General features: G+C 35.8%; 1 protein-coding gene across 1 annotated transcript; it reads right to left on the bottom strand.

Annotated features, from left to right (window-relative positions):
• Positions 1-15409: 15409 nt before the first annotated feature.
• SPMAP2L (sperm microtubule associated protein 2 like) lies at positions 15410-68037 on the bottom strand. The gene is made up of 10 exons (XM_074275742.1): positions 67881-68037; positions 67594-67839; positions 56306-56336; positions 48099-48152; positions 42121-42249; positions 32268-32405; positions 27844-27964; positions 18875-19006; positions 17041-17216; positions 15410-15669 (listed from the first exon to the last, which is right to left on the bottom strand). Exons 1-10 carry the CDS (start codon positions 68035-68037, stop codon positions 15555-15557), a joined length of 1299 nt encoding a protein of 432 aa, XP_074131843.1. The 3' UTR covers positions 15410-15554.
• Between the last annotated feature and the right edge of the window lie 4052 nt (positions 68038-72089).

Below are 72089 nucleotides of genomic sequence, written 5' to 3'. Positions count from 1 at the left end.
ATGAAATAAAAATTCTGCTTTCTTCACAAGTGACTTTTAGAACACATAACTTGTTCAGATCATACTGTATCTGCAAAAGCAAACTGTAGTTTCTTTCTCAAATTAAGAATAAAGGAAATAGAATCATATAATCATAATACTTAAAAACTTAGAGACATCTGCTCAAGTGTTTTTCAATACTGTTGCATTAAATTCTGGTACGAATGAGATTATAATATAAATAAGAGCTCTTGGGAAAATATCAATCTTATTGGAATTTTTCCCTTTGGAACATTAAATAATGTTTTGTTTAAAGGCAGACCTGTGTTTCATCAGTTTCGGATGCATTCAGGAAGGAAACTCCCTTTATCACTGTAGATTAGCAACTGTTATGCAATTTATAACCTTAAAGATAGGCTTGGAAACAGAAAGCGGTTAGGGCAGCTAGGTAGGAAGATGGATAAAATAAGAGGGCTCGGAGTCAGGAAGATATGAGTTCAAATATGGCCTTAGACACTTACTAGCTGTGTCACAAGGCAAGTCAGTTAGCTCTGTTTGCCTCAGTTTCCTCATCTGTAAAAAGAGCTGGAGAAGGAAATGGCAAACCACGCCAGTGTCTTTGCCAAGAAAATCCTGAAAGGGATCACGAAGAGTTTAATGAGACCTGTAAGAATAATGAGAAATTAAGTGATTTTCTTAGGGCCCACAGTGAGTGTGAGTCAGAGGCAGGATTGAATTAAGGTCATCCTGATCTGAAGCTGGCTGTCTTGTTATTTTACCATAATAGTTCTCATGGTTTCCATCAGCATATTGATAAAAACTAACATGTTTGATGATCAAGTTTCCTTAGGACATATTAATCCAGTCCAATTCTGTATTTTACAGATGAGGAAAATAAGACTCATATTGATAGTGCCCCTCAATTTCCCTTTGAAATTAAATATCCTGCAGACATGGCTCTTTTCAACAAGGAGGTGATTCAGGCCCATTCTCATTGATTTGTGATGGAGAGAGCCATCTGCATCCAGAGGGAGGACTATGGGGACTTGAGTGTGGATCACAACATAATATTTTCACCGTTTTTATTATTTTTGCTTGCTTTTTTTCCTTTCTCATTTTTCTCTTTTTTGATCTGTTTTTTTCTTGTGAAGCATGATAAATGTGGAAATATGATTAGAAGAACTGAGCATGTTTAACCTATATTGGATTACTTGCTGTCCAGGAGAGAAGGTGGAAAGAAGGGAGGGAGGAAAATTTGGAACACCAGGTTTTGCAAGGGTGGATGCTGAAAACTATCTTTGAATGCATTTTAAAAATTAAAAGCTATTATCAAAAATAAATTAATTAAGTATTCTGGTGGGAGAACTAGTCCTGAAGTCCACCCAGAATCTCTACCCATCCTGAGAACTGATTTGAGGCTTAAAAAATGGAGGCCAGGAAAGCTTGGAAAGGGAATCTTTTCCCTTTTTTATTAATGTCACCTGACCCATGGCTGGCATTGGGAATATAAATATTCATGCCACAAATCTATAATCTCTCCCTTCAGAAGGTCAGAAGCACTGAGATGCTTATTTTCCACTATTTCCCCATGGCAATAGGCTATTGCCCTGAAATTTTTCTATTCTCCAGTCACAAAATAGGTACAGTAAAATCACTGCTGCTGGCAAGACCTTGAACATCCACCTAGCTTGTCTTAGCCATTTGGGAGGTAGAACAAACTTATTATGCTCCATTTTTTTTTTTAACAGAACACAGTGATTTAGTTTGCTGGGGGAAGAGGTAGGGCAATCTAACCTTTTTTTAGCCTTGCATCTGAGATAATTTGCATGACAACCAAGGCATTATGGGAGTTGAAAAGAATGGCTTCATCTCCACTTCTTTGTACTTTTACTAGGTGGATTTCCTGGGATTTGAAAGGAGACTAGCTGGATCCTTAAGGTTATTTGCTCGTTGTTCAGTCTTTTCAGACCAAACTGTTCAGTTTGGTCCCATCTGGGGTTTTCTTGTCAAAGATATTGGAATAATTTGGCATTTTTCTCCTCGAGCTCATTTTACAGATAAGGAAACAAGCAAACAAGGTTAAGTGACCTGGCCAGGGTGACCCAGCTAGTGTTTGATTTGGACTCAAAAATGACTCTTCCTGACTCCACACCTGGCATTCTATCCACTGTGCCAATTAGCTGCCCTTAGGTTATAATGGGAGTTAAAAGGAACCTTCTCCCATAATTCAGTTAAGAGTTTAGATTTAAAGAATTTGTGTAGCAGCAGAGAACAAGATGTTTAAAGGACACATTAATTAAAACATTTCTTAAAGTATCTAGCCATATTGACTGGGTTAGACCCCATCATAAAAGAGTTGAGATAGCCCCTGAGATTAACCTAAAGAATCACCAGATACCTCTCCCTTATGAGGTCCATGACCAGGAAGAGGTAAGAAATCAACAGCATCTTAGGCAAGATCCGCAGCAGAGAGCATTAGGATAATACCCCACCCCATATCCTACCCCCAGAACACTGGAGGCTTTGTTGCTTAGGAGATATGAATTGATTGACTTTATGTTCTATGATGTTTTGGAAAGCTGTAGAAGAATGTACCCTGTGTCTGTGGGGCAGGGGGGATGTCTTTCTTGTCACTTATTTTAGTTGCTATGCTGTCTGATTAAATATTTTTTGTTTTGAATGAACAGATTCTTTGATTAATTTGGTAAAAAATAAAAAAATGGACACTCTTAAGCTATAGTTTTGAGTGAATGCTGTCTCGCAAAGGCTTCAACCTAGGATAATTCTTGGAGGTGTCCAAGTATGGAGGAAACTGTGAGAACTACAGTTTATTCACATGGTAATTGAGAGGTGAATAGACTTAAAATAAACATTTGCAGATAATCATAGTGAGACTCAGGAAGATCATGAAAATGGGCTTTCTTTCCCCAACCCAGTAAGGACAGTCTAATGACAAAGATAGGGTAACAAGTAGTTTGAAGCCATCTGGAATATTCACTTCTATTCACCTTTTTCTGTCTCCCCAACTACTGTAACCCTTCCCTGTGACAAGTCACACAGCTGAAACTTAGTGATCCTACACAGAAGACTTATTTCTCCATAATAGAATCAGGAATAGTGTAGCAGCTATAGAACCCAGCCCAAAATACTTTCTGGCATTGGATAGAGACCCGGATTCCTCCAGATGTATCAGGAAATTATATGTATCAGGAAATTGCCCTGTAGATCTGTCTATCTCTATAGTGTCAATGTCCATCACTCCTTGCCCTTTTTATCCAACACGTGTATCTCTTAGGGACAAAACTATCTAAAGAAAGGAAATCTTCCTCTATATCTTTTTCTTCTCCCAATCTCTGTCCAGATGCAACTGAGTAGCACAGAAAATATGGAACCAAGTACAGAGTGGAGAAGTTATCATTTAATCATTTTTAGTCATGGTGGCTCTTTGTGATCCCATTTAGGTTTTTCTTGGCAAAGACACTGGAGTGTTTGCCATTTCCTTCTCCAGATAATTTTACAGATGGGGAAACTGAGGGGAACACAGTTAAGTGACATACCCAGGGTCACACTGCTAGTAAGTGTCTAAAGCTGGATTTGAACCCAGGATGGTGAGTCTTCCTGATTTCAAGCCCAGTGCTCTATCCACTGCATCACCTAGCTGTCCTCATCCCCTCCAGAAATACTCATTGGTTCAATAACAAAGATATAACCAATATAGTCCACATGGCAATTCTAGAAATATCCCTATCATCTTAGCTACGTCTTATCTTAGAGTAAGTGACTGTAGCTTCTCACAGGTAGGGGACCATGTTTTCTTGCTTTGTTATTTATCATGGTCAAAGGCTGAAATGACAATGTTTTATATATTACCATATTCTATGTCACCTAACTCAACATGCTACTCTTGTATAAAATATCGTGTTCTACGTCACTGAACATGTATTCTTACGTACCAGATTATACAACAGGGATGACTATCATAAGCATTGTATTAAATATTTATTGGACAGCTTAAAAAACAGCAGAATCAGGATGGTTTAGACACAGTAATTATTAAAAAGAGATGAGAGATCTGGACTTTTTTTCTTAAAGGACTAAGTAGATTCATTGGATTGAAATTTAAACTTTTATCAAATTGGGATCCTGAGAAAAGCTCTTTTGGCCCTGGGAAGTGATTACTCTGCTCCTGTTGTCTAATCTTTCCATCCTCGTAAAATGAACAATGCACCTTTTCAAAGAATCAAAAGCTTATTTTGGCTGCGATTTGTAAGCAAAACATTTGCCAAGAATGCTTCTCTTCAGTTTTCACACCTTCCATAATCTCATCTTCTTGCCCCCAAATTTTTAAAGGGATGTGAACCTAAAAAGCAATAAGGTCATGGGGGATAGAGTTCTAGGGCTTAAAAGTCAAGAAGATTTGACTTTCACATCCTTCCTCTGACATTTATTACCGCTGTGACCTTAGAGTAGTCACTGGCTTTAGCTAATTCCCTGTGACTTATCTACAAAGTCATAAAGGTGCAGTTTGCTTTGGTGGAAATCTCTTCCACACCAGGAGTTCCCGACACTGATGTGATAATAAGTTGTCCTTGAGCTAGCCCTCCAAGCTTGCAGAAGAGCTTCTATGCAACATCAGTCCATGCTTCTTTACTTGGGCGCTACATTGCTTGAAGGTTATTTCCACTTCTTAAATTCTTACCACGAATTAGGTCATTAGATTTCTCCTTCTAACACATGCACCTCATAAAAATCAGAAGCTTACTTATTTCCCCACAGGCTTTAACTCTCATTTATCTTGTCATCGAAAGGAGAGACAAAAATGAGTTTGGAATGTAAGCTTGTGGTTTTCTTTTTTTCCGATGTGAAAAGTTTCCCAGTGGTTGCAGCCCAGATGAATGGTAACTAGCTGCCCTAAAAGATCTGTTTTTTATTTATCTTGAACATTTATTTACATTAGAAAGTATTTGTACAAGGTTATGGTAGCTACCCTTAGGCATTAGGTAATCTGGGTAATTTTTTTCATCATTATAAAAGGAGAAAAAAACTCCTCCATTTATAGCTGCTGTACTGTACAGTACAACAGGGCTAGAGAGCAACAGGAGGTAGTTACAGGAAATGACAGCATGCAGCTGTGGCAAAGTAATGTCACGCTCAAGGTTAAGGACAGAGAAAGGGACTGCAATGGTGATGAGGGAGGCTTCTCCTTTCTGTGGTTTACTGCTGCAGGATGGCCTAGCAGAGGTCCAGGACGAAGAGGAGACAGGCAAGAGAATGGAAAGCCCCAATTCTCATGCATTTCAGCTTGCATCAGAGCTTAAATTTTATTCCCAAATTTGACCGAGATTCTGAGATTCTGTTTTCCCATCCAGTGACTGGTCCTGAGGGATGCATAAAATGGCTGTTTACATTCCTTTGTCTGCTAAAGAGAAAACTCAAACTGTGCATTGCCTGGACATCCTGGATTTAGGTCAGTCTTGTGTCAGGACTTTTGGAGTTCAAGAACGTGGAAAGCTCACAACCACAACTCAAAAAAGTGAATGTCTGATAGAAGAGGATTCATTAAGGTAGACACAGTAAGATTTGCCAATGGATTGGCTCCAGTGAGATCAAAGAGAATGAAGAGTCTAGGGTAATACATAGGATATAAAACTGGGAGGTTGGAAAAAAGGTAGTTAGTGCCTTTGCAGAAATAGAGAACTTGGAAGAGGCAAATGTTTAAGAGGAAAGATGAGTTGAAGACATATCGAGTTTAAGATGTCCCCATGACGTTCAACTTGCAATGTCCAATAGTCAATTGGTGGTGCAAGACTGAGGTTCCAAAGGGAGGCTGGCACTTGAGCTAGGAGTTAGTTGCATAGAGGTGCTAGTTAATGGATAAAATTACTGAGAGAGTGTGTAGAGAGAGGGGAGAACAGAGCCTAGCACCAGGGGGAAGGTTCACAGTTAGACAGAGTGGTATGGATAATGAGCCCCTAGGAGGATTGATCAGACAAGTAGGAAGAGGACCAGAAGAGAGCCATGTCATGAAAACCCAAAGGGTAAAGAATATTTAGGAGGAGTTGGTTTTTGTTGTTCAGTAATGACTGACTCTTCATGACCCCAATTGGAGTTTTCATTTTTTTATTATTATAGCTTTTTATTTATAAAACATATGCATGGGTAGTTTTTCAACATTGACCCTTGAAAACCTTCTGACATTTGGAGTTTTCTTGACAAAGATACTGGAGGGGTTTACCATTTCTTTCTCCAGATCATTTTACAATTGGGAAAACTGAGGCAAGCAGTGTTAAGTGATTTGTCCAGCTCACATAGTTCCTAAGTGTGCAACACAAAATCTGAATTCAGGAAGGTGAGTCTTCCTGACCCCAGTCCCAGCACCCTATCCACTGTGCCATTTAACTGCCCCAGAGTGGGCAGTCAATTAAGCAGTTTGGTCTAGAAGGATTCAAACTGAGAAAAGACCATTTCATTGGACAATTGAGAGACAATTGCCTTGAATATAATAATAGGTATTTAATGAATATTATTTATTGGTTGATCAATATATACCAATAGCTCTAATTCTTCCTAGCTTCTGCCCCCTCTACCTTCTACTTCCAGGCTGATATCTGGATACCAGTCATGTTCTAGCTGGCTACCACCAGAGAGAAGGAAGAAAGTGAACCTCAATGATAGATAGGGAAGATTTTTCTTATCTAGTGTTCCCTCATGTGGAAAAAAAAATATAAAGATTGCAATCTAGATACCTTCACGTTCATGCCTCAATTTGGATTGTCACATCAGGCTAATGTGGACCTCGTGGGTGGGCTCTATGGAAGCAAACTCCCTCAGAAAGAGGAGCAGGAAAAATAGTATGTTGATAAGGTGTGCAGCTCAATCTAGTCAGCTGCCAATCCAATCCCTCTATCTTAATGTAAAAGGATTGCTAGTGATTCATTAGTTGTCAAAGTTTTTGCCTGATAGGAATATTATACAACTATCAATTCTGATGGACGTAATTCTTTCCAACAATGAGATGACTCAATCCAGTTCCAATAAACTTGTGATGGAGAGAGTTGTCTACACCCAGAAAGAGGATTCCTGGAATTGAATGTGGATAAATATTCTTACTCTTTTTGTTATTGTTCTCTTGCATTTTGTTTTCTTACTCATTTACTTTTCTTTTTAGTCTGATTTTTCTTATGCAACAAGAGAATTGTATAAATATTTTTACATATATTGTATTTAACATATATTAACATATATAACATATATTGGATTGTCTGCCATCTAGGGGAGGGGATGGAGGGAAGGAGGAAATCTGAAACACAAGGCTATACAAGGGTCAATTTTCAAAAATTATCTGTGCATATGTTTTGAAAATAAAAAGTTTTTAAAATAAAAAAAAAACCCAACAATAACAAAGTTTTTACCTGATTGATAGATGTTGAATTAGGGCGTTAGAACATCTTTTTAAAGGAGAAGTTCTTGCCTGCTCTTTGGGCAATTCAACACCAAGCACATGATCATACCTCTAAGGAAACAAGCAAATTGATTTTCTGCAATTAGCAAAATGTTCTGCCTCCAGGCTCAGGATTTTCTTTCATACTGTTTTTCTCACATTATTCTACCTCTTCATGACAAAACACATCTAAGTTGCATCACCTTCCCCATCGTTGCCAACTGTACCTCCTAATGCAAAACCTAACTTGGATATTCTTATTGAAAGAGCTCTAATTCAGTGGTGGATATTCACCTGGGAGAGGATACTAATCTTCCTGTGTTCCTGATGCAGTGCCTTTATTGATTTTGTTGTTATTTGTGGTAGAATATTCTTATTATCCTTGCAGATAACAGAAACCTTTTTGGGAACTGAGTGAGACCGTAAAGTACAATGATGGGTGCCAAGGGATGGGAATGGAAACCTATTTCTCCTGATATTGTTCTTCAATGAGTCACTGGACAGACAGTAGGAATGTTCCCAACTGTGGTGGGTGCTCTCGGGAAGAACTTCACACATGGCACATCTTTAAGTTTAATTCACATTATTAGTATTTTCTCCACCACTTTTTAAAGTCTAGACAATCAACAAAACAATAAACTAAGCCCTGTTTTATAGTGGTTTTTGGCAAAATCATAGAATTTGAGAGAGAAGGAACATAAATTCTTAAGACAGCAGAATATAAGCAGCAACCTAGTCAAATTTTCCCAACCTCCTTCAAATAACTTTAAAATAATGTATTTTTAAATTTATTTTGTATCGATAATAGCTTTTTATTTTCCCCCACCCCACCCCGAGGCTGGGGTTAAGTGACTGGCCAGGATCACACAGCTAGGAAGTGTTAAGTGTCTGAGACCTGATTTGAACTCGGGTCCTCCTGAATTCAGGGAGAGGAAGAGGGAGAGGGAGAGAGGGAGGAAGAGAAGCAGAGGGAGAGGGAGAAAAGGAGAAGGAGAGGGGGAGAGGGAGACTGTAACTTAGGAGGACCTAAGTTCAAATTCAGCCTCAAACACTTAACACTTCCTGACTGTGTGACCCTGGGGAAGTTACTTAACCCCAATTACCTCAGCAAAAAAAAAATACTCTATGAACTTATGCAAAATGAAGTAAACAGACCCAAGAGATCATTGTACACAGTTACAGCAACATTGTAATGATGATCAGCTGTGAAACATGTTAAGATGGATTTTTGGTGAGGCTCAGATATATGGAAGTTACTTTTTAGATAACACCAGATCTTATGAATGTTTGTTACGCCTTTTGTATTCTAGCCTGTGATTAAGGAAGGAGATCTATTCAGGGTATCCTAGCCTGCTTAGATGACTTTCTGATGGGGTTTTTCCCTATGTGTAAACATGAACATCACATAGATTCAAAAAATGTTCACCTAATTACTCCTCGATGTGTATTCCTGTTGACAGATCCTTTTCCTGGGATATTATTCTTGGTCTGGAGAGATGGAGAATGAGACCAAAGTAACTACATACCCATACACAGGACTGGTTTCTTGTAGCAGAAGTTAAGGTTTCCAACATTTATTAGGAATGACAACATTTTACTGATAGTGTATTCTAGAATGGTCAAGGATTCAGGGGGTCTTGTTAATCATGTATGTTAAGCATAATTCTTTTCACAAGGATTTCTCCTGCTGATTCACAGACCTGGAATGAGAGTTACTTTGTCCAATGTGCTATTGAAAAGTTTAGAAGTCTAAGAAGATGAAAATAGAAAGAAACTGTTATTCATGCCTGGAGAATGTGCAGCAAATATAGTAGAATAGGAAGAGTCTTTGTAATGATTCATTTAGGATCAAGTCATTGTGTCCCATCACTAGAGAAGATCCTGCAAGGCCCTTAGCAATGATGTCCTATAAACCAGACATTCCTGTGAAGTGTTAGCCCCAAATTTAATTTGACAGCATTCATTATTGGGTCCTATCCATGTAGAGGAAGTTCATCAATATGCATAATGGTCACTAGCACTAACAAACAAAGGACCCAATCTTTTTTTTTTTTTTTAATTAAAGCTTTTTATTTTTCAAAACATATGCTTAGATAATTCTTCAACAGTAGCCCTTGCAAAATTTTGTGTTCCAGCTTCCCCCCATTCTCTCACCCCCTCCCCTAGATAGCAAGTAGTTTAATATATGTTAAACATAGTAGAAATATATGTTAAATTCAACATATACATATATATTTATAAATTATCTTGCTGCACAAAAAAAAAAAAATCAAACCAGAAAAAAAGAGAAAGAAAACAAAATTCAAGTGAACAACAACAAAAGAAGTGAAAAAGTTAGGTTTTGATCCACACTCAGTCCCCACAGTCCCTCTCTCTGGATGCAGATGGCTCTCTCTCTATCACAAGATCATTGGAATTGGCCTGAATCATCTCATTGTTGAAGAGTCACCTCTGTCAGAATTGATTATTGTATAGTCTTCTTGTTGCGGTGTACAGTATTCTACTTTATTTCACCCAGTATCAATTCATCTAAGTCTCGCTAAGCCTTTCTGAGATCATCCTGCTGGTCATTTCTTATAGACAATAATATTCTATAATATTCATAAAATAACTTATTCAGCCAACTGATGGGCATCCACTCAGTTTCCAGTTTCTTGCTGCTACAAAGAGGGCTGCCACAAACATTTTTGCATGTGTGGGTCCCTTTCCCTCCAAAGGACCCAATCTTAAAGCCATTAGGAACAACCTCCCACCCCTTTGCCACATTTTAAAATATAAATTAAACTTTAATTAATCATCTTCATGGGAAAAGATCACTGGTGAATCATTTCTCAAGAATCTATCACATGAATCCCTATTAAATAATAATCCCCTTTAAAATAACTCTTAGGCTGCTTTTTAAAAACACTTTTTACTAATAGTTTTTGCTTTTATATGACTTCTGCTACCCAAAATGTCTCCCTGTCCTTTCCAGGGAGACATTTCTTATGATAAAAAAAAAAAAGGGAGACAGACAGACTAGAGGAAGTTCATCAAAATCAACATATTGAAAACAGTGTTCCACACCTATAATCTCTCACCTGAACTACAGTGGGGTGAGAGGGATATTTTTTTATGTATTTTCTTTGGAGGACAAACTTGGTCATTAAAATTTCATGGCATTGTTTTTATTTGTGATGTTCTTTTTAATTATATTATTTTATAGCATTGTGTAGATCACTTTACATCAGTTCATATATCATCTCCTACTTTTCTGTATTAATCACATTTATTATTTTTTAAGACAGAGGAATAAAATCCACTGCATTCATAATACTGCAACTTGTTTAGCTAATTGATGGGCATCTACTTTGTTTTCCAGTGCTTGGCACATAGTAATAGCTTAATAATAATATTTACTAATTGATTTTTAATTCTTACTACTACAAAAAACTGCTATAAATATTTTGATAAATATGGGAAATTTGTCATTGGTCTTCATAGGTTACACAATTAGCAATTAAATCTCTGGGACATCTTAGACAAATTAGTCACTTTTTTCTATTAATTCTAATCTGCTTTCCAGAATAGTTGGATTAATTCATAGCTCCACTAGAGTGTATTAATTGTTCATCTCTCCACAATTCCACCGATAATTCCACTTTTTGATCATTTTTGCCAATTTTCTGGCAATGAAGTTAAATTTTGGAATTGTTAAATTTTGATTAGTGATATGGAGCATACTTTTGGAAGATTGTTAATAATTTGCAGTTCTTTTGAGGATATGTCAAGTACTTTCCTTCTTAGTTGCATTAATCCTGTTCTTGCAAAAACTGTTCAGCTTCATGGAATATCTACTTTATCTTTAGTAATCATCTTGATCCTTTATTTGGTTAGGAATTCACCCCCTAGCCATAACTATGAAAGGTACAGGATGTGGTTTTCTAATTTTTTCATGGCATGATTCAGATCTCATTTTGAATTTATAATATATGGTGTAAGATATAGATTTAAATCTAATTTCTGTCAAATTGCTTTCCAGTACTTCCAGAAATTTAAATTTATTGACAAGTAGGCTGTTTGATTATCTCTGATTATTTCTAATATGTTTCTATTTTTTTGACCACTTCCTAATAATTTTAGTGATTGCTTTATAATATAGAAAACTTGTTAATTCCTCTAACATTCTTAGGCTTTTTTTTTTTCATGTTTCCCATAATATTCTAGATTTTCTCCTCCAAATGTGTTATTTTGCCTAGCTCTATCAATTGTTTAAATAACAATATCAGTTTGGTTGGTATAATACTAAAATCTCTTAAATTTATTGTATCATCATTTTTATTAAATTAGTGCATTAGCTCATGGGTCAGTTATAAGTTCCAAACACTCAGTTATTGTATTGTTCATCATTTCATTCAAAAACATCTTTATCTAAACAAATGTTGAATCAGGTTTGGTAGACTGCCCTTTCATATATTTTATAGTTATTCTGAATGGGACTTCCTTTACTATTTTTCCCTCTTGGATTTTAATATTGCTTATATGTAATGAAAATGTTCTGTATGTTTGTTTTATAGCCTGCTACCTTACTGAAACTACTGAAAGGGACTCAATTTCTGTGATAATTCTCTAGGATTTTCCAAGTAAAACTTTCATGTCCTTGGAAAATGGAGAGTTTTTTCTGTCTAGATTTATGCTTTTATTCCTTTTGTCATTGCTATTTGTTAGCATTTCTAGAATATCAAATAGGACATATATGAATCTCTGCTTTTTTCTCATTATTGAGAAAGATTTTAGTATTTTCCCATTGCATATAGTCCTTGTATCACATGAAAAATATCCTTATACATTTTATGTTTTGTGAAGGGTGTTTAATTTTACTTTGTCAAAAATTTCTAATTAAAGCATACTTTTTATGGTTTTTTTAAGCATAAGAACTTTTTTCTTCTCTTTTTTGGGAGGGTCTGTGTTTTATTTCATAACATAATATGAAAATGTTTTGCATGACAGCACACATAATTTATATCAAATTGTTTGCCTCTTTAATGAGGAGAGAGAATGGGGAGGGAGATAATTTGGAATTCAAGAGTAAAAAAAATGTTTAAAAATGTTGCATATATTGGGGAAAAAATATTACTTTAAAAACATCTGCATTCATTGATAAATCATGTGGCAGGACTTAAATTCAAATCCAGTCTCAGACATTTACTAGCTGTGTGATTCTGGGTAAATTATTTTGTCTCTGCTTGCCTAGTTCCTTCAGCTATAATTAAGGATCTATTATTATCCTTAGGATAATAATAGATCATAAAGATAATAATAGAATCTACCTCTTGGGATTATTGTGAGAATCAAATGAGATAATAGCTGTAAAGCACTTAGCATTGGCACACAGTAAATCTTATATAAATGATTTATTATTAGCCATTTTTACAAAGTCAGTAAACAAAGGTACAGAAGCAAAGAAAGTAACAGGGGAAAAAAGTAGAAAACAAAAGATCCAATGTGGGAGCTTGGATATTCAGTCTGACTATAGCATGCCTTTCCCAATAAGAGCCGCCTTCTGGTTGGATTTAGACAACACATATTCAAAATGATTCCTTCAGTGACTGACCTAAATCTAGAAGATTCACTGAGTCTTTATATTTCATACTCCAAACTAGTGTATTCACCCTATTTCACATGGAACTATCCATTTAAATGTGGGTAGAATTAAGAGAAAAGTATGAGATAAGGATACTTTGTATGGTTGCCAAAAGTGGGGGCCATGATCTGCCGAGATGTTCATTCCTTCTCCCTAATTACAATTTCTATCAGAGATGTGGATCATCTTCACCAGAGGGAGAAGGAATGTAAAAAAGGGAGTCAAGATTAGAGTACCAAGTCAGTCCAGCTTAGCTGCATTTTTCCACTAGGAGCATAATGTACATGGATGAATCAAGGAAGAACAACAGTGTCTTCTGTTGATAATAGGCTGCTCACTACTGGGGAGCCTTAGGACAGACTGGTTGGTTGTGGAGAGCAGGGGGATTCCCTGGGTTTTGTTCCAGACTTCTTGGAACCATTATTGAAATAGGATTTTGTGTGTGTGTTCCAGTAAACCAGCATTTGGGAGGGTGAGCAAAAAATCCCTGTGCATGTCCTGAGTTTTGACACCAATGGATGTGAAGTTTACTGAAGATACACTTAACATGTTTATGTGGAGACAGAAGAGAGGAGGAGAGTAGGGGAGGGACAACTTGGTACAGGTGAATGAGTGTATGTTGTTTAAAATTTGAGATAAACTGAGGCACAAAGTTCTGAGCAAATTCAATTTATTGATAAAGCACAAATTTATCAATAAATAGGTTCTTAGCTTTCCCAGCAAAGCTAAGACCCAGTTATGGGGTTAACAACATTTTAAAAGCATTTTTAGGGAAGCACAGAACAAAGAACCAAGTTGGGTAGGTGAAAAAAGACAGTACAATTGATTATAGGGTAGACAAGACAATATCACGGGGGTAGGGACAACATGATTACATAAAGGAGAGTGGGCTATCACCTTTGTGGGGGCTAGTAACCACTCCCTCTGTCACTAAGGAACACTTGATTGATTTATAAGATCCATGTGCATTTTGTACACCTTGAGAGTGGACCTGAATTCACAAGCTCCTCTGTGCCTAGAAAGATCAGTTAGAGAGATAAGACTCTCCTTAATTATACAAAGATAGGCAAAGATGGACCATATATCTTGTGGAAATCAGGTCAGTTTGTCGGCTTTACAGCTAACCAACAGATGTTCTGGACTTTCCACTGGATCTAAAAGCAAGGTAGATAACAACTCTCTTCCCTTTAATTATAATGACTTATGAACTGTCTGATTTTTAAACTGGCTCAAAGGAAAAAGTGGCTAAGGGTAGGTAAAAAAATAAGTTTTAAAAAAGATAGTTAAAAAATGCTAAAAATAGAAGGTAATTTAGGTAAATATAGAATGGATTACAAGATGAAATCAGGGAATCACAGGGACAATTACAAGTTGACTTTCTTTGAATTTCTCATGTGATCCTAAAGTGTTTCTGGGATAGCCTAGGCTGCATTTCCGTATATGACAATTGCCTGAGAGTCTACTCTCACCACTTTATGTATGACTAGAAGTCTCAGACAAAATGTTTGGTAAAAACCTTGCTACCATAGGGTTCACTTCTCCAATCTACCGCCTGCATCAGCTTCTTAATATTAATCAACTCCTTACTCTTATTTTAAACAAGATCTTCATATAAACTTCATATCTACATAACATAAAATTGGCATTCCCTTCAACAGGAAGAGTCTGGAGATACAACTTAACTACCTCAGACGCTTTTCAAGAATTATTCACTACTTTGCATTTGTGTCTTCTTTTCAGTTGTGTGATTTTATCTAAAGTAAAATTTACATGTCTTGAAACTTTGAAAACATAAAGCCTATGCAGTTGTCCCATTGATGAAATTTTTGGAGTAATCCTGTCAAATTTTTTGCTGTTTTCAAGCAGTGATCCCCAGGTTTTTCAAGGAACTTATTTTACATGACACTGAGCGTACATAGACAGAGGAAGGTTGGTGAAAATGTGACAGTTTGGAGTAAACTCATCCCTTATATTATTATCCAGAACAAAATGGCATTTCAAGTTGTTTAAGAGAGCTCCGACTTTCTTCTCAATGTCTACTTATTTATAATAATGTAATCTCTAGCTAATTAAAAGTAATTGGCATAGGAACACAATTACTTGGTCTGAGAAGAATAAGGTCTCTTGTTTGTTCTATGAGGAGAGATGGACAGAATTATTGGCAAACTGTGGAAACACTGATCTTATTAGAAAAGAAAATGCATAAAACACAAGAAAATACAAAAAAGAGTTCACACTTCAAGCTCATCAATAACATCAGCAAGTTCTCAATCACTTAAAAGGATGTGTCACTATTGTTGATTTCCCAGTTTTTTGGTGGGGGTGGAGGGGAACGTTGGAGACTACAAATACATACTCAAAAAGTGTTCAGAAGTAACAACTGCTGTTTAATTATTACAGTGATTCTCCCAGAGGTCTCAGGGAATGTTTTCTTGCATAAAAGGAGAGCCAGACATCTTAAGAGGAAATCAGGACACATAAGTGGTGCTGAAAGTATTTTGTTCCGCACTTTCAACGTTTGATAGGCTCTGCCAATTTCACTATTCTCGGTGAGCAAAATGCAACCTTTGCAGCATCTTTAACTTTAAAGGCATCTAGGTTGATAGTATTCATAGTCAGAGGAGTTCTGAAACAAAGCAAAGGGAAAAATCAACAGAAAATAAATATCACATTTAAGAAAGAAAATTCTAAGTTTTTTGATATAACAACAAACTAAATTATCAAAAATAGTTAAAATTTAATTCTATTTTATTATTGAGAATTAACACCAGTGCCTACATTAGCTGGGCTCATTAAGCAGAGCTCTAAAAAGTAGTTTACTTATGCCAAAAACACCTAGCACACAGAGTTGTTGCTATATCTATCCTGAGCCCCTTTCCTGAACTATTGCCAGCTCCCTTTTGTCTTCTGAGGGAGAAAAATATTACTTTCAAGAATAATTATAACCTATGATTTCAATGAGGGAAGGAGTTCCTGGTAAAGAAATCCTTTTGTCCAATGCAATTTGCTCCTTATGTTGCCTACCGATACTAAGATTTGAAAGGATCTGTCCAGGGTCATGAAGCCAATCATGATGAATTCTAAGCCATATTATACTGACTCCAAAGCTAAATCCCTTCTTCACTACTCTGTAACTCTGCTCTATCTCACAGATTTTCATCAAAAAATTGTGATCTTGGGGCAGATGGGTGGTGCAGTGGATACAGCACAAACCCTGAAGTCAAAATGACCTGAGTTCAAATCTGCCCTCAGACTAACACTTCCTGGCTGTGTGACCCTGGGAAAGTCACTTAACCCCAATTGCCTCAGCAGGAAAAAGAAAGTGATCTACAACTTTTCAGCATCACTGAATCACAATACCTTCCCATTCTCTTTTAGACTGACTTCAGAGGAAAAACCACAGCCTGGAACCCAATCAGCCCTCTTACTCTGCCAGTCCACTCTTATGACTCAGCCAACAACACACAGAGTGAATCTGAGTCACTCAATTCTTCCTCCCCAACTCTCCTCTAAAGAAAGAATGCCTTTCATTTAATTCACCAGTGACCAGAATGATTATATAGAAAAGAAACTTTTTAGCAAGTTTATATCTTTCTTTTCCAGAACTCTCATTTTCAGATATTAATCATTTTAGTCTTGTTAACTATTGTTTACTAGATGTATAAAGGCCTAGTGTGGTTGGGCTTGTTTTATATTTGAGATAATTTTTTTTAATTTGAAATTTGAAATCTTACAAAAATGAATGATGAAAATTATCTTTACTTATAATTTGAAAAACAAATTATTAAGGCAAAAAAGAAAATCTAAAATGTGGTAACTTGCCTAAGAAATCAGCCAGAAAATGAACCCCAAAGTTTGAACAAGAACCAAGTTTTCTGACTCTCACCCAATGTGAAACAAGATTTCTTTATAAGTGTTTCATTTCTAGAACTTTCCTCCTTATTAACACCTCTTGTCCCAGCTCATTTCTCCACTGTTTCTCTCAGTATGAGCATACCTTGAATTGGGAGTAGATAATACTACAATCCTAGGTGATGGAACATATTTTAGGGCGGCACGTTGTACTGGTTGTTGAACTGGACGCATCGGGAGGTAATCGCCATGCACGGTTTTGGCTTTAGCTAGAAACAGTGTGCGAGGACTTGGATGGGCCGCCATGGCAGCAGTAGATACCTTTGAAGGAAAGCAAAAAAAAAAAAAAAAAAAAAAAAATCCACAAAACATGTTGATTTTTATTTTGGAACACATCTGTCATTTTACATTTCTCTGTGTTGCTTTTCTGATAAATTATCAACATCAAAATGAGAGAAGCCATGGTATAAGAGATCACGCTTTTTTTTTTTATTTTTTTCTGAGTCTAAGGCAGATCTCTAAGACATTTAATTCCAGATAGTTTACAATCTGCCTCCATGGAGAGAACTCCCACACTAATGAAATTACATGTCATTGACATAGCAAAGTTGATAGTTAGTCAATATTTTATTTTAAAATTAATAAATAAATTTCACATTAGAATACATGAGTCCTGAAAATTTAAATATGTGTTTATGTATGTATATGTGCATCCATAATTTTTCATTTAACTTGTCTCTTATAATGAAGATTTTGCTAAAATAATACTTTTTCATTTATATTCCCCTCTATAACTATTTAGGAATACAAGGAGATGGAATACACCCTAGAGTTCGTTTCATCTGAAAGTTCTTCAGATATTTGCAGAACTGATATGAAAGAGACTTTAGATTTTTTTCTGCTTGGTCTCAGAGCAGTGGGTGAAAGATAGATCTAGGTTTGATATAAAGAAAACTTCATAATAATGAGAGCTTTCCAAAAATAGAATGAGCTTTCTCCTCTAACCCTTCCATTGGAAATTTCCAAGAAGAGTCTGTGTGATTTCTTGTTGGGGGCATCATGGAAGAAAAGAGAGCTGTGGATTTGGGTAAAAGAAAATCTGAGACTTCTCAGAGGCTCTGGCTCTGCCTCTTCCTATCTATATGACCTCAGGAAAATGATCTTTTTCTGACTCAGGTTTTCCAGAAATGATGAGGGATTTGGACTGGATCATTTCTTAAATTCCTTTTATATCTAGCTTAAGGTTTATGATTTATGTGTTACGGGTTCCATCTTAGAAGAGTATTCTATGGAGAGAAGTGATACCTGGACATATAATCTAGAATTGTTATTATGCCTTATGTGAAATTTACACAGTTGGGCACTCACTAAGTACCTACCAATACTTATTACATATATATTATTTATATATTTATATATTATATTATTACATAATATAATGCAATTAATATATTAATATTGTATATAACATAACATTATATGATTATATAATAAGCGATATGTTTTTCAGTTTTCCCTTCTCCAAGCTGAATATCCCCAAATCCTTCAGCTAACCTTTCCCACTATGGTCCAGTCTCCAGTCCTTTCACATCAACCTACTTACCTTCTAGAGGATATGTTCCAACTTAACCAAATCTGTCCTTAGAAGCCTGAATACAGATTTCTACATGGGTTCTAGCCAGAGATACTTCTGGCCGCGTTAGATCCTTGTTCTGGATGAAACTGTTCTACTGGCCATATTTTACTCCTAAATCATATTGATTTTTCCCAAATCTTATTTTTCGCAGAAACTTCCCTCTCACTATGTTTCCCTCTCCACCCCATACTTTCAAAGTTTTGCTTTTTTTTTTTTTTCCAATTTTTCAATTAATCTCATTAAATTTTAGCTTTTTTCTATCTGGTCGATTGTTCTAGCATTAAGGAATCAGTTAAAAGTTACATCTTTTCCAAGACAGCAGGGGGAAAAAATAGTATCTTACTGGGCGAATTGGTGAATGATTTCTTCCTCTTTCAAAGTATAATGTTTCTGTCTTGACCTTTGGTTCTGAGAGAGATATCACTCTTGATGAGGGAAATGCATGTAGAGCAGCAGGTGTAATCTTTGTTTCAACCTGTATACAGAAAATAAAACAGTACACATTGAATTTACCAAAGACTTCAATCAGATCAATATTACATTTCTTGGCCAGATCAATAAATTGCATTTCTTAGCAGCATAAGCAAAAAGGAAAATTGTGTATACCAAGAGAATAATTGTGTTGCCAATTTCAACTAGCTTTTTTAGAAATCTCACTGTAAAAATAAAAATCAGAAGGAGCATAGATAATGTGAAATGTTATTTGGATAGATTTCAAAGGAAAAAGAAAAAGAATATTTTGCCTGAACAAAATTAATGTAGCTAGAATGAGAAATTACAAGTGGAAAAAAAAAAGTTTTTGTCTTAAATATCTCTCACAAAAGTCTGATATCTAAGAAATGTTGAGACTGACACAATTTTTAAAGCTAAAAGCTATTTCCCAATGGATAACGAGTCAAAGGAATGAGAAATTAAAAACAATCAGAAATCACATAAAAGATGCATTAGAAATTAAAAACAATCAGAAATCATATAAAAGATGGGTTACAAATCACTAAAAATATGAGAAATCAAAGTAAAAACAATTCAGAAATTTCACCTCATAATTTTCAATGTTTCAAAGATGATAAAAAATGGAAAAAGTCCACGTTGGAGGGATTGTGAGAATACAGACAGACATATACTGTGTTGGTTTGTGAATTTGTCCAACCATTTTGAAAAATTACAAAATTGTTCACACTCTGATTCTGATCTCAATATCCTCCAGAAGATCAAATATGATTAATCAATGATCATCTATTGAGCACTTTATTATGTGACAACCATGATGTGTCTCTGGATTTACAAAGATAAAAATCAAACATCTGCCCTCAGGGAGCTTATATTCTATAAGAGGAAAATATATATATATGTATATATATATATATATATATATGTAGATACAAAATACATAAAAAGTAAATTTGTAATACATAGTTTGAAGACATTAAAAACTGAGAAAATCAGGACTGGATCTCTGTGGGAAAGGATGCTAGTTGAAATTTGAAGTTAGGGATTCTATCTAAAGAGGTTGAATAGGGAGAGGGCATATATTCTAGAAAACTGGCGACAGGCCCTATTCCCAAGACACAAAGGGGAGAAACTGGATGTCTTGTCTCAGGAATATCATGGAAACTAGTGAGTCTGAAATGAATGTCATGCTAAAGATAGTAATGTGCCTGGAAAAATAGGCTGGAATAAGATTATTGCGGGCTTATATGACAAACAGAGGAGTTTGCATTTGATACTAGAAGGAATAGAAAATGACAGGAGCTTCTTAAACAAGAAAGTAACATGATCAAACCTATGATTTAGGAAGATTACTTTAGCAGCTGTCTGAAATATGGAATGGGAGAGGGAGATATAGAGCAGGACCAATTTGGCAATAGCTATGTGAGTATTGAGAAGGACATTGATGTGAGAAATACTGTAGCTGTAAAATTGATAAAAATGAGTAAGTGATGGATAGGTAGGTTAAGATCTCAAATTTTTCAAAATGTTCACAACAACTTTCAAAGGCAATACAGGCCATTTTCTTCCCTCCTCTTGTTTAATTCTACACCCATGCACCAAGTTGTCCCAACAATTCAAGTCTGCCATGGGCAAGAGATATTTCAACCATATGTTTTTTCCTGTGCAGATGCTCAGACCAATATCTTCTGAGTAGTTACAGACCTCTTCCAGAGGAGTAACCAAAAGAATATTTTCTACTAGCAGGAATATGTGGAGTGACTTTTTCAATTTCAACTCTGTGATAGATCTCTTCCATCCATCACAATGGTAACCAGCTTTGATCATTTCCCTGTTTTATACTTCATCTAATATTTATGATCAAAAGATATTTGAATAAAGTAAATATCTTTCAAAGACTCAAATGATTTTGATCTGTGAATGGAAAACATCTTATTGGAAGAAAGCATTTAAAGCAGCATTTCATTCTACTAAATAAAATACTTTTTAATAATCAACAAACAATAGTCACGGTCAGATCTTATCTACACTACATCTTTCAGCCAACTGTGAAAAGGTAAATATATGGATTTCAGAATATGAATTGCAAAATGTTGCTTGTTACCCATTAATGCCCTCATTTAGGATGACTTCAATGTATAGATGAGACTTATAAAGATTTTACATAAATACGAAGAGGTAGGCATATAAGTTGATATTTATTGATATTCTATTGCTCACCTTTCTTCACCATTAATAAGGTCCAATTCTCCTTCCTCCCTTACTTTTAGTATCTTCTATAAGTCAGAGACATATATGGAGGCATATATTGGTACATTTGATTCATGCTTTATGCATACCTGTGGTATAAGTATATTCATGATGTTGATGTTAAGAGTTCAAATGTGGTGGCTCTATTTTCTTTGATGTTGAAGACAATTTGTTATTTAAAAAAATCTTTGCAGATTTTTCTATTTTTCTTCTGTTTGTTGTCCTTCCATTTTAATCCTTAAACGCTCTTGAGATGACTATTTAGTTGGATCTCCTGCCAAATTTCTTTAAATTGATTTTATTTTCTACTTCTTGATGCTTGATGAGGCCATACTGCTCCAAATTACCCACCAATCTCCTTTTCAGGATTTTATAAACAAGTTTACATTCAGAACTGATGTAGCTTTGGAACACAATATTTCTCTGCCTGGCAAAATCCTATTCTGATGCCTCTTTGGGGCAGAAAAGTGACCTTGGGTCCTCCAAGGCATGCCAGCTGAATGTAAGCCCTGGCAACTTCAGCTATGCTGGAAAGGCCTTGAGTAAGACCTAGGCAAAAGACCAAATCTGCTTTCCAAGAACCAGTCTAGCTAAGTGCAGTGAAGTTTATCACCAACAGGCTTGGCCACTTGATCATTAATCCCTTGGCTATAGCAATCTGCGAAGTAAATAAAAATATAAAATGGCTCCTAGTCCTATGTGATTCCTTTCCATTTCTGTAGTGATTGTGACAAATTGATAGAAATACTCTAAATAGATGAGCTTATCTATTTACCAACCATTAGACATGCTCTGTAGCAATTAATTCATATTAATCTTGACATTCTTACTATAAACAGGCAGGAGTTGTAGCTGGAAGAAAATAAGAACCATTATTTCCTTGGACATTTGGCCACTTCATTGTGGAAAGATCACTGTGAAAATAATTGCAACTTATACATCAAAATCAGTTTCAGAGGATCAAGACTTAGAAAAATTCTATAAAAAATTCTAAGACGTTACAAATTAAATCAAATGCACTGTGATCTTCAGTGACTAGTAAAATTGTGGGACTAGGTGAGAAATAAATCAGAAAACAGTCAAGAAGAAAGGATGAAAGAGATCAAGCAATGTGCATAAATCTTATCCTTATCTACTGTGATTACTTCTTCTGAAGAAAGGTGCTAGTCATAGAACACAACAAAATAATCTCATAAAATAAAATTTATTGTATTTTAAAAGATATTACTGATGTGGGAGTCCCATAAGTCAGTTTTCTTTATATAATCAGATCATCAACTTATTAGAAAAAAGATCAGATCCTCAGCATTTTTATACATTACCAACAGAATCCAACAGCAAGAGATACAAAGAGAAATTACATTCAAAATAACGGTCGATAGTATAAAATATTTGGGAATATATCTACCAAAGGAGAGTCAGGAATTATATGAGCAAAATTACAAAACACTTGCCACAAAAATAAAGTCAGATTTAAATAATTGGAAAGACATTCAGTGCTCTTGGATAGGCCGAGCGAATATAATAAAGATGACAATACTCCCTAAACTAATCTATTTATTTAGTGCTATACCAATCAGACTTCCAAAAAACTATTTTAATAACCTAGAAAAAATAACAACAGAATTCATATGGAACAACAAAAGGTCGAGAATTTCAAGGGAAGTAATGAAAAAAAAATTAAGTGAAGGTGGTCTATCGGTACCTGATCTAGAACTGTATTATAAAGCATCAGTCACCAAAACCATTTGGTATTGGCTAAGAAATAGACTAGTTGATCAGTGGCATAGGTTAGGTTCACAGGGCAAGATAGTGAATAAAAATAGCAATCTAGTGTTTGACAAACCCAAAGATCCCAAATTTTGGGATAAGAATTCATTATTTGACAAAAACTGCTGGGAAAACTGGAAATTAGTATGGCAGAAACTAGGCATGGACCCACATTTAACACCACATACTAAGATTAGATCAAAATGGGTCCAAGATTTAGGCATAAAGAACGAAATCATAAATAAATTGGAGGAACAGGGGATGGTTTACCTCTCAGACTTGTGGAGGAGGAAGGAGTTTGTGTCCAAGGGAGAACTAGAGACCATTATTGATCACAAAATAGAACATTTTGACTACACCAAATTAAAAAGTTTCTGCACAAACAAAACTAATACAAACAAGATTAGAAGGGAAGTAACAAATTGGGAAAACATTTTTACAGTTAAAGGTTCTGATAAAGGCCTCATCTCCAAAATATACAGAGAATTGACTTTAATTTATAAGAAATCAAGCCATTCTCCAATTGATAAATGGTCAAAGGATATGAACAGACAATTTTCAGATGATGAAATTAAAACTATTTCCACTCATATGAAAGAGTGTTCCAAATCACTATTGATCAGAGAAATGCAAATTAAGACATATCATTACACACCTGTCAGATTGGCTAAGATGACAGGAACAAATAACGATGAAGGTTGGAGGGGCTGTGGGAAAACTGGGACACTGATGCATTGTTGGTGGAGTTGTGAAAGAATCCAACCATTCTGGAGAGCAATCTGGAATTATGCCCAAAAAGTTATCAAACTGTGCATACCCTTTGATCCAGCAGTGCTACTACTGGGCTTATACCCCAAGGAAATACTAAAGAAGGGAAAGGGACCTGTATGTGCCAAAATGTTTGTGGCAGCCCTTTTCACAGTGGCTAGAAGCTGGAAGATGAATGGATGTCCATCAATTGGAGAATGGTTGGGTAAATTATGGTATATGAATGTTATGGAATATTATTGTTCTGTAAGAAATGACCAACAGGAGAAATACAGAGAGGCTTGGAGACTCTTACATCAACTGATGCTGAGTGAAACGAGCAGAACCAGAAGATCACTATACACTTCAACAATGATACTGTATGAGGATGTATTCTGATGGAAGTGGATATCTTCAACATAGAGAAGAGCTAATCCAATTCCAATTGATCAATGATGGACAGAATCAGCTACACCCAGAAAAGGAACACTGGGAAATGAGTGTAAACTGTTATTTTTACCTTCTGAATCCAATTCTTCCTGTGCAACAAGAAATTCGGTTCTACACACATATATTGTATCTAGAATATATTGTAATATATTTAACATGTATAAGACTGCCTGCCATCTGGGGGAGGGGGTTGCGGGAGGAAGGGAAAAAATCTGAACAGAAGTAAGTGCAAGGGATAATGTTATAAAAAACTACCCATGCATATGTACTGTCAAAAAAAAAGTTATAATTATAAAATAAAATAAAAATTAAATTAAAAAAAAAAAGATCAGGAATTAGTAAAACAAACAAACAAAAACTAGAAGAATAATTAAATAAAATATATAACTCAAATAAGTCAATTTAAAACTGTTTAATCATGTGATAATAAAAATAGACAAACAATAAAAATAAAAATGACATCAATTGTTATAATTTTATACAGAAGTTTAACCAATGTAAATCAATTGGCATAAGACCCAAAAGTATCTTAGTCAATAAACATTATGAAACATATAAAAATGAAGCCAACATAGTATTTGCCCTCAAGAAGCTTAAACCCTAATAAACTAACGGATAATTACAATATACAGAGAATTTTTTAAAACGTGTTCTAAGAGAGGCACCAGAAAAATAAAACAGAATTTTTCTGAGGGGAAAGGGGAATCAGAGAAGCAGTTGAATCTTGAAGGATGGAGGATAACAGGATCAGAGAGGATAAATAACTTTCCCAGAATTATATAGCCAATAGCCAAATCTCTTGATTTCAAATTTCATGTTCTTATATCATGAAAAAAAAAAGGGGGACTGGGACAAGATTCTGAAAAGCCTCAAATGAAAAGCTAAGAAGCTCTGGGCTGCATTTGGTAAGCAATTTGACATCATGAATGAATTTTGAGCAGGGGAATGATATAATCAGAGCTTTGTTTTAAATATGCAGAATGGATTAAAGGCAACTGCAAACAGAGACAAAGATACTTATTAGGAAGATGTTGAATTATCCATGTAAAAGGTAGTGAAATATTAATTTCGGGTAGAGGATTTGAGAATTACAAAGTGGAGATTACAAAGGATACTCTGTGAACTGAGGACTGAATGGATTTGGGAGCTGAAAAAAAAAAGAAAAAAGTCAAAGATGATTGAGGTTTGAAGTCTTCATAGATAAATTGTGTCATTAACAAAAATTAGTGAACTAAGTAGGAGAAGCTGAAGGTGAATCATTCATTCATGGACATGTTGAATTTGAGGTGCCCATGAAACCAATCAAAAATAACTAGTAGGTAGTTTGATGTGTAAGAATAGAGTTCTGGCTAGGATTGGGAATATTTGTGTGGGAATCACCTGTAGGGTATTGATCACTGAAATGTAGCAGTGGATATGATCGCTGAAAATAATAATGTAGGAAGAGGCAAGAAGAGGACTGAATGAATGAAAAGGAATTTTAAGAGCTTATGATGTCCAAAGCACTGTGCTAAGTGGAGTAGTCACTGCTCTCAAGGGGCTCACATTTTTTTTTTTAATCCTCAATTCTTTTTTTTTTTTATTCATTTTTCCAAATTATCCCCTCCCTCCCTCCACTCTCTCCCCCCCCCGATGGCAGGTAATCCCATACATTTTACATGTGTTACAATATAACCTAGATACAATATATGTGTGTAAATACAATTTTCTTGTTGCACGTTAATTATTAGCTTCCGAAGGTATAAGTAACCTGGGTAGATAGACAGTAGTGCTAACAATTTACATTCGCTTCCCAGTGTTCCTTCTCTGGGTATAGTTATTTCTGTCCATCATTGATCAACTGGAAGTGAGTTGGATCTTCTTTATGTTGAAGATTTCCACTTCCATCAGAATACATCCTCATATAGTATTGTTGTTGAAGTGTACAGCGATCTTCTGGTTCTGCTCATTTCACTCAGCAACAGTTGATTTAAGTCTCTCCAGGCCTCTCTGTATTCCTCCTGCTGATCATTTCTTACAGAGCAATAATATTCCATAACCTTCATATACCACAATTTACCCAACCATTCTCCAACTGATGGACATCCATTCATCTTCCAGCTTCTAGCTACAACAAAAAGAGCTGCCACAAACATTTTGGCACATACAGGTCCCTTTCCACTCTTTAGTATTTCTTTGGGATATAATCCCAATAACAGCAATGCTGGATCAAAGGGTATGCACAGTTTGATAACTTTTTGGGCATAGTTCCAAATTGCTCTCCAGAATGGCTGGATTCTTTCACAACTCCACCAACAATGTATCAGTGTCCCAGTTTTCCCACATCAAGGGGCTCACATTTTAATAGAGAGAGAGAATAAAGCTAAGAAGTAGGAGAGAGATACGGACTATATGCATCCTAAAGCATATATTATTGTATATTACACATAGATATTATAGAAGGGAGAAAAGAAGCAGAATTATGCTTGTTGATTTTAAAGTCCCTTAAGAAGTAGAGAGACTTCAGAAAATCAGAATAATACAGTACCTTGGAAGCATTAATCAGCAGTGTCAAATATTGCACAAAAATCTACAAGAATAAGTACTAAAAAAAAAAAAAAAAAAAAGGATTTTGGATTTCTTGATTATAAGTACTAAAAAAAAAAAAAAAAAAAAAAAAAGGATTTTGGATTTCTTGATTTGAAAGTCATGTTGAAGGAGGTAACTTGGTGTAGTGGGTGAAGAAGTCAGGAAGACCAGAGTTGAGTTGTCTGCTCCTGACTTCAGGGATCGTGCTCTATCCATTGCACCACCTAGCTGCCCTTCAAAATTCCTTCTTCACCCTCAAGATCATGATTGTGTAATCAGGGTAGAAATCAGATTGCAAGAAAATGAGTAAATAGCAAAGAAGTATCTACACTGAATTTTATTACTTATTTTAGAGTTTGGAAATCAAAGAAAGCAAGGGGATGGGGCGATCTTAGCAGAGTAGAGTGCTGAGGGGGACTTTTTTAGATTAGGAGAAAGCAGGAGAGGTTTGTAGTTAGACGGGAAGAAATTAGCAGAGAGGAAGAAATTGAAAACAGACCACTGGTGAAACAAGATGGCAGGGCATTTCAGTTAATTCACTTCAACAGGTACTTATTAACTGACAACTATGTGCTGGACCTGAGAGCAAAGATACAGACTTAGAAAGTTTTCCTTGGAAAAGAGATAGGACACTTTTTGCCCTGAGAAAAAAAGGAAGGTTAGGGGGGATATACCAAGCTACAGAAAAATGTGGAGGTGAAGAAGCTTTTAAGGGAGCTTTGTGTCCATGTGAAGGGAGGGAGGAGCAAAAAAGTCAAATTTAATAATGAAGGAAAATATAAGCAATAGAAAGGAAAGAATCTAAATAGAAAAACAGGGAAGAGAATAGTGTTCTAGTAGGGAGGACATACCAAGCTATAGAAAAATTTTGGGGGTGAAGAAGAGGGATTTTAAGGGAGCTTGTGTCCATGTGAAGGGAGGGAGGAGAGAAAAAGTCAAATTTAATAAGGAAAATATAAGCCATAGAAAAAAAGAAAGAAGGAAGGGAATAGAGTTGTAAGATTATGATAGGAGGTCACTTTAAAGGTTAAATTCCCACAAGGTCAGATACATTTTCTTTGACATGGGCCCTTTTACCTGTTTGGGAGCAACAAAGTCTGGATGTGTAGGTTTAGCCACAGAGAGTTGAACTACCCGGACAGAAGCCTCAGGGATGAGTGAAGGATCTTTCACATGCCATTCAGGGGAGCTATATGGCCTGCAGGCAAACAGGGACTTGAAACATTGCAGTTGATGGGCATGTGACCCATAATTACAGTTCAATTGTACTCATAACCCCTATGCTAGGAATTTATTTTTAGGTAGACACTATTGCCCGGGGATGAATTACCTCTTTAAAACAGTCTTATGTAATTCCTAGAGTATTGACCACTAAGTAGTTTGCAGAAATAGAAATCTGTCATATATAAATGACCAAGGACCTGGTAGGTCACTGATGTTCCCTCCTTCCACTTTCTGCCCCTCATAAAAATGAAAACAATAATAAACCATGAAGGAGTTTATTTCTCAGGCAAATGACTAAATGCATTATGAAGTCATATATTAATTTTAAATAATTAGCATTACATGAAATAAAAAACTGAGTTAAAAGATATTATGCCCACCATTTTTTCAATTATAAATCTAATGACTGGAATGATAGAAAATATAGGGGCCTAGGATAGAAGAATTCACAAGTTCTTTGTAGAAAGCTAAATGAAAACATTGGGGGAAAAAAAGAAAAAGATCACGTTAACTCATAAATGAGACTGGAAAAGTTATCACAGAAATCACTGAAGATAATCAAAGACCTTGTCTACTGTGGTCCAAGTGTGTTAAAAATAACCTTTTCTTTGCATTTGAATGTTATCTTTTACATCATTTGACTTATGGTCTTTTTAGAATGGTTGCCATGGTTTCTCAAACATCCTTTGGATGTGATGATGCCAAAATTTCTACATTTTAAAATAATCTCCATAGATCAAACAACTAGCTGACATAGCTGAAAATATTTGATGCAGTGTTCTGAACAGCTAGAATACATGTGCATGTGCACATGTGTGACAGATCAAGAAAATGGGCACGGGCCCATAGATTAGCTGGCCTGGCACCCAAAGTGGCCATAAAATTTTGAGATCCTTGAAATGCTGCAACATTTCCTTAGTATTTATTGAGTTTAGTCTCTTAAGAGCAAAATATAAGATTCTTATGCAATGGATCAGGCCTCTCAGTAGAAAGATCAACCCAACAATAATAATTATGAAATTAGATTTATAAATGTCTACTTTTAAATATATACGTAATATCTCATTTTCAGACTGTCCCTTATCCAGATCTTTCCTTTAACTGGAGGTAGCAGAGAACCTAGACATCAATAGGAAAAAGTTTCTAAGCAACAAAAATAGATGTCATAATGTTCATAAGATACAAGTATTTTATTAGGAAGAGAGAATCCCTCAGCTCCTCAATAGAAACCTACTGACTTTGTTCTTATGAACAATAGTAGGGGCTTGATAAATATTTATTGACTCAGTGACACTCTTCTAACAAGCCTGATGATCTGGTTACTTCTCCTCATCAGCACACAGATCATCAAGCTTGTTAGAACAGTGCTTTTTTTAGAAGGGAGATGAGGCTACTTCATGCAGGTATACTGATAGCAACAAGGGATAATAGAATCAAACATTTGAAGAAAAGAAAAGACAAAAAATTTTAAAAAGCAAATAGGAGAACTCAAAAGTAAAGTAGTCTGGATTCATTCAGCCAATGGAAAATATCCCTGTCCACCTCAGGACATTACTGTATTATAGCATAGTAAAGATAATAATGGATGTTCACAATGATAGTCTCAGGTCCTTACAAAAAAAAAAAAAAAGTGCAATATATTCAGCAACCTTTGTTCAAGAAAGCAGAGGAATGTGTAGGGTATCAAAATTATTCTATTTTTGCAAAAGGAACCTGAGCTTTAAGGTGATCTCTTGGGGCAGCTAGGTGGCGCAGTGGATAGAGCACCAGCCCTGAATTCAGAAGGATCTGAGTTCAAATGTGATCTCAGACATTTAACACTTCCTAGCTGTGTGACCCTGGGCAAGTCATTTAACCCCAGCCTCAGGGGGGAAAAATTTAAATTAAATTTAAAAAAATAAAATAAAAATAAAATTATCTCTTGTAGTAGTAGCTGGCTCTTACTATGTTATTCTCTTTACTGCCTTTTTTATTTAAATTCTTTCCTTTTTTGTTTATATTTTCCTCCACTATTAAATTTGACTTTTTCTCTCCTCCTCCTTCATCCTCTAAGCTTGCTCCCATACCTGGCACACACTCATCAGTTATTAAGTGAATTGAAATGAATTAATTGACTCAGGGAGAGAGAGAGAAATCAGGAGGGAGGAAGGGAGCGAGAAGGAAGGAAGGAAAGAAAGAAGGAAGGGAGGGAGGGAGGAAAGAAAGAAGGAAGGGAAGGAGGGAGGAAGGAAGAGAGGAAAGGAGGGAGGAAGAAGGAAGGGAGGAAGAAGGAAGGGAGGAAGAAAAAATGAAAGAAAGAAAGGAAAGATGGATGAAAGGAAGGAAAGAAGGAAAAGGGAAGAATGAAGAAAGAGAAAGAAGGGAGGGAAGGAAAGAGGGGAACGAAAGGAAGGAAGGGAAGTAATAAAGGAAAGGGAAGAAAGGAAGGAAAAAAGAAAAAGAAGAAAAGGAAGGAAAGAAGTTAACTTTTCAAATATTGGGCCAAAATCTGCTTGCATGTAATTTTTCATTCATTATTCCTAATTCTTCCCTTTGGAAGGACCTAGATGAAATATAATCCCTTTTTCATGACAACGTTTTCTTTAAATATTTGCTTACAATGAATGATCTTGTCTTCTTCCCCCTTAAGCCTTCTCTTTTTCTGGCCAACCCTCCCTTGTTTCCTCAATCTTTATGTAATCTAGTTTTTAGATCTCTCATCCTGGTAATCCTTTTCTAAATATTCTACAATTTATCACTACTCCAGCAAGGGTAACTCCCAGGAATTGTCTACAGCACTTAAGAAATTGTCTGATTAGTGGAGAATTTAGTGAGATGACCTCTCCCCTAGCTCTGTATGCAATAATACTAAGTACAAATCCAGTCTGTAATTAATCTAGTTTTCTTAGCAGCTGTGTTTTACTGATGGCTTTATTTTAAGCTTGGGCCATGATTATTTGAATGCCTTTTTCATGTGAATTGCTCTTAACCAAAGAATTATAAAACTGTAGCTGTTGATTTAATCTTATTTTAGCTCATAGTTAAAGCTTACTTGAGACCTTTCTGAATCTTAATTCAGTCATCCCCCATATTATCTATCCCTCCCAGCTCTAGATCATTTGAAATGCTATTCTATTTATCCAATGGATCAAGTGCATGACAATTGAGACCTCCCTTCTGGATGGCATTGATTGGGTTTGGTTTTTCAACTAACCTCCAATATACCTAACTGTACATCGACCCAGGTCACATTTCTTCTATTACAATTTTTTTTCATTGATCTTTCTACTATGAAGAGTGGCCAGATTCATTTCACAAGACTGGGGGAAATAAAATGAACAAGGAGAACTATTTACATGATGATCAAAATAACAATGCAAAGGAAAATACCAATGGAAGGACTTGAAAAATCTATATGTGGGGACCTAAGGGGACATCATAGGATTAAAAATAAAAGTATACCTTCACCTTTTGGCAGACAGGTGTGGAATAAGGGATCTATTTTAAGCCATGGTCATTGTATTGATTTGATTTGCCTGACTATACTTAATTGTTATAGGGGAGAGTTCTGTGAGGGGCAGGTGAGCATAATTAGGAAGTGATAGTGATGTTAAAAAATAAAAAGTTCAATAACCCTAGAATGCATGGGATAATCTCACTCAAGTGGGGGGAAAAATTACTCTGGGGACAGAAAATAGCCAATGTGGAAGGCTAAACTCAGAAAGTTTATATCTCCATTCATTGACCCTGATCAAATGAAATAATATATGTAGAGCAATGTGTAGATCTTAAAACTCTCTATAAACATTCATTTTTGTTGCTGTTATTCCACAACTATTTAGGCCAAACATTAACTTGACAGGAAAATCTGGACATTAGATTGAATTGAAGAAAATGTGGATATTAAACTGAATTGGGCTTAGAAACAGGAGCAAGTTTAGATTTAAGAATAGAATCAGTGTTGATTCTATTTTCTTTTATCTCAAAAAAAAAAAAAAATTGTTCATTCATTTGCATTTTTCCATGGGATCAGCCAGTAATGTCTCAGTCTAGAAAAGTTCTTTCCAGGATCTAATGAATTTTGGTTTTACTACAGTTCTAAAGATAAACAAAGGAATGTAAAAGTGTTGGAGTGGATGAATTTTTAATGATTGTAGTAATGCTTTTATTTCCTTTTGTGATCCCTCAAAGTTAATGAAAATGGTACACACACACACACACACACACACACACACACACACACACAAATATTTAGGCATTTAACAAAATTAGATCATGCTTTTGGGATATTTCTCTACCTTTTTCGTACGTATTCTTCCTGCAAATGCTTTGGTTCTGCCAGATTTTCAATGCGGGGAGTTGGAAAATGAAAAAATGTCTTTGTAGGAAGCTTCCAGATAACAGATCCTCGACCCCAACTATTATGATATTCAGGCCTGAAGGTTTTAGGAGAGCAAAGAATAAGAAATAAGTTAAGCATTTTTTATTAGTTCAAATGTTCCAATTCACAGTTTTTACATTAACCCTGACTGTTTTACGTGGGCCTGTGGAACCAGGAGTATGGTTTACCCATCTTTTTTTTTTTTTTTTTTTTTTTTTTTTTTTTTAATGTTTTCACTTTGGTGGAGATCTGTGATTTCATAAGAGTAAGGAAGTCTAGCTGTGGAGATTCCTTCCACAGATTTGTATTGACAGTTCTGTAAACTGCAAGTCTTACAGAATTGTCTTGGGGTACACAGAGGGTTTTGCTCATATATTCAGGATCAGAGAGCCAGTGTTTGTGAGAAGCTGAACTTCAACCTAGGTCTTCTTGACCGCAAGTCCCCCCTTTATGTGATACACTATATTGCCTCTTTTTTGATCAGTAAATCCTAACAATTTATTTTTTATGGTGCTATTCTAACATAAACATAAATATATCTCTTTAAGAGATTATTATGAGTCGTAGAACTATATTCTCACCATTGAATTATACACCTACATATGCATATGTAATTTTTTACATTATCCCTTGTACTCCCTTCTGTTCCGAATTTTTCCCCTCCTTCCCTCCACCCCCTCCCCTAGATGGCAGGCATTGCCATACATATTAAATATGTTATAGTATATCCTAGGTACAATATATATGTGCAGAACCGAATTTTGTTGTTGTTGTTGTTGCAAAGGAAGAATTGGATTCAGAAGGTAAAAATAACCTGGGGAGAAAAACAAAAAATGCTAACAGTTTACACTCATTTCCCAGTGTTCCTTCTCTGGGTGTAGCTGATTCTGTCCATCATTGATCAATTGGAATTGAATTAGCTCTTCTCTATGTTGAAGATGTCCACTTCCATCAGAATACATCCTCATACAGTATCATTGTTGAAGTATATAATTAAGCGTGTTGAACTTTAAAGTGTTGAGAGGGGTGCGACTATACCTGTAAAAACAGGTAAATTAAAACCTCACACCTTTCCATCTTCATTTTGAATATTCTAAACTATGATACAGGAAATGCTTCAAATGGAGAAATTTATATAAAATTAAAGGAATAGCTCTGGGAGAAAAAATCTGAAGACTTTAGGTTGAAATGCTTCCTGAAGAGGAAGGCAAACTTCCTAGCTCCCACACCTACAAGAGCAAATGCTTTAAGTTTGTTCCATGTGGAATGATGGTCAAGAAACCAAAAAAAGATCCCAAACTTTTTTTTTCTAGTTTTCAGACTATTATTTTTTCCTTTTAATTAATTTTAATATCTTGTTATAAATCACCTTCATTTCATAATGTATTCCTCTTCTCATTCCCCTTTACATTATCATAATCATTGTGCTTATTTTCCTGATTCTGTTGACTTCACTCTGCACCAGTTCAAAAAAGTCTTCCCAGGCATCTTTGAATTCTTCAGATTCCTTGCTTCTTATGACATAGTAATATTCCATTGCACTCACAGAATCAGAATCACAGAATTTTAGAGTTGGAAAGGTCCTTAAGGGCATCTAATCCAATCTATCTATCCATAAAACCATGATTGTATAAAGGTACCTGATCTGTTATTTTCTAATATTTTTGCGTGTGATATGACCTTTAAATTTATTCATCCATTTTGAGAATTACTGTGATACAAGAGGTTGTTCTACATCTAATTTTTTTTCAAATTGTTTTCCAGTTTACCCAGCAGTTCTTTTCAAATATGGAGCTCTTCTCCATGTAACTTATATTCTAAGGTTTACCAGATAATCCTTCCCTTTACATTTTTCAAAAAAAAAAAAAGTTCATATCAAATATTTTAGCTCAAATTTGGAACTATGCCCAAAAAGTTATCAAACTGTGCATACCCTTTGATCCAGCATTACTGCTATTGGGCTTATATCCCAAAGAAATACTAAAGGAGGGAAAGGGACCTGTGTGTGCCAAAATGTTTGTGGCAGCCCTTTTCATAGTGGCTAGAAACTGGAAAATGAATCAACGCCCATCAACTGGAGAATGGTTGGGTAAATTATGGTATATGAAGGTTATGGAATATTATTGCTCTATAAGAAATGACCAGCAGGAGGAATACAGAGAAGCTTGGAGAGACATCAACTGATGCTGAATGAAATTAACAGAACCAGGAGATCACTATACACTTCAACAACAATACTGTATGAGGATGTATTCTGATGGAAGTGGATATCTTCAACATAAAGAAGATCCAACTCACTTCCAGCTGATAATGATGGACAGAAACAACTATACCCAGAGAAGGAACACTGGGAAGTGAATGTAAATTGTTAGCACTACTGTCTATCTACCCAGGTTACTTACACCTTCGGAATCCAATACTTAGCGTGCAACAAGAAATTTGGTTTTACACACATATATTGTATCTAGGATATACTGTAACACATTTAATATATATGGGATTGCCTGTCATCTGGGAGAGGGAGTAGAGGGAGGAAGGGGGAAATTTGGAAAAGTGAATACAAGGGATAATGTGGTAAAAATATATATATATATATATTTTAGCTCATATAATTAATTTTAAAATTTTATAATAAATACTAATCATAGGATAGAATGAATCAAAATACAGATATTTGTTTTATAATTTTTACATTTACAAAATTAACCATATTAGCAAATTATTCATTATCTACAGGCTTCTTTAACACAAAATGTTTCAAAATGTGGTTTCACTAAAGGTACTATTACTCATATTTCCATTTCAACTGCTAATCCATTGACATTTTATAACAGCTATTGTAGAAAATCTACTTCCACCCATATAACATGTTATAAATAACAGTGAAATTTGTATTTTGGGAGGTATAAACCAGAGAACCTTTAATTTGTCCATAGCTGAAGATAATCAGATTTAAAGATTTGTTTTAATGTACTTTTACAAATGAAATCTATTAATTATTCTACTTTTTGATAGAGTAAGAATAAATGTATTATATATGACAATAACAAATAGGTTTATTGTCTATTCATATTTAGAAATATCTAGGTTTAAAAATAAAAACAAAAAATGCTTCTGTAAACTGGTCAAGTAATTAATAAACGTTTTGTATATCATATATATTGGAAGATATATTTAAAATTGGGAAATATCAATGTTTATTCCCAATTCTAAAACTAACATTTATCCCTAATTCTAAATTTTTCATCTATATAACTACTTCTGAATTAGAATAAAAATTTAAGAAACTTGCCTTGATTTTTATCAAGTACTCAATCTTTTTTCAATCCTATCCAACAAATACTTAAATTTCAAGAGGAAATTTTTTGTTCTAATAAGGATTTGCTTATCTCTATTACTATCATTAATGAAAATAGCAATTTTTTTAAGCTCTCATACTCTTCACTGAGCTGTGAGTTTTCCAGAAGAAAAAAATTAGCATGTTTCATAGTAATATATACATGCTTTATGTACTGATCCCATTTATATGAGAGAGACAGAGAAAGACACAGACACACAGAGATACAGAGAGACAGAGACAGAGACAGAGAATGAACACACTAGAATATAGTTTCTATCACTAATGTTGTTTTTCCCAATATGTCTCAGTGCTTCTCTCCATACCCATTAAATAACAGAAATTGCCATATTACATTTACTTCTAATTCCATCTTTGACCTCTTCCATCTTTCCCACTCAAAAGGGGGTGAGAGAGACAGATCAGTTAATAGTGAAATTTTCAGTATGAGCATTTTTACACCTATGCTACAAATCAGGGCTTTGATTTAGTGTTTTGTTGATTGTCTTGGCTTAAGAAAATAATGGAGAAAATAATAATGTAGATTAAATTTAGAAGTGTGCCATTCAAAATGTGTATATATTTATGTACAGGTATACATACACATACATGAAAGCAAGTTGTTAAACATTTATCAGCACACCGTTGCATATGTGCTCCCTTTGCATCTCCAAAAGGATTTCTTCAAAATGTTTCTCCAAATGTATATATTTTTCACATTATCATCATTTTCTCCATAACTTGCTTCTCCAACCCAACAATCCTATGTACGCTGCCTTTGGTGGGGAGGAGCTACCTACATCTGAGGGCAATAGTGAGGAAATGAGGCTGGCCAACTTCATACGGCTACTACTCAGGGAAGACAACCATCAAGTATGACTCAAGCACTGAAACATTTTCTTCTTGTAGAAATGTATTGAATACCGGATTCAAAGAGTTTTGAAGCAAACCAGAACTGAGATACCACTGTATTTACTGACCCGGGTGTTCAGCCAGAATTCCCTGCTCCATCCTTACACTGTCATACTCACAGAGAATGTGGCAGAATGTGAACTGCTACATCTTGCTCCCCACTTAACCCAGTTATTCAAAAATGTCATTTGCAGCCATTCTTAGTATTCTGTACTAAGCCAACTCAACCCTACCTTTTAATAGTCCAGCTACTCCTTGATCTTCCTAGATCAAAGTAAACTCTAGAATTCAGTCTCTATTATTAAGCTTCCCTTCATTCTAGAACTTTTTGTGTCATAATCTTTCCTTCTTCTGATCCTTAAAGAAACCTAGCTCCCTCAAAAAGCTATGGAATCCCTGGGCATCTTCTTCAGTTCAAGTCTCTTTCTCTTATACTCCTGACACTGTGGACAGAGAGTCCCTCCTTTCCAGACCAATGATAATGATGATAATAATAATAAATAACATTTATATAGTACTTACTATGTGCCAGGCGTTATGCTAGACCCTTTAAATTTATTATTTCATTTGATCCTCACAACTACTCTGAGAAATAGATTACAACAAATTTAGTAACTTGCCCAGGATCACACATGGAATGTTTATGTATTAGGATTACAAGATGATAACTCAGGTTGTCTAAACAATTCTCTAGCTCAGAATTCACACCTTTAGTTCAAACCTTTAAAAAGAGTTTACACCTTTAGACTTCTGAAAAGGAGTTTACATATTTAAAGGAGTTTACACCTTTAAAAGGAGCAAGTTCATTAGTTGAAGTATTTCCCACAAGCCCCTGAGTTCTCACAAGCCCATTCTCTTCAAGGATAAAAGAAGGCAACATTGAGTCTGAAGTCAGTCTAGACTGGGACATTAAGTTGGGACGGCAGTCTAGACTGAGCAGTGTAGACTGGGAGAAAAACAAGACTTCCCGGGAGAACTTCAGGGAAGCTCGAGGAGATTCAGAGCCAGGATTCAGGAAGAAGAGGATTCGAGATTCTACCTTGGCTCTGGCTGGAGGCTCCAGAAGCCTCCCAAGAAACCTGCTCACAGAGAAAAGGATTCACAGAGAAAAGAAACCTCCTCCCAGAGAAGGATTACAACTGAGAGATGATCAGGACATTACATTTATGGGAAATAATGAAACAAGATAGTCTAAACAGAACACAAATAGTTGCTTGAACATATTAGGATTATGTAAAAATGGGTAAGTAAGCATTAGCAAGAATAATAAAGATTTGAATAAAAACAACAGCTATATATGCGTCCTTTTCCCTTTTATTTTTGTTCATTAAATTCTTTAAAAAGTTTTTTAAGTTCCTAATCTTTGAAAAAAAAATGCACAAAATGTCTAAGAGAGTTGATAATCTTGTGAAATACTTTAATGGAATAAACTGTTTAACCCCTAAGCCTCAACTGACAGAGGGAAAGGAGAATATTCATACCCCTGAAGTAAGAATTAGCAAAATGTGCTCAGTAACTAGATCAACTTGGTTGAGGTAAAAAGTTTATATGGTAATGCCCAGTTTATTCATTAAGAAATGAGATTTGAGGTATTGGAGTGAAGGGTTAAGTGTGAAAGCTGGACTACTTTAGGGAAGATGTTCAGTAGAGGACTTTGGGCAGCCTCACATCATTGAACTGGAACTAGGGTTCAACTCCTAATTCTTGCCTGGACAATAGCCTCCTATAATTAGCCCCTCTGCTTCAATCTCTTATATACCACCTATCTAGCTGGCAAACTGATTTCCCTAAAGTACAGATTTGGTCATGTCATTCTCTTTTTTAAAAATTTATTTAGTATTTTATTCCCCCAGTTACATGTAAAAACAATTTTTTAACATTCATTTTTAAAATTTTGAGTTCTAAATTCTCTCCCTTCTTCCCTCCCTCCCCACATTGAAAAGGCAGGCAATTTGATCAAGGTTATACATGTGCGGTCATGCAAAACATATTTCCATATTAATCATGTTATAAAAGACCAAGACCATAGACCAAGGAAAAAACCCAAACTTGAAAAAATAAAGTTTTAAAAAAATATCCTTCATCTGTTTTCAGATACCCATCTTTTTTTCCTTTGGGGATAGATAACATTTTTTATTTTAAGTCCTTCAGAGCTGTCTTGGATCATTGTCTCGCTGAGAATAGCTAAGTCGTTGGCAGCTGAACGAACACCTTACAATATTAAAGATACTCTGTATTTGTACATAATACATTTCACTTTGTATCAACTCAAGGAAGTCTTTGCAGGTTTTTCTGGGAGCATCCTGCTCATCATTTCTTATAATACAATTGTATTCCATCACAATCACAAACACCACAATTTGTTCAGCCATTCTCCAGTTGAGAGGTATCCCTTAAATTTTCAATTCTTTGCCACTGGAAAAGAGCTGCTATAAATACTTTATACATGTAGATCCTTTTCTCTTTTGTTCTTTATCTCTTTTTTGGAAGCAAACTCAAGTAAGAGTATTGCTAGATCAAAAAGGATGCATGGTTTTATAACCCTTGGGACATAGCTCCAGATTGCTCTACAGAATGGTGGAATTGGCTCACAAATCCACCCCAATGCATTAATATCTCACTTTCCCCACATTCCCTCCAACATTTGACCATGTCATTCTCTTTCTCAATAAATCCCAGTGCTTACCTATTGCCTTGAAGACAAAATACAAAATCCTCTTTGAAGCATTTAAAGTCCTATATAATCAGGTCCCAACTTTTCTATACATTCTATCTATACATTACCAGTCTCATGACAAACCATTTTATCGATTCCTTCTACAATCTAAACAAACTTTTTTTCTTACTCCTGACACATGACACACCTCCAGGCTCAGTGCCTAGAATGCAGTCCCTCTTCACCCCCACCTCTCAGAATCCCTTGTTTCCTTCAGTTGTGACTCAAGCATTCCTTTTCTATGGAGCCTTTTGTTGTTTAATCATTTTACAGTCATGTCTGATTTTTCCTGATCCCATTTAAGGTTTTCTTGCCAAAGATACTGGAGTGGTTTTACCTTTCCTTCTCTAGCTCATTTTGCAGATGAGGAAACTGAGGTAAACAGGGTAAAGTGACTTGCCCAGAGTTACATAGTTATTAAGTATCTGAGATTGGATTTGAATTAAGAAGATATATTCCTGACTCTAGCCCAGCAATCTATCCACTATGTACCCAGGTAGCCTTTCATTTCACATTATAATAATTTCATTTTATTATAGATAGTTGTGTATAGATTTAGTACAATACCAAACCAGACAAAATAAGAACAAAATTTATCTGAAATGATAAGAGATCAAGAATATCTCAAGGGTTATAATGAAAGCACGTGGGTATGAAGGGAATCTAGCACTACAAGATCTATCTCAAGCTATACATAAGGCCAAAAAAGTATAAATACAATTTGATACTGGTTTAAAAGGAGAAAAGTTGCTCAGTTTTAAGATCCAGAAGCAAAGTTATTATTCTAGTGGTCAATTAACTCAAGAACACAAATTTATATGGTAATAACTCCTAACTGACAAAAAATACCAGAAATATTAGAAAGAAACTTATATGGTGATAACTCCCTAAATTGACCCCCCCCAAAAAAATACAATATTAGAAAGAAATTAGCTTTAGCCCAATACTTTGTCATATAACAAACTCCAAATGAATACATGACCTATTTAAAGAGTCATATGATAAAAAAAGTTAGAGGACAAAGAGAAGACACTATTCACAATTATAGATAGAAGAATTTTTATTTATACCAAGGATAGAGATGATTATGAAAGCTAAAATGGAGAATTTCATATATACATATATATATAATTGAAAAGTTTTTACAAGCAAATGCATTTATAATCAGAAGGAAAATAAATATTATTGATAAAAGTCTAATAGTCAGATGTAAAAAGGATTAATGTAAACATATAAAAATAAAAGTTTTTCTTCCAAGAAATAAAATATCAAAGGATATGAATGGGCAATCCTCAAATGAAGCTACCCAGAACTAGAGGGGAAAAAACTCTCCAAATTATTGATAAGAAAATCTACTTATCTCTAACAGATTACAAAGATGACAGACAGAAAAATAGTGATTTGTAGAAGTATTATGGGAAGAAAAACATACTAATGCACTGTTGATAAAGCTGTAAATTGATAGAAACTATTCTAGAAAAAAAAAATTTAGAATTTTATCCAACTATTCACTAAACTCTACACATCCTTTGATTCCAATATGACTTTTAAATTTGTTGCTCAAAAAAGTCTGAGGAAAAAGCTGGAAAGGAATCATATATACAAGAAATACTTTTAAAAGCATTTTCAGCTTTAACAAAGAACTGGAAATAAAACAGGTGTTCATCAATTACCATTCAAAGGGGAGGCAGATCAGCCTAGCTGAAGCAGCAAGGCACCCTGAAGGAGAGACAGGAAGCACAATGAGCCTGGGAAGTCAAAGCATCACCCCTCACTACCATGACTGTCATCTCCCCTAAGACCACAATGGAGACAGCTCAGTGCCTCCCAGGCCAAAGCCTTAGGAGCAGCAAAGTTTCCAGCCCAGGGGCCAGAGGGAGCATTCTAGCAAACAAGATTGAGAAAGATACATCAGGACAACTCCTTCTGGTACTAGTCACATTTACTGAAAAGGAAAGTTCATATCAGCACAGTTTTGTCCAAGTTTTGCCTTGTCAAATTGTTCATCATCAGAAACTTGTAATTTTATCAGTGAAAATGATGTTGAAAGAAGAGGTCTTACCACTTGAACCATGAGTCCTATCTGACTTGTAGCTGGAACCTTCCACAGATTCTGTCCCTCCCCTTAGAATATGAATTCCTTGAAAATAGGGGCTACCTAATTTTTCTATTTATATCCCCCACTCACTACAGTGCTTTGGTCATAATAAATGTAATATAATTATAATTTTTTATTCCATCAATTAGAGGAAAGGGAGATTGGTTAATGGACACAACAGAAATCTTAATAAAATATTTCAAAAACACAGGGAAAAAAGCACAAGTAGAACAATTTTCTTACTGCCTACTTAAATTTAATATACTTCTTTTAAAAAAAAAATCACAATTTGTTCATGAGAGAATTTTGCACTTTTTATACAATCATTTCCCTGTTCTTTATCTTAGTATGTGCTTGTGGATTACTGTTAAATACACACAAAAAATTTTGTATATGTTACATTCTTAATTATATCTCTCAAAACATGACAATTACCCAAATAAAAACTGAAATAACTAAGTCATGTTTTATCCCCTTTTTTCCTTACTCAACAAATATTTCCTGTTCTATGTAGAAGGCAACATTTTGGGCCTAGTTGTAAAGAGACCTGATTAATTATATATGGTGAACTGGAGACAAACTACCACTCTCCTCCTTAGGCTATTAAGACTAATCATCACTGTCTACAAGTGGGTTCAGAAAAAGATTGCTCCGTTCATGCACCCTTTGGTCTTTAATGAAACATATTTACAGTACATAAGCCAAACCTGTTAGGTACATGTAGTTTGGGAATCTTCTTAGGTTCTGCAAGTCGTTCGAGTCTTTTTGTTAGCTTCGCATTCAAAGTACCCAGAGTTAAAGGTTTGATAGTATCTTGGTTTCCCCAAATCAATTTTCTGTGAAAAGTAGAAAAATAAAAGGATATAATTTAATTAACTTAATACAAACATATAAATTATATGGGAAGAGCCTTAGAAATTATACCTGAATACCTCCATGGATGTTGATTTCCCCCCTTTCTTTAAAAAGTTTACACATAAGCATTTTACAAGTAAGTTGTTGAGAAAGATAATGCTAAAAAGGTGAATTAAGATTGGATTTGAACTAGATTCTTAAAATAGGATGATAATTACTCAGAATAACTATGTTTTTATTATCATATTCTTTTTTTAGAAAGGATAATTCATTCAAAGAAAAAAAATGATAATTCACAATTCAGGCTCAAACCACAAATAGAGACAGAATATTTATGTAAAAATTAAGAAAAAATAAAATTTTTAAAAAGAAAATTTAGGTGAACAACAACTATTGTTTTTTTTTAATTATTTGATTTTATTAAATGTGAAGAATCCTGAAACAGATGCTGAACAAAGCTGGATTAGATGATCTCTAAGGTTACTTCCAACTTGAGGTAAGCATTACATCATAAGATGTAACAATGATTGAAACTAGAAATGACCAGAGAGAGGCCTCTGAGTACAACTGAGGTATAATTTTCTCACTTAATTTTTCTTTCTTTAAAAAAAAATAGAGTTAATATGGAAATATGGTCTTCATGATTCCCATGTATAATCTCTCTCTGTGTGTCTCTGTCTCTGTCTCTAGCTCTGTCTGTCTCTGTCTGTTTCTGTCTGTCTCTCTCTCTTTTGAGGCAGTTGGGATTAAGTAACTTGTTACTTGGCCATTGAACTCAGGTTCTCCTGAATCCAGGGCAGGTATTCTATCCACTGTGCCATCTAACTGCCTCTCACATGTATAATCAATATATTCCTTGCCGCCTTGGAAAATGGAAGAGGCAGTGAAAGGGAGAAAGAAAATTTGCATCTCAAAATTTAAAAAAGAGAAGAATATTAAACATAAATATTCATTTTAGAAATTAAAACAAAAAATTTGAGCAAATATAAAATAGTAAAAAAAATTTTAAAAATCAGTCTCTGTCTTTAAGACATATACAATCTAATTTAGAATTCATAACATACACTCATGAAGAAATAACAAAAACACATTCAAATGATAACAAATGAAGACGATACTAAGTGGATGAAGAAGAAAAGTATTTTTTTTGCTTAAATCAAGGAAAACTTCCTGGGATGAGTAAGTTTCAAGATAGTTTTTAAAGGAGCAATTGACAAGAAAGGGAAGGAAGCATTCCATTTGGGATAATCTTGAATCAGACAAAGGCATGGGGGCAGGAATAAGCAGCCTTTTATTCTTTGGGATAGAAAGTCATATAGAAATGTAATGAAATGTCATATGGGATCATTGATTTAGATGGGGCCTCGTTAGCTATCTAAAGAAGGAACCAGAAATTCAGAGAGAAATTAACTAACTTGCTTAAAATCTTACAGGTAGTAACAGGCAGACTATAAACCTGAGTCCTCTGATCTGAAGCCCGACCTCCTGCCATTGTACCATCCTGTCTCTGGGTAGGGTAAGCTGGGAAGATCCTGAAGGGCTGTCAGAAGCTTGTGAATTTGATAACATAGCAATGCTTCCATTATGTTGCATTATCAGGATTAGGGAGTGACTTGGGGAAAAAAAAGATGGTTAAAGAGTAATAAGACTGTGTATATCCTTTGACCCAGAAATACCACTTTTAAGTCTATTTCCCAAGGTGATCAAGAAAAAAAAAAAAAGAATCTATATATTCTAAAATATTTATATCAGCTCTCTTTGTAGTAGCAAAGAACTGGATTGAGAGGATACCCATCAACTGGGGTATGGCTAAACAAGTTGTGGTTTATGATTGTGATGAAATACTACTGTGCTGTAAGAAATGATGAGTAGAATGATTTTAGAAAGACATGGTAAGACTTGCCTGAAATAGAGAGTGAAATGAGAACCAAGAGAATATTAGATAGAGGAATAGCAATACTGTTTGAAGAATAACTGTGAATAAGCTATTCTGAGTATTATAAATATTTAAATCAACTATGAAGGTTCTATGAAGGAAGAGTCTATTTAAAAAAAAAAAAAGAGAGAGAGAGAATCTACCTCTAGAGAGAAAACTGATAAATATAGAAGTATAGTATGGTTTTGAGGGAAATGGTTTGAAATTTCAAATGTAATTAAAAAATCAATTTTAAAAAGATGATTGATGAAGGTAATAATGCCAATTAAAAACAGAGTAGACTGGGGAAATGAGAAGGTAGAAAGACCAATTATGGAGCAACTCTGGTAGTTCTAATATAAAGTGATGAGTGCTTGGACTATGGTAATAGTTACTAAAATAGGAAGGAAAAGACCAGATTCAAGAGATATGAATAAGGGATTTTCATGACTGGTAATAGATTGAATTTGAGATCTCAGAACAGAATTTAAAAGTCAAGAGATCTGAGCATAAGGTAATGCTATTGGTATGAATATTGTATTAGATCATACAACATTAACTAATATCTGAATATAAGAGAGCTAGACAAAACTTTAGAGATCAATCAAAAGCTGGGTGGTTAAGTAGCTAAAGGTCACAATTTTAAATAGTTTTTCAGGAATTACTGATCGTTTAAATGGAGATATCTTATAAGCAAATGAAGATATTGACCTGGCGATAAAGTATAAGAAAGCAGGCCTTGGAAGTTTGGAATTACGATTTATAATAATCAATCTTTATTTATTGAATACCTACTAAGACCAACATCATCCTGAGTGATGTAAGAGATACAAAGATTAAATGAGGTAACATATTTAAAGCACTTTGCATCTATAAAAGCACTATTTGAGTGCTAGATGATGATAATTCAAGAAAGTACATTATCTGGTTCTTATACTAAACTTGTTTAAAATCAAATTAAGATAAGAATGTATAAATGAAAACATAATTGAATATTTTGTTTGATGTTTAAGCATGTTGATAGGAGTTCAGGGGAAAGAGAAATCTCTTATTTCAGTAGTCTTCAAAAAAGGTAGTAGGATTTGAACTGGATCTTGAAGGAATGGACAGGATTTAAGCTGCTGGGAAGGGGACAGTGTCTTTGAATGGGCATTATTCTAGGTAAATCAAAGTCTTCCTGGTCTTCCAGGGCACATAATTTTCATTCCTCTTCTTTTCTCACAGTTTCTTCTCTATCTCCTTAGATCAAGTCTTCTTAAACTTTTTCTACTCATGACCCCTTTTTTGCCTGAGAAATTTTTACACAATCCCAAGTATTTAAGTATATAAAATAGATATACAAATCAAACATTTACTAATAATAAGACATAAAGAAATTTATTTTAAAATAATTCTTTTGTATACATATAATTTGACCATTTATTAAAGATGAAAGCAAAATTGCATACTAATGACATGGATGTACTTGTTTATTTTTACATAAACAATTAAATCTTGGCAGAATATCTGATATCACTTTTCTGGTTTTCCTTATACCTCTTTTTCTCAATCTCTCTTGCTGGCACCTCATAAAGATCACATCATCTAACCATAGGGTTCTAACATGGGCCCTTTTCTCTTCTCCCTCTATACTACTTCTCTTGGTGATCTCATTAGATTCCATGGATTTAAATCATTGCCTTTTATGCTGATGTTTCACAGATCAATCTATCTTGCCCTAACCTCTCTGCTGATCTCTAATCTTATATTTCTGACTGCATTTCAGCAATCACAAACTGGATGTCCAATAGACATCTTAAACTAAATATGGCCAAAACAGAATTCATTGTCACCTCCCACTAAATCTCCCTGCCCTGCACAACCCTTCTACCTTCCCCGTTACCAAAGAAGACAACAATATCCTCCCAGTTCCTCAAGTCATCCTGAGTTCCTCATCTCTCACTCCCCATATCCAAGTTGTTGCCAAAACCTGGCAATTTTACCTTTGCATCATCTCTCCTTTATACCCTCTCTCCTGTGACACTGCCCATTTTCAAACCACATTTAAATGATGGCAATAGCTGCTGCTGGGTTGACCCACCTCAAATCTCTCCCCACTTCAAAACATCCTCCACTCAGGCACCAAAGTGATTTTCCTAAAGTGAAGGTGACTGTGAATTCTCCTTTTCAGGGAATTCTCAGGGAATTCAGTGGCTCTTTATCACTTCCAGGATCAAATATAAAATGTCCTGTTTGGAATTCAAAGTCCTTCATAACCTTCTAGTCTTCTTCAACCTCACGCCCTCTCCTCAATTCAGTGGCACTGCCTATGGCTCCCCTGACAATATACTTCAACCCTCAGCTTTGAGCATTTTCTCTGTCTCTTATGCCTGAAACACTCTTTCCTCTGAGCAAGTCGCTGACCTCCACTTCCTCTACTAAAATCTGTTCTCTTACTGTAAGCATTCCTCATCCCTCTTAATTAAATGCCTTCTCTCTGTTCATTCTTCCCTAATTATCCTGTATATAAGCTTGCTATTGAATACCTTCTCTCTGTTCATTCTTTCATATTTATCCTGTATATAAGCTTGCTTTGTATATATATTGCATGTTGTCTCCCCAATTAGAATGTAAGTTCCATGAGAGGAAGGACCATTTCTTGGCTCTTTTTGCATCATCAGTGCTTAGTACAATGTCTGGCACATTGTAGACACTTAATAAATATTTATGAATTGGTTAACACTAGTCCTATCTCCCAGGGCAGCAGGCTGAGGTGGTTGAGACCCAAATCACGTAGCAGGAGGCTAGGAATTGAAAGGTTACCATGGAAGCCAGAAATAGGGCATTTTTACCTGTCTACTGGTCAGAAGTCAGAACAAAGTATGGTGGGATGACTCCTGCTTTCATTGTAATTTTGTTGAGAGAGGTGGGGGGAGAACCTTGAAGCACTTCTTTTAAAAGGTCTTTGGATGCATCTATTCAGGTTCAGAAAATGGGAGTGTGGGGGAGGAGTGTTGAGAATTCAAATCTTATCAGGAATATTAGATAAATACATTGAAGTTTTTAAGGTTGACTTTTGTTTGCCTTCATTTTCAAATCACAGAGATTGTTTAATCTATATGAAGGTTTTGAGTCATGTTGAGAAAAGGAAAAGAGATTAAGATCTTGTGGGAATGGGGGCTAGAGTAAGTCAATAAAACATGAATAATTGGTAGGAATTAACTATACCTTTAAACTTGATAAAGACCCAGAGTAGGGGAAAAGAGAAGGAAAAGTCTGAGGAAATACAGAAACAGAAAGGTAGATCATTTCCAGCCATGTACAATTACATAAGCTGGTAGCTCAGAGTTTGGTATACTATCCAGTAGCTTGCCCAGAAATAGTCAGAGCACTAGGTCCCGTTGGCTCATGAACAACTGAAGCAACTTGAGCTTGGAACACCAGCAACTTGTTGCTTTTGCAGAATTCACCCTCTGAGGAGTTACTTGGCCATCCCTCCTTACACTGCCAATGTAAGGAGGCTGCCCCTACACATGGGCACATGCCCCTTACCATAGTACTTTGGCTCATTCTCATGAGTTAACGTCACATGGTATCATCCATTGTTTGATAAATCCAAAAATCAAAGCTTTTGAAATAAGGACTCACTATTTGAGGAAAACTGCTGTTAAACTGGAAAGCAATTTGGCAGAAATTAGGCACAGACCAACATCTCACATTGTATACCATGTGGTAAAAGCCTCAGAGGATGAATGTATGGGTTGAATGTGGATGAGTTTCATGGACTGAAGGTACTAATTCAAGTTCGGAGAAGTCACGTGAGCAAAGAGGAAGATGGATAGTGCATTAATGATAGGGAAGTTAAAGGGCCAGTAAGAAAGGATTTGTCTCTTATAAGCAATAGAAACAAATTTCATGAACAACATTATATCTTACCTGTCTGGTGACCGCCATACTTTTTTAGGTCTTGCAAGATCTCTTGGTTGACATCTGGAAAATTAAAAGAAAAAAAATCTGATTAATATATATGTATATATATATGCACAAATTTATTTTATTTTTTCAACTCACAAAAACTTTCTCTCTTCTAAATCCCCCCAAATAAAAAAAGAAAACCAAAACCTTTGTAGCAAATATACATAATAAATATGTACTACATGTATATATATGTATATATCTATATCAAACTGTATGTGTGTGCATTTATATGTATATGTACAAAATGCATTTATGCATATGTGTGTGTGTGTGTGTATGGATGTATATAATTCTGCACCCTGAGTCCTCACTTGTTGGGAAATGGATAGCAGTTTCATCTTTGATCCTCTAGAATTATGTTTGGGCATTACATTGCTTTCTCATTAGTGTAATAAGGTAGATTTAATTAAATCAGAGAGAATACATTTTAAATATCAAAGAAATAGTTGTAGGACATTTAAATTTTTCCAGAGTGGGAGCAGGGAAACATGAATGACTCTGGGAAAAACTCTGAAGTGTGGAAAAATTATAATTTTAGAGGTGGAAGGATTCTTAGAGGTCATTTAATTCAATCCCTTCATTTTTCAGATGAGGAAACCTAGGTTCAGAGAGATCAAAGGACTTGCCATATATCACAGAGGTACCCTCTACCCTGAAAAGCAGAGTCCTACTTTTAGCAAAGAGTTAAAAGTCAAGAAATGGTTTAGAGAAAGGAGCAAACAACAGAAAAAGATTCTGACCATAGAAAATGACTATGGTCATAGGAAAGATTAAAACACACAGATAAAAGAAAATAACAAAGTGAAAGTTACCAAATCCAAAGCCTCCAGGAAAAATATGAATTGGCCTCAAGCTATGAAAGAGCTCAAAAAGGATTTTGAAACTCAAGTAAGAGAAGTAGAGGAAAAATTAGAAAGAGAAATGAAAATGACAAAAGAAAATGATGAAAAATGAGTCAACAGGTTGATAAAAGAGACACAAAAAAGTGAAGAAATTTGAAGCAAGTTTCTCTGATAAAGGCCTCATTTTTCAAACATATAGAGAACTGAGCCAAATTTACAAAAAATAAGTCATTTACCCGATTGATAAATGACCAAAAAATTGAACATTTTTTCAGATGCAGTAATCAAAGCTATCGATAGCCATCTGAAAAAGAAATGCTCTAGCTCACTTTTGATAGGATAAATGCAAATTAAAACAATTCTGAGGTATTACTTTAGACCTATTAAATTGGTTAATAGGACATAAGAGAAAATGGCAAATGGTGGAAGTTGTGGGTAAAATGAGACATTAATGCACCATTGGTGAAGCTGTGAACTGATTCAACCATTCTTTACAATAATTTGGAACTATGTTCAAAGGGCTATATAGAACTATGTATTATTCCCTTTGATCGCTTAGCAGGGCCACTACTAGGTCCAAAAAGAAATTTTTTTAAAAAGGTAAAAGACCTATATGTATGAAAATATTTATAGCAGCTCTTTTCTGGTAATAGGAATTTGGAAACTGGAGGGGGGAGGGATGCCTTATCAATTGCGGAATGGCTAAATAAATTGTGCTATGTGATTGTTATGTAATATTACTCTTCAAGAAATGATGAACAGGATGCTCTCAGAAAAAACCTGGAAAAACTTCCATGAGAAGATGCAAAGTGAAATGTACTGTGTACAAAGTAACAGCAATATTGTGAAATGATTTAGTTGTGAATAACTTAACTATTCTCAGCAATAAAATGATCTAAGACAATGCTAAAGGACTTAAGATAAAAAATGCTACCCATCCCTAGAGAAAGAACTCATGGTGTCTGAATATAGATTAAGGCATACTTTAAAAAAACATTTTTCTTAAGGTTTTTTTGATCTATGTTTTCTTTTACAATGTGATTATTTTGGAAATGTTTTGCATGACTACACATGCATAGCCTATATCAAATTGCTTGCCTTCTCAGGGTGGGGGAAAGGGAAGGGAAGAAGGGAGAGAATTTGGAACTCAGTTTTTAAAACAAATGTTAAAAATTGTTTTTACATGTTATTGGGGAAAAATAAATACTAAATAAATTCCCAAAAAACTTATTTTTTTTTCAATTTCATAAGCATTTCCTTTCTGTCCTTCTAACAAGTTCCTCCCAATTGCATAATAGAAAAAGAAAACTCTCATAACTAATATACATAGTCCAGCAAAACAAATTCCTAGATAAGCTTTGTAAAACAACAAAACAAAACCAAAGCCATACTAAACTTTAGTGAGATTCATTTATGATTGTGTTCATTACCAACTAGTCAAAGTTTCCCCCTACCCAAATTTTTTTTTAATTTTCTTAAAAGTTTCGGAATATTTTTAAATTTTGAAGTAAAAAAATGTATCATTTTAAAAGTATATGACATAAATTTTTTCAGTCTTACACAGTCTCATAATTTATCACAATAAGATGCTTAAACTAAGTTATTTTAATTTGAAGTCATCTCATTAATGTCTGTTTAGTTTCTTTGAGGAGGCTTAATTACTGCCTTTCCTCTCCTCACTCACTGATCATGCATTATGTCAGCCCAGCAACATCTTCAGGCTGGGTATAATAAAGGTAATCGTCTGGAACATTTGCTTGCTTGCTTTCAGCTAATAATTGCATTACCTCACAAGGCTTTTTTTTTTTAATTTATCCATCATCCCTTGGGGAGAAAACAGCCTACTGAAGGGTTGTTCTTCTTGTGCACAGATTATGAAATTACAAATACATAACCCTGAGCTTTTAAAGAAGTTTAGCCCTTTATTATTTATCTAAGCTAAGAAAATTTCTGAAATCCTAAGCCTTGCTACAGACTGATGATTGTATGTTATACAGAAGCAGCACTTGGGGCTATTTCCAGGTTCAAAGGTGGGGCTATCTAAATAATTCTCTCATTCAGTCAGAATGTTCTTCCTCATTTAATAGTCTTTCAGTTCTTATACTTTTTTCCCCCCAACTATTTTGATACACTGAACATGTATAGGCCAAAGCAAGGCTCTTGGGAGGTAGAAAATGGAAAGAGTGAGCTGTTTCTTGCAAAAGCAAATCTAGACAGAATCACAGTATCTTCAAGTTGGAAGAGAATGTATAAATCCCCTCATCCCAACAGAAATCTCCTCCACAAAATGCCTGCAACAAATGACAATCCATTCTCTCCTTGAAAACCTTCAGTGATGTACCCCATTCTATTTTAAGAATTATTAAGAAATAATCACTTTAGAAGATCATAGAGAAAAATACCTGAGTTTGGAAAGTTTTTAAAAATTGTTTAAAAAAAAGTTTCTAAGTTTCTGCCCACTATGGGGCAGTTATGTGGTGCAGTGAATAGAGTGTCAACTCCAAACTCTAAGTTTCCTCATCTGTAAAATGAGCTGGAGATGGAAATGGCAAACTGCTCTAGTATTAAGGGTTGATACTAAAAAAAGTAAAAAATAAAAAATAAAAAATGGGGATAGCTAGATGAGATGGTATATGGTACTTTAAACCCAGTAAGGGGTTCCTGAGTGCAAATCCAACTTCATCAGACACTTAACACTTTCTAGTTGTGTGATCCTGGGCAAGGTACTTAACCTCAATTGCCACCAAAAGAAAAAAGAAAACACAAAATGGAGTCTATAATCTATTCCCCTAAATAAATCTACCTTTTGCAAAAAATTAAAAAAAAATGGGGTCACAAAGAGTCACACATAACTGAAATGACTCCACAAAACCATCACCACCATGAAGTAATCAGGTGGTTCTCATCTCCCATTAGTGGTTTATTTGATTTTACTGTGCACCCAGAATAAGCCACAACTTCCAGTTTGACAGAAGGTAATCACCTATTTGAAAGATAGATTTACTATAACAAGAGAAAAAAATGTCAGAAAGAAAAAAGAGAAAGAAGGCAAGAAAGTGTTGACTTCTGACCCTGACCCTTAGTCACCAACCCATGATTTCTGGAATGGAAAAAGAGGAAAAATTTGGTGTCCTAGTGAAGTGCTCCCCTGTCTGCCCAAAGATGTCTGGCTCCTGGTCTTGCTCAGTACCAGTCTTTTTCAAACTATTACTACCCCTTCAATTACATCCTTAATTGAATAACACAGTTAAATCCAGAACATGCAGAATGATTCCAGAGCCTTAGCTAGAAAGGGGCCACAAACACTGTCGATGCACCCGAGAAGAGTGGAATCAGCCATCCAGAGCTTCTGTTTGGAGTCTGGATTACCCCAAAAGTTGGGCTTCCAGGTACCCAGTGAGCAGATATGTGCACATACAAAGTCCATGTAGGCCGATACATCAAGAGATACTGGTAGGAGAGTCCTGCTATGCCCCTAACTTCTTTTCTCCCCTTTTGTCCTTCCTTTTCCTTCCCGTACTTTCTTTACCTTTTTGCACCCTGTCCCCTTCTTCTTAAGGGATAGGTTTTTCTGTTGGCAAAGGAAAGAATAACAGAATCTTAGAATTGTCCCAGACCTTGGTGGGTCATAGGATTTAAAGGTCAAAAGCACATTTGAACGTATTTTAAATTATGTAGATTAGTTAAATCACAAAATTGAGACCCATCAAGGTTAAGTAACTTAGCCAGTTAATAAATATTCTGTCCAGCCCATAATCTAATGCTTTTTCATGACATCCCACTGACTAGATGGTTATAGCTAAAAACTGTCACCATTTGGTTAGGGCTCCACTGAGAAAGTGGGATCTCATTTTCCCAGAGGTAGGTTGGTCATAGAGTGTGGCAGGCTGTGGAGGGACTGCATAAATCAAACTATTAAGACAACAGGGGTTGGCAAGCTATGTATGGCAGCCAATGGGCCAAATATGACTCAAACACCTTTATTTTAAAATACACTTTATTTTAAAATATACTTTATTTAAAAATGTAAAAACGATCCTTAGCTAGAGCAAAGCTTCTTATACTGTGGATTACAGCCCCATGTGGGATCATGTAAATGAATGTGGGGGGGGGTCATGAAATTATGATTTATTATATTGATTTGTCTACATAGGGTCGACTAAAAATTTCTTGGATGCAGAGGGATTGTGAGTAGAAAAAGTTTAAGAAGCCGGGAACTAAAGGATCATATAAAAACAGGTAGGCCAGATTTGATCCAAGGTTTTAGTGTGCCAATCTCAGTTTTAAGCCTGTTATCTTAAGGAATTTTACTCTTTCCCTCCAAGATGCCCCACCAAGGACCTGGCTACAACAGGAACTCATCTTTATGGGACCATATACAGTAACTACCCATCTGAGACACTTTAAAAATATCCCAATCTGGAACTTCTCATTTATTTGGTTCTTTAGAAGTTAAATCCTCAGGGACACCGCTCCCCCAAGCCTATGGTTCTCTGCTGCCAGAGAGCCTCATATTAGCCCCATCAGGCCCTGCCCTTACATTGCTCTGATGATTCTTCAGGTTGTTGTTTTAACTCTCTTGTTCTCTCTATAGTTCCCTTGGGTAAAAACTGGCATACCTTGCATTGCCCCACAATCTGGGGAGTAGTTTTAGGGAGAGCCCCAGGGATACCTTCCCACCGATAGGAATTCCTAAATCTCTTCCTTATGAACATTCCCATTCTTCAGCCTTATGGCTCTAATTTTTCTCAGTCAGAGACCTTTTTTCTTTTTTTTTCTTTTTTTTTTTTTTCCTTCTGAGGCTGAGGTTAAGTGACTTGCCCAGGGTCACACAACTAGGAAGTGTTAAGTGTCTGAGATCAGATTTGAACTGGGGCCTCCTGAATTCAAGGCTGGTGCTCTATCCACTGCCCACCTAGCTGCCCCCTCAGAGACCTTTTTTCCACCCCAAGCCTGGTTAGCCTGAGATCCCCAATCCCTTTTGAAGAGCTCCCTTTTCTTGCCCATTCGCCAGTTACAAAAATAACCTTAGCCTTCATTGCAGAGACTTTAAAAGACTAGAATTCTATTTGCTGAATACTTTGGGCCAATTTACTTTGAGTCTTACTGTGCTGAGATCCCATTTTCTGAAGGGTGGTTAATTACAGCAAAGAACAAGCTCTCCGGTAGAAGGACCCTGTTTTTTTGTTCCTTTCTGTTCACAGCCAGAGCTCCCTACCCCCTACATTTGCAGTGCCCCAACTCAAATACAATATGAGCAACAAGGCCCAATTCCTAACCATCAGGCTTACCAACACTGTTAATCCAGGCTGAATGCTGGAACAAGATGAGACACTCATAAGTCATTGAATAATTAACAAAAGGTATTTACACCTATAGTTTTTGTAGAAAGGCTAGCAGCAACGATACATTGAACATCAGCTTTGGTAGATGTGGACTCCCTTATCTCCTTAAGGAAATGAACAGGGTATATATAGTCTTGGGATGCCCACCCAATCTGAGAGTTCAAAAGTACACATGAGTGGGACTTTTTATGCCTTCCTGACACTTTAAAGTGATCCCTATAAGGATAGAAGGAAAGGGGGCAGATTTGAGGAAAGCTGGTGGATATTAGATCTACCAGTCTACCAAGACAAGAGCCAGTCACTAAATAGTTCATTCAGTTCTAATTGTTAGGAATATTGGGCCCAAATCTACCCATTTTACAAATTCCAGTCAATTATTCCTAGATGTATTCCTCTAGTATCCTCTGGTCACAAAGACAAGTCTAATCTCTCTTCCACATCTTTCATCCTCTCAATTATTTGAGTTATCATATAATTTCCAATTCTCTTCTTAGGCTAAACAACCCTAATTCCTTTGGCAATGGAATTGATAAATGACTTCTGTGGTTCCTTCCAGTTCTAGGATTCAATGTATAAATGAGTTCTTAATATAACATAATTCTGGGTCTCTAACTATCTTAACCACTTCCTTCTGGACATTTTCTGGCTGGTCAATTTTATTATCTGGCATGAAGGCAAACATAACAGAAGTTGTTAGATTGCTATATAGTACAATAAAATTAGCATGCTCCTTGTTCTAGAATATACTTCTATTAATATAATTTACTATTGCATATTTTAAAAACTAGAATGTTTTACTAAAAACAACATTAAACTCAATGCAAACAAGTAAGCTTGGTAACTATTTAGAAAATATTGAATTTTGGGCAGTCACAAGACAATGTTGATATAATATATTATACTTGAAGTCATCCAGATGGATAGAGTATTATTATTGTATCCATTATAGATTCAGTCCACTATTCTAGGCTGTTACATTTTTATATTTCATTAAAAGAATTAGCTATAACTTTGAATTTTATATCATCCAATCTATGTCCTTCTCTGAGTAGCCAACATAAACATTAAGGAGGACAAGGTTTGAACAGAGTCCTGTGGTATGTCACTAAAGACCTCTCTCTTTGAGTTCTGGCATCAATTCATTAATCAGGCTTCTTTGGATTTATCTATTCTACCAATTATGGAGGCAACTAATCATGCTGTTATCCTACATTTGACCCTCTTGTCCACAAGAATATCAAGGGGACTTTTGTCAAACGCCTTGCTGAATCAAGTCAGGTGCTCTCACAGATGCTTTACTTTAACTAAAGTAAAACTTTTCACAGATGTCTGGGTAGTCAGTGTCTCCTGCCCCTCCTTACCTCTATAGTCTCTCACCCTTTATTCCCTTTCCCAGCCCACCCCCACATCCAGCTATTTATTGTCCCTTGCATGAGATGTGCTATCACCGAATTTGGTGCCTTTGTTCAGGTTGCACTTATTGCCTGGAATGCTTCCCCTTCTTACATGAGCCCCTTAGTCTCCCTGGCTACTTTCAAGCCTCACCTCTGGTATCATCTCCTTCAGGAGATCCATGTTCTCCCACTGCTAGTATATTCCTCCCAGAGATAATGTTCCATCCACTATGTATGCCACTTGTAGGTACTAAGTTATTTACAAAGTGTCCCCCTCATCAGAATGTTGACTCTTTGGGGGCAAGAACTGTCCTTTATATCCCTACACAGAGCACTGTGCCTGGCACAGAGTAAGTACTTAATTAATATATGCTTACTGGCTGATGACTCAGAACCAGTCTGTGATCTGACTCAGAAATTCATCATTCATTCTTTTCATCTTTCTGACAATTTCTAAAATAAAACTCCTGGTATCCACTAACCAATTGTTCCAAATGCCCTAGATTGAACTAAATTCTCTTCTTTCCCTACCTTATCTTGGTAGGCTAGATTAGTAATGCTCGTTGTTACATTTGGGATCTTACCTTGGCTCTGGGATTGGAGTGGTACATGAAACTGCAAAAGAAAAAGGCAAAGGAAAACTTTAGTTTAAAAACCATGGTACTGTTAAAAACATTGGTACTGTGCACTTTTAACATTTAAAATGCTTTTAACATTTTTTATTTTCTTTTTAAATGATGGAATAAAACATTTACATAACAGTAAAATAAAAAATGATTGCATATTAAATTATAAATATACTATATTCAATTTGCTATTTCTTTCAAATATACAACAAAATTATCATGCAAATTTCTTTTTTTTTTCTCCTCCCCCCTACCATGGCCACCATGAGACACGAAAAGGTGGCCATGTATATATGTATATATACAGAATAATTATATACATGTATACATATATATGCATATAATTATTCTAGACATACTTTAATTTATCAGTGCTTTCTCTGGTGCAGATAGCATCTTTTTTCATATATCCTTTATAGTTAATTCGGGTATTTATAATAGTCAAAATACCTTATTCGCTCAAAGTTGTTCTTAAAACAATATTGCTGTTCTCTTATGTTCTCTTAGTTATGTTTGTCTTGCTCTTCATTACTCCATGCAAATCTCTCCATGTTTTTCTGAAATCATGGAACTGATCTTTTCTTATAGCACAAAAGAATTCCATCACAATATATATCACATACCATCACATTCCATATACCATAACTTGAAGGATAGGCATCCCTACAATTTCCAGTTCTTTGCCACTGCAAAGGGGGTTGCTATAAACATTTTAGAACATATAGATTCTTTTCCTTTTCCTCTAAGTATCTTCAGAAACAGACCAAGTAGTGCTAGTTCTGGGTCAAAAGATAAGAATAGCTTAATAACTCTTTAGGCATAATTCCAGATTGCTCTCCAAAATGGTTGAATTAATAAACAATTCTACCAACAATGAATTATATTTTAATAACAATGCCATTCATTTGTAACCATTTGAGAACTGTGATTTAAAACTTGAATGGTAACCTTGAATAATTTTTTATTGCATTGTACATAAGTATATTAACAGTAATAATAGTTATCTATATGGAACAAAATTCTAATTCAACCATATAAGTTCTATTCTTATAACGTGTCCTCAAAAGTCATCAAAGAAAACTGTAATTTTTACATTTCCCTACATTTCTCCTTAATAGTCCCCTGATGTTTTTTCCTCCTTGTCATATCTACCTGAAATCAAGACTATTCAGGACAATGCTCCTATCCCATAGTTTGCACAGTAATTTTAAAAAGCAAAACGGGGATGGGGGGGGGGGAAGAAGGGAAAGGGGGAAGGGAGAGGGAAGTGTTCATTAAATTATAGTAAACAAAAGTTGAAGTGATCAGATGTAAAAAGTAGTACTTGAATGAAAAGAGAGACATGTTTCTTGTCTTTCGTTATCTGCTTTTACTCCTACATATAATTGTTATACAGTTGCTATTTTAAAAAACTGGTATAGAATAAATAAAAATCTAGACCAGAGGTAAGGATTAGGAAGCCAGACAAATGCTGGAAAATAGACAGTGGTATTTTCTGGGTAAAGGTTAGGTCATATTTGTCTCTTCAGTTATTATGAATGATATCATTGAATATCTATAAATAGATTTGGTTTTACTCCTAAAGCTCTAATAAAAATTAACAGAACTCCTTCTGTCTCCAAATGCAATCCCTTTGTAATGTGGCAGGTTAAGACACCTAAATGGCACAGAGAAAAAACAAAGTGCTGAGCTAAGAGTCATGAAACACTTCCAATCTGTCCTCGGACACTTAGTAGCTGCATGACTGTTGTGACCCTGGATATCTTAGAATCAGTCGGAGTCAGGATAAGCAAAAGTCTTTATTCTTGGTCTTTTGGGGTTGCTGTCAGGGGATTAGATCTAGCAATCTCCACACCTCCTTCCTCTCTCTCCACTGCCAAAAGAATGATCCTGCCTGTCCTACTTCACCCACTGATCTCTCTCTTTTCCTTCTTTGTCCACACCCACCGATCCAGCACAGAATAGTTGAGGAGGGTCATTCTCCAAGCATATGTTAATAGAGAATTGTCCAATTGGTAATTAGCTCTACGTGCTAGGTTACCTTGCATCTGCTCAGTTCTAGCCCTTTACACATGACTATGAACAAGATATTTCCCCTCTTGTTTTTCTCAGTTTTCTCAGCTGTAAAATGGAGATAACAGTAACAATCATAGTTTTGTGAGGTGATCAAATGAGGATTTTTTCTTTCTTTCTTTCTTTGTTTTTTTTTTTTAGCTTTTCCCTTTTTTATTAAAGCTTTTTATTTTCAAAACGTATGCATGGATAATTCTTAAACATTAACCTTTGCAAAACTCTGTGTTCCAATTTCCACCCCCTTTCCCTTCTCCCTTCCCTAGATGGCAAGTAGTCCAATATATGTTAGACATGGTAGAAATATATGTTAAATCCAATATATGCATACATGTTTATACAATTATCTAGCTGCACAAAAAAAATCAAACCAAACCAGAAAAAAATGAAAAAGAAAATAGAGTGCAAGCAAAGAAACAAAAAGAGTGAAAATGCTATATTGTGATCCACACTCAGTTCCCATAGTCCTCTCTCTGGGTGTAGATAGATGGCTCTCTTCATCACTGGAACTGGTCTGAATCATCGTTGTTGAAGAAAGCCCGTCCATCGGAATTAATAATTGTATAATCTTGTTGTTATTATGTACAATGAGTTCTGTTCATCAAATGTGGATTTTCAAAGTACCTAGTACATAATAGGTTTTATAAAAATGATTATTTTCTCCCTTGTCTTCCCTCCTTTTAGAACTGAAATCCTTAAATTCTATTAAATCAATATACGCACCTGGAATATTTCAGAAACCTAATTCAAACCCTATATATTCAGATCATTGCCATAATAAGTCGTTGTTAATTCTATCATATTATTATTTGTAGAAACAGATTATCTAAGATATTATTTTTCATGGGAGATCTCTGGAAACACTGAAAGTTTCATAATGATGTTTACTTCCTTAAACTAAACTATTACTTCTTCAAGATGGTCACTTTAATTGATGTTAATAGATTCCATGCTTCAGGTAGAGACTGAATAAGACCAATGTTACTATCAATAGTAAGAAAACATGTCTTTAAGAAACCTAAAATGCTATAAAACACAGAGGGAAATATAAATAGGCTACTTACTAATCAATCTAAGGAAAAGGTAGGTAAATCTTATAACTAGAAAGATATTTTCTTTAATTTTCCTTTGTTTTTTTTTAATGTCACTATATTTCTGGTTAGTTATACCCAAATTCCATAACTATAGAAAAGTTGAAAATAATAAGATGAAAAGATTTCATTCCCATCTGTTTTAAAGTCATGTATTGAGATGTGAAAATTAGAGCAACCTTTCTCCTTATCTTATTAATATAGTTACAAAGCTTGTTTTCTATCTTTAAATGAAAATTTTCATAGATCAGAAAATATCTAATAAAAGTGGAAAAAATGAACACTACTAATCTTTTCACCCATTGTCTTTTTATAAATAATTTTGTTAGCTATATAGTTTTTCCTCTGTTTTAGAGAATAGACCTTTTAGATACTTTATAAGAGTTCAAAGTTGAAAAAAATTATGAATCATGAACTAGGATTCTGATTATACTTCTGTTCTGAAGGACAAAAATACATATGAAACCACATGCATTGACTGAGGTTTAAAGCACATGAAAATCTTTGCTAACTTATGTTACTACTAAGGAAAACAAAGTCTTTAAAAATATATTTATTGAAATTCATATATATTTTTATTTTTTCATGAGGACTGATGGCACTAAATCAAGATAGAATATTAATTATAAAGGTTGACAGTAGACAGATGAACAGAATTTTAAATTCCCAAATTTATTTAATGATCTTATATTTAATATCTTTCTTACATTAGCATGTAATTTATATCATCAGGTACATTTCGAGAGACAAATTTGTTTACAAATTAACAAAGTTTCAAAAATTATCATCCATTTAACCCAATGCAAAAAAATATTTTTAAAGGACTTCTATGTGATAAGATTATATGCTACCCTCTAAGAATACAAAGATAAATATGAAACAGCTCTGGCTCTTAAGAAGCTTGAAATTTAATGGAGAAAAATGATTTTCAAAGGATATGAACAGACATTTTCAAAGGATAAAAATCTAAACTATCAAAAGCCATATGAAAAAATAATCCAAATGACTAATAATTAGAGAAATGGGGGGAAAGGCACATCCATACACGATTGGTGGAGTTGAGAACTGGCACAGTTACTCTAGAAAAGCAATTTGAAATTAGTTCCCAAAAGTCATCAAACTCTGTATATCTTTTAACCCAAATGATACCTTTACTTGGACTGTATCCCAAAGAGATCAAACAAAGAGGAAAAGGCACAAATAACTTAGTACCATTGTGAAGTACACAGCTATCTAAGTTCCTTTATATTTGCAACGCCCAAAGGCAACCATAATGCAGGCAATAAGGGACAAAAAATATCTCTAGCAACTGCTTTTATAATAAGAAAAAACAGGAAGTTAAGGGGCTGTCCATGGAATAACTGATGAAATTATGTTATATAAGTACAAAAGAATATTATCATGCTGTAGGAAATAATGAAAGCATGCTTTCCACAAACCTGGGAAGATTTATATGAACTAATGCGGAGTGAAATGAACAGAACCAGGACGATTTTTACAGTAACAACACTGTAGAAACCAGTCTGAAATATACAATAACTCTAGTCAATACAATACCAACCACAATTTCAGAGAGGTAAATGAACACAAGATACAGAATGAGACATATAATTTTGGACACAGACAAAGAAGAAATTTGTTTTAGATGACTTCCTTATTAGGAAGGATCAAATTTAGGAAAGAACCACATCTATAAAATCAGACTATGCTAGATGTCTTCTGAAGTCCTTTCCAACTCTCATTCTATGATAATAGAATCAAAAAAATTATATATTGGAGGGGATAGAAATCATCCAGGTTAAGCTCATCATTTTATAGATATATAAAATGAGACCTAGAGGATTTACCTAAAATCATACAGATAATGAGTAACAAAACCAACATTAAGACTCATGTCCTCTAACTCCAGACACATTGTTCTAGAATAAATTCACTTTAAAATTTGCAGATGCTATTAGGATATATATTCAGCAAATATTTAGAAAAAATGAACTGGAAGTCTGAGAGGTTGGAAATAGAAATAGAGATTAGTGATCCTCTACACAGAGGTGATAAAAGGTGATGATGGAAGCCATGAGAGACAGATAAAGCCACCAAAGGAAGAGTTTAGAGGCGATTAAAGGGCCTAGTACAGAACCTTGAGTAATATTAACATTTGAACTATAGTTAAAAATTATCAAGTTAAAAAATATCAAAAATTATGATAACCAAGGAAAGAAAAGATATCACAAAGAAAGGGGTGGTTCACAGTGCTAAAACACCACAAAGAAATTCAAGAGGGATAGGGAGACAACCAGATTTGGGGATATGGAGGTAATTAATGACCTTAGAGCAGGGGTTGTCAAACTATGGCCTTTGGGCCAGATGCAGCCCTCCAGGTTATGGAAAATGGGCTGAGGGGTGGAGACAGAGTGTGAGCTTTTGTTTTTACCATAGTCTGGCCCTCCAACAGTCTGAGGGACAATGAACTGCCCCCCTATTTAAAAAGTTTGAGGACCACTGCCTTAGAGTCTTTCAGTAGAGCAATGGGGGTATGAGGAAGATTGCCTAAGGTTGAGGAGGGAGTAGGGAGCAAGAAATAAGTGGCAAGTGCAGAATATTCTTTCTAGGTATTCAACAGTGGAGATGGGGAGATAAATGGGATAGCAAAGCCACCACTAGAGGGTTTTTTGATTGTTGTTGTATTGGGGCAGCTGGGTGGTGCAGTGGATAGAGCACCATCTTGAAGTCAGGAGGACCTGAGTTTAAATTTGACCTCAGACACTTAACACTTCCTAGCTGTGTGACCCTGGGTAAGTCATTTGCCTCAATTGTTGTTGTATTTTTTTCTTTTCTTTTCTTTTTAGTTCCTAGTCTGAGAGGAAGGATCCAACAGGAAGGGAAAGACTGAGAGAAATGTTGAAACTATGAAATACAGCTACAGAGGAGGTTTGAGAATACAAGTTAGCTTCACTGAGAAGGACCATTTCTTCCTCTAAGACTGGAAGAAAGAAAAGCAGATTAGAGAAGTGGAATTGAGATCTTTTGGTCTTTGGGGTCAAACAGGAGGCAAGGTAATTTGTTAAGGGAAATGGAGTATATGGGTTTGAAGCTGGAAGTTAAACAATGCTTAGGAGGGTGTGAAAATGAGTAGATAAGAAATGAGTACAAAGAGTTCCATACTTCAAATAGAATCAGAGATTTAGAAAGCAGATGTTTGCAGCTGACAAAGTGAGAACAATTTTGTGGTTTCCTCCAGGTATCATCCACAGTCATGGAGAAAGTTAGAAGTTAGCCAGGACAGAACTAGCAGAATGAAAAAGGTGGAAAATCAAAGAAACAAGAGAAATTATAGGAAGAAGGGAAGGGAACTTTATTGATTTAGGTGGGGGATAAGGTAAAGACTGGGCAGAAAGGAAAGTGAAACCAGAAAGTGTTGACAGATTTGAATGGGGAAAAATTAAGAACCTCAATGTTCCCAAATAAGTAGCCATTGTGTAAAATATTTTCTCAAACTGAAACTCCAACAAAGTGACCTTTGGCTGCTAAGAATTCCAACCAGATTTCTAGAAAATTTTAAATATACACTGAAATATTTTTTCTATTGATTAATAGCACAAACTTCAACTAAAAAGTGGCTATCTTAACAGTAAAACACTAAAATAATTTCCTTAATATTTGTGTACAACATGTACAATGCCAATCCAGCTTGATTCCTATACTATAAAGAAGCTGGTACGTGGGTTCCCACTCTGCCATTTGGTTGAAAAGGTTGCCATCTACTGGAAAAACAGAGACTGAACACTCATTCCTCACTAAGATTTCACAGTATATGAATAGTACTAATTTTAACACTACTTATATCATATTCCTCTTTTAAAAAGTAGCTCAAGACCAAATCAGTTCCAATAGAGCAGTGATGAACTGAACCCTGCGAAAGAACTCTGGGAGATGACTATGATCCACTATGTAGAACTCCCTATCGCTCTAATTTTGTCCGCCTGCATTTTGGATTTCCTTCACAGGCTAATGGTACATTATTTCAAAGTCTGATTCTTTTTGAACAGCAAAACAACTGTTCGGACATGTGTACATATATTGTATTTAACTTATACTTTAACATATGTAACATGTATTGCTCAACCTGCCACCTGGGGGGAGGGGAGAGGAGGGGGAAAATTAGAACAAAAGGTTTGGCAATTGTTAATGTTGTAAAATTACCCATGCATATATCTGTAAATAAAAACTATTTTTTTTTAAAAAGTAGCTCAAGAGAAACGTGAAATGAACAAATTTAGAGAATTCACCCCAAATGTTCACATGGACTATTTGTGCCCAACCTACTGTAGCTAGAGCATTCCAAGCTCATATTGCTCTAATTATCCATAGCCAGACACACTGTAATTTGACTCTCACTCAGTGATGTCATTTTGGTCCCTTTTGGGAAGGAAGGACAACAATCACTAATACTATAGAGCCAGTGAGGAGAAATTGTGATAGCAACTAAAAAAAAAAAAAAAAAACCCAATAACTAATTGGTCACAAATCAAGTCATTCTAAATTTTAAAGTCTAAATATATAACTGTGATATAAATTAGTCTTATCACATTATTCATGAAGTTATGACAGGAACTATTTCTTAAGCCAACCTTGTTATTTCAACACAGATTTTTAATTTTTTTGGAAAAAAAGATTTTTAGTAAAGAAAAAAGTTTATTCCTGTCCTATTACTCTCCAACTGTCATTTTAATCCCCTTTTTCATTTTGCCACATTAATAATAATTATTTAATTTATTTAATTATATTTAAATATATAATATATTTATATAATATATAAATAATATGTATTATATTATTTATTTAATTATATTTAAGATTATTTAAAAGGTATCATACCTGACATAAGAATTATTCTTGAAGAGTTTGGGGAAAGGGGGGAAATAAGGGTATCAATAGATAAGAGCAGTGCAAGACATAACTTATCAATGTATATATCCTCTTTCAGAGAGCCTATAGTACACATATCCTCTTTCAGAGAGCCTATAGTACACATATCCTCTTTCAGAGAGCCTATAGTACATATATCCTCTTTCAGAGCCTATAGTACACATATCCTCTTTCAGAGCCTATAGTATACATATTCTCTTTCAGAGCGCCTATAGTACATATATCCTCTTTCAGAACCTATAGTACACATATCCTCTTTCAGAGAGCCTATAGTACACATATCCTCTTTCAGAGAGCCTATAGTACATATATCCTCTTTCAGAGCCAATAGTACACATATCCTCTTTCAGAGAGCCTATAGTACACATATCCTCTTTCAGAGAGCCTATAGTACATATATCCTCTTTCAGAGAGCCTATAGTACATATATCCTCTTTCAGAGCCAATAGTACACATATCCTCTTTCAGAGCCAATAGTACACATATCCTCTTTCAGAGCCAATAGTACACATATCCTCTTTCAGAGAGCCTATAGTACACATATCCTCTTTCAGAGCCTATAGTACACATATCCTCTTTCAGAGCCAATAGTACACATATCCTCTTTCAGAGAGCCTATAGTACACATATCCTCTTTCAGAGAGCCTATAGTACATATATCCTCTTTCAGAGAGCCTATAGTACATATATCCTCTTTCAGAGCCAATAGTACACATATCCTCTTTCAGAGCCAATAGTACACATATCCTCTTTCAGAGCCAATAGTACACATATCCTCTTTCAGAGAGCCTATAGTACACATATCCTCTTTCAGAGAGCCTATAGTACACATATCCTCTTTCAGAGCCTACAGTACATATATCCTCTTTCAGAGAGCCTATAGTACACATATCTTCTTTCAGAGCCAATAGTACACATATCCTCTTTCAGAGCCTACAGTACATATATCCTCTTTCAGAGAGCCTATAGTACACATATCCTCTTTCAGAGCCTACAGTACATATATCCTCTTTCAGAGAGCCTATAGTACACATATCCTCTTTCAGAGCCTACAGTACATATATCCTCTTTCAGAGAGCCTATAGTACACATATCCTCTTTCAGAGAGCCTATAGTACATAGATCCTCTTTCAGAGAGCCTATAGTACACATATCCTCTTTCAGAGCCTACAGTACATATATCCTCTTTCAGAGAGCCTATAGTACACATATCCTCTTTCAGAGCCTACAGTACATATATCCTCTTTCAGAGAGCCTATAGTACACATATCCTCTTTCAGAGAGCCTATAGTACATATATCCTCTTTCAGAGAGCCTATAGTACACATATCCTCTTTCAGAGCCTACAGTACATATATCCTCTTTCAGAGAGCCTATAGTACACATATCCTCTTTCAGAGAGCCTATAGTACACATATCCTCTTTCAGAGCCAATAGTACACATATCCTCTTTCAGAGCCTACAGTACATATATCCTCTTTCAGAGAGCCTATAGTACACATATCCTCTTTCAGAGAGCCTATAGTACACATATCCTCTTTCAGAGAGCCTATAGTACATATATCCTCTTTCAGAGAGCCTATAGTACACATATCCTCTTTCAGAGAGCCTATAGTACACATATCCTCTTTCAGAGAGCCTATAGTACACATATCCTCTTTCAGAGAGCCTATAGTACACATATCCTCTTTCAGAGAGCCTATAGTACATAGATCCTCTTTCAGATAGCCTATAGTACACATATCCTCTTTCAGAGAGCCAATAGTACACTAGACAATTGTTGAAAAACTATGAAATTAAGGAAAAGGTAGCTCTACTAAATGATATTTTAAATGCCTCTAGGGAATCATATGCATACTGCTATTAAAACTAAAGATTGAACTTCCCTGTATTCAATTTAATATGATTCGACAAAAACAAATATGCGTCAAGGTGCAAAAAAGGAATTTTCACCTTCACAGAATGTCCCTAATATGAATTATAACCTCATTTTACATAAATAACAACCAAAAATTGTGGTTAAAGTATAATGCTAGCTGTCAAGAGAGAGAAAAAGATTAAAGCATTATCGTTGCTCTGAAGGAACTCCTGTTGGATACTTTTAACAATTTCACCTTAGGTCCTGTTTCAGTTCTTTACAATATTTCCCACAAATCTTTCCTAATAGAAGGTGTCAATGTCACCATTGACAATTTCAAAGACTTTTACGCCATGAATGTGGAACTTCCGAGGGTGGGATGTCAAGTCTCTAATCTGAACGTCCTCCACTTTTAGCGCCCCCTCCTCTCCATCCCCTCAGCTAAAAGCAGAAATAAGGAGATTTCACACATTTTGTATATGTGTGAGATGTGTACTGTTGGTATGTTGCTTGGTTTCATTGCACTTTTTTTTTTTTTTTTTTTTTTTTTTTACCAAGGGATTAAAAACAAAAAGCGTGTTAAATATTCAATTCAGAACCAGTGCAAGGAGTGGAGCGAGCGAAGCGAACTGGTTAGATTCTATTAGGGCTGAAATCACCACCTCTGGCGACTTTTTTTGAGTTTGCTGGTTTGTTCCGGGGGTAAAGACGCTGCAGGGTTTTGGCCGCCACAAAACCGGATCTGGGTGAGGAGGTGGTTCAGAAGTAATTGCTTAACAAATACAAAGTTTGACTGCAGAAATCCCGTCACAGGATCTCCTCAGAGACTGCGCCACGCAGGACGAAATGAATACAAGACCGAAAAGTATCTGTCCTGCACCAGGGCAGTTCGCAAGGAGGGGAGCCGGGGGCGGGGAAGTCTCCATTTCCCGGCGGGATTCCTTGGCGTTCCCGGTGCACCCCGCCAGGCTCTAAGACCCAGAAGGCCACTTAGTTCAGCGCCGTCATTTGAAAGGGAGAACGGTGATGCGACCAAGGTTTAAGGGCCTCGTCTGAAGTTCCACCTCAGAACTAGCCAGGCCGGCATGGGGACCCCGCGTCCCGAGGCCACAGCCCGCGCTTTCCCCATCCCCCACGCCGCGTCTGGAAGCTTGTACTCTAGCGCCGCCTCGGGCTCGCCGGAAAGTTCTCACCCGGGGCGGCCCCACTCCTCCCCCACACGTAGCTAGCTCAGCCCCTCGTCGCCCCGGCTGCAGAGCCCGCCCACTGGGCGGTGCCTCGGCGGCAGTCGAGCCACGTACCGCTCTCCGGAAGTCGGGCCTTATAAGACGTACTAGACAGCACCGTTTGGTAAACGACTTCCATGCATGCCCAGGAGGTCGGGCCGTTCCGAGTGCTGGGTCGAGCCGCGGAGGGCAGCTGCCGCTCTTTCTGCCAGGGCCGCCGCAGTTGTGGGGCGCGCTGATGGTGATCTGGGGCTGGTGCTGTTTCCGAGCCCTGGCCTGCGCTCTCCTTGGTGCTGCTGTTGTCAGGTTGCCAAGGGGACCCTCATGTGTGCGCGTGCGCTCAGGCCTCTCCCCTCCCCCACCAGTCCACTCGGGGCTCGCTCTGCCCCCCTCCCCCCACCCCCGGGACTTCTTTGCCCCCGGGACTTCGTTCCTCCGCTGGGCCTCCGTTCCATTGGCGGAGCCTGAGTCCCCCGCGCTGGCGCGTGCACGGACTTGGCGTCCTGCGTGACACTCCATGGCTGCTCCTGCCTGAGGTCTGCAGCCTTTTCTGATGCGAATCGTTACTGTGGGGACCCTTAGGGTCTGATGCTGCGCTTCCTCTGGAGAGACTTAAATTATCTCCCCCATCCCCCATTGTTAATACCATACCCCTAATTACAGAATAATGAATAACAGTTATTTGGCGCGTTAGGGTCTGCCAAGCACTTTAAGGTAAGTGCCATTATTATCCCCATTTTCCAGATGAGGACACTGAGGCAGGCAGGTCACCTGATTTGTCCAGGGTGGTCTCAGCCTACTAAATGGCTGAGGAAGAATTTGAATTCAGGACTATCCGATTCTGACTTCTATACTCCATTCACCTAGCTGCCAGGATCTCATGTATCAGCATGGATAATAAGCTGGAAAATGCCCTCGGAAGTTATCTAGACCAGTTTCTGAAACTAGGGTTGGGATCCCATACGGAGTCCCATAACGGAAAAATTTAGCTACAGTAAAAAAATATGGAATATTCCGCCAAGATTTAATTCTTTGTGTAAAAATAAAACGGGCACACTCGCACATGCAACTTTGCTTCTGGCTTTAGTAAGTGGTAAATTTATATGTATGTCAAGGAATTATTTTCAAATAAATTTTCTCATGATTATATTTTATTCGTATGTCTTTTTATATATTTTATATACCTATATACCCTGGGTCACATAAAAAGATCTCAGGTGAAAAGGTGGCAGGTGCAAAGTTAGAAGCCCTGATCTCATTTTAGTTTACAGTTAAGTTAGTTTTCTAAGGTCATGCAAGTCATATGCATCAGGCTTTGAACCTAAGTTCTGTGATTATTGGCTCTTTTCAGTAAGTTATATCACCATGCTTGGCTCATATTGAATTTACAGCTACAAAGGATTCTGGCACTCAATTAGGGGAAGTGTCACATATCAACCAATCAACAAACATTAATTAACTTCTGGCTCCGTGGAAACCCAGGGGACATACAAAGACAAAAACATGCAACAGTTGTTGGTGGAGATCGCTTTTGTGTGTTTCAGTGTTAAGGACCGGACAGGGAACATATTGTGCATACAGAAGTATTGGAATATATGCTTTCAATAGTGAAGGAAACTCCCAGGCTAGGAAACCCCCTTTGCCAGTGTGATGATCTTATCTGTGATTTCAAGTCTTAACACTGTTGGCTAAATTCCAATAGACTTGTGATGGAAAGAGCCATCTGCATCTAGAGAGAGAACTATGAGACGGAAGGTGGATCAAAGCATAGTTATTTTCACCTTTTTGTTGTTTGCTCGTTTTTCCTTTTTTTTCTCCTTTTGATCTGATTATTTTTGAGCACAGCATGACGGATATGGAAATGTTTAGAAAAATTGCACATGTTTAAGCTATATCGGATTGCTTGCTGTCTTGGGGAAAGAGGATGGGAGAAGGAAGAAGAAAAATATGGATTGGATCACAAAGCTTTGCAAAGGTGAATGTTGAAAAATATCTTTGCATGTATTTGGAAAAATAAAATATTTTTTTAAAAAATGTTGCCTAAAGTAAGGTTAAGTGACTTGCCCAATGTCATGAAGTATCAAAGAAAAACCTGAAGTTTTCCTAGTTTCAAAGCTGATTTTCTATCCACGATTCTGCTCCCATATCCATATAGTTGTCTGTGTGTGTGTATGAAATAATTAGGAAAGTGTAGTAAAAAGGGCATTGGTATTGAAAATACTTGAGTTTGAATTCTTCCTGATACTTACCACAAGACTGGAAGGAACCTTAGAAATCCAAACCCCTTTGTTTTCACAAAATGAGGAACCTGAATCCCAGGATAGTTTAAGTGATTTGCCCAGGATCACTCAGGTATTAAGTAGCATATCCAGGCTTCAAACTGAGGTCTTCTATAAAATCCACTGCCCTTCCTATAGCAGGCTAACTAAGTACAAAAAAGAATGCCCTCGACCAGTCTAACTGCCTGATGGAGCCAGTCTGCTTGAAGTGAAACTCACTTCTGTGAGGAAATAAGAGCCTCAAGGTCCAAAACTTATGAAAAAGCTCATGGAAATCAAAATGCTTGTTCCAGACATTCAAGAGTCTTTTGAATTGGTCTTATTTCCGGCCATCTTTAGGCACTGAGTAAAACTTCAGAGCAGCTCCCTAATAACCTAATAACCCTAATAATCCATCATCTGCAAGGGTCTCTGAACTATGAGATCCCAAGCCGCAGGAATTCAGAAAAACCCTATAAAGATTGTACCAAATGGAACCTGTATCCATGGAATCATAAAATCATAGATTTAGAAGATCAGTGGATCCAGCCTTCTCGTTTTATAGGTGAGAAAAGTGAAACTTTGAAGTTATATGACTTTTCTAAGGTCATCCAGAGTTAAAATTTTGAACCCAGTGCCTCTGATTCCAAATCCACTTTGCTTATGTCAACATAACTAAGATTTGAAGCCCCAAGTTAAGTGACTTGTTCTCCACTCAGGATTCATTTTTTGTGTATATCAACAGACAGTTGTCTGGTTCAGAATGTGAGCTCTATTTTGCCCCATTTTCCCATGACCATTCACATCTCACCAGTTCCTAACCCTGGATTATTCCTTACTATCCACCACCTGTTGACATGACATCTAGATCAGAGCTAGAGAAAATCAAGAAACCAAGACAACTGGGTCCACAACAAAGTTATGTTGCATAATTCCAACTAGGTACTCACTGCAGCAAGGCAATTCTTCCACATCACTCCAATCAGGTCTTTAATGGTTATTCCAAACTTTTTCATTGTCCTCATGCTTCCACCTTACCTGTTCCTCTCACTCTCTCAGATGAGAACCTCTTATTTTATGGTTTAATGAAATAACTGAATTTATTATATTCAAAAAGTTATCAGACTGTGCATACCCTTTGATCCAGCAGTGTTTCTGCTGGGCTTATATCCCAGAGATCTTCAAGAAGGGAAAGGGACCCCATGTGCAAAAATGTTTGTGGCAGCCCTCTTTGTAGTGGCAAGAACCTGGAATCTGAGTGGATGCCCCTCAATTGGAGAATGGTTGAATAAATTGTGGTATATGAATGTTATGGAATATTATTGTTCTGTAAGAAACGACCAGCAGGATGATTTCAGAGAGGCCTGGAGAGACTTAAAGGAACTGATGCTGAGTGAAATGAGCATCACTATACACTTCAACAACAATACTATATGAGGATCAATTCTGATGGAAATGAATATCTTTGGCAATGAAAGAATCCAATTCAGTTCCAATTGATCAGTAATGAACAGAACCAGGTACACCCAGAGAAAGAACACTGGGAACTGAGTGTGGACCACAACATAGCATCTACACTCTTTCTCAGTTTGTCCGCTTGCATTTTTGTTTTTCTTCCCAGGTTATTTTTACCTTCTTTCTAAATCCAATTTTTCTTATATAGCAAGACAACTGTATAAATACATATACATATATTGTATTTAACATATACATTAACATATTTAACATGTATGGATCTACCTGCCATCTAGGGGAGGAGGTAGAGGGAAAGAGGGAATAAGTTGAAACAGAAGTTTTTGCAAGGGTCAATGTTGAAAAAAATTACCCATGCATATATCTTGTAAATAAAAAGCTGTAATAAAATAAGTAAATAGAAGAAAAAAAAAAAAAAAAGAAATAACTGAGTCTAATAACCAAGAGTTCTCTTTTCCCTTCCTGCTTTTCATATGCCACTTGGAAAACTTTCCCCACTATATTCTTTTTCTACCTTTTTTATAACTTTCAAGGGCACCACTACCTTTCAAAGCAACCTGAAGTGCTATCCTTGACCCCTAAACTTGCATTTACCCCCATATCCAGTCTATTGCAGAGTTCTATTGATTCTACCCAAAATATCTCTTCTATACTCTCCCCTTCTATCAACTTACAGGTCTTCAAACCTTTCAACTAAATCCTGCAATAGCCTGCTTCAACTCTCCCCCCAACCCAGTCCATTCTCCACTCAGTGCTAAAGGGATTTTCCTAAAGAGCAGGTGTGACCTTGGTACTTCTGTCCCCTTCCATTTAACTCAAACTCCAGTGGCTCCTTGTTAT

The sequence above is a fragment of the Sminthopsis crassicaudata genome, chromosome 6 (genome assembly GCF_048593235.1).
Source record: "Sminthopsis crassicaudata isolate SCR6 chromosome 6, ASM4859323v1, whole genome shotgun sequence".
NCBI classification, from domain to species: Eukaryota; Metazoa; Chordata; class Mammalia; order Dasyuromorphia; family Dasyuridae; genus Sminthopsis; species Sminthopsis crassicaudata.
The sequence above is the reverse complement of the archived record's forward strand: the minus strand, read 5'-3'. Positions and strand labels throughout refer to the sequence as shown.

What these genes read in the sequence shown, in the direction of transcription:
- SPMAP2L (XM_074275742.1), bottom strand. Translation starts at nt 68,037, where the DNA reads ATGGAGTGTCACGCAGGACGCCAAGTCCGTGCACGCGCCAGCGCGGGG. An exon ending in GAAGAATACGTACGAAAAAG is followed by an intron (nt 27,965 to 32,267) that starts GTAGAGAAATAT and finishes GTTTGCCTGCAG; the next exon opens with GCCATATAGCTCCCCTGAAT. An exon ending in TTATCTACTCCCAATTCAAG is followed by an intron (nt 15,670 to 17,040) that starts GTATGCTCATAC and finishes GCTTTGTTTCAG; the next exon opens with AACTCCTCTGACTATGAATA.